Here is a 72,089-nt window from a genome sequence, read left to right on the forward strand (position 1 = left end):
GCGTGTGCACATACCCACTTACACATGTGCCCATCAATTTTTCTTTGTTCAAGAGAATAGAGCCTTTAATGACTAGAGTTTAATTAACTTTACACAGCAGTCTGGGCAAATTCCAAAGACGTGGGGCCGTTGAATAGCATTCTGGTGTTTGGGTATCTAGGGATCGGTTACAACCTTCATCAAGAGACTTGTGTTAAGCACCTACTAGATTTGTCTAGATTTTACAGCCCTGTAGAACCTGTTTCCTATCTACCTTTTCACTCTTATTTTATCCCCCTCCTATACTTTATTGTTCAGCATAAAGAATTTTTTCTTTCTATTCCTTACACATCACACCCCATGTCTTGTCTCCATGTCTCTGTGCTGGCTCTCCTCCAGGACACAGCTAGAATGTAATCCCATCTCATTTATGCCTCTTAGATCCCTTGTTTCCTTAAAAATTCTGCTTGTGCTTTGCTTGTGAAACTTCTCCAGTGTCTCCATCTACTAGTACCTTACCCCACAGATAATTTTACCTTGTATTTGTTTGACATGTAGTCTGTAAATCATGTAATCTAGGAACCGATTATCATAGGTGAAAATGAGGAGGGAGGGCATTCTGAGTTTTGGGACTGTGTGTTTAAAGGCATAAAAGTGAAAGAAAGAGCAAAGAATCAGGGAGCAGCAAGGAGGCCAATTCACACTCTTCCATTTACTAGCATTTTACCCTGGTCATATAGCATATAGCAGGGCTTCTTAAACTTTTCCTACTTGTGACCCCTTTTCACACAAGAAATTTTTACATGACTGGAAATATAGGTATAAAAAATAAGTATACAAATCAAATATTTGCTGATAAAAAATCATGTTCAATTCTGTGATCCCATACTCAGTTCTCTGATCCTATATGGGGTAACAATCCAGTTTTAAAAAACTTTGGCATATAGGCTATTGTCCTTTCTCAGCAAGCTCACTTCCAGAACCCTCTCCAGTGTTCTAACATCTTCTGAGTTGGCCCAGAGTGTGGTATGGCATCAATTAAACTTTTGCCATTAAAGATTTTATTTCCATTTCTACACTGGTTACTTGATAGAATAAAATCAAATAAAAAAGCAAAAATCAAAACAAAAACATGGGAATGAGGTTAACTATTGAACTAGAATATTTAAATGTATTTATGTTTTAAAACATGATAATAATATTATAAGGATCTGTCAAAAAACAAAGGATCCTTAGCTTGGAGTTGAGAAAACTTAGTGGTGACATGGTAGTGATCTTTAATATATGTAAATCTATCATATGGAAGAGGTATTAAATTAATTCTTCTTGGTCCCAGATGATATAACTAAGCATAATGGGAAAAAGTTGCAGACAGGAAGTTTCCAGCTAAATCCAAGAAAAATCTTCCTAATAATTAGAATTATTTGAAAAATAAAAAAACAGGAATGAACTTTGGCTGGTTGTGGGTGGATGTGGAGGATGATTTCTTGATTTGGTCCTTTAAGCAAATGCCCAGTTTTTATGAATGTGCTAGAGGGGATCCTTGTTTGTGTATGGATTGAATTAAATGTCCTCAAAGGTCCCTTTCAACATTGAGTTTTTGTCATTCTCTGATTTTTAAAAATTTTCCTTTGTTTGTTACATTAAGAATTAGTCAAATAAGCTTTAAATGGGAGTTGGCAGGTCACATGTAGTCAGATCATACTTCCATGCTTTAGATTTCAGTTTCCTCACCATACAGGAAGGAGAAAATTGGCCCTACCACATTTTGTTGTATTAAAATTCTTATTATTTTCTGTCCTTAGTTAAAATGGCTTGATGCTTTGAGGTAAGATTTGAAATCTTGAATATCCAGCATGAAATTCAAGTCTTCCACTCAGGTTAAGGACATTTATATGTTTTTTTTTTTCATTTTCATTCTGGCCATTTCCCTTTTTTCTTGCTTTGACCCTATGGTACAATTTTGTTATTTTTGGCTTTCTATCACATTACTAATTCGCTGATTAAGAATGTGGCTCTGAGGGAGAGAAGTTCATCCTACAGACAAGGAATTTCTTCCTAGTATTTCTAGCTGGTCCAGAAATCAACATTGCTATCAATGTCTGAACAAGGATAAGAGTGGTTATGTAGAAGATAACATATCCAAGATATCCTGAGTTATAAAATTGTTTGTAATTGCAAAAATAGCTACCCAAGCCTCAGAAATAATCTTTATTTGTAAAGAATTTGTAATTGTTTAATCATCTGGGTGATTTGTTTCTGAAATCTTGATAATGTGAGCACTTTTTCTTACATCACTACCAGATATTCCTTTTCTTAGTTACCTACCTCCCCCATGAATAAATGAGTTACCCATCAATCCCTGCTGCTCTTCAGAAATTTTTAGTCATGTCCATCTTTGTGACTCCAGGTGTGATTTTTTGGCAAACAATGGGAGTGGTTAGTCATTTATTTCTCTAGCTCATTTTCACAGATGAGGCACTGAGGCAAACAGGATTAATTGACTTGCTTGGGTTCATACTGCTAATAAGTATCTGAGACTGGATTTGGACTCAGAAAGATGAGTCTTCCTAACAATAGATCCTGCATACTGTCTGGCTTCGCCATTAATACCAGTCTATGTTTAATTATTTATTTGTCTCCTGGAATCATCATTTACTTTTGCATTCATTCATTCAGCATTTTTAAAGAACCTGTAATGTACTAGACTCAATGCTATGAATTAGGAATATATAGGCTCAAATGATGCAGTTAAGATACAATAACATTATTTATAAATCTAATTACAAGTGTTTTTCAAGATTCTGAAAATCTTGAATTTTTTTGATTGGCCCTTTTTCCTTCTTTCTCAATACTACTTCACTAGGTGACCTCATCAGTGCTCATCGATTTAATTATAATTTTTATGCAATAATTCTGAAATCTACTTTTCTTGCCCCAGTCTCTCTGCTGACTTTCAGCCTCACATCTTTAACTGTTTTTCAGACATCTCAAACTATTTATGCAGTAGACATCTTAAACCCAGTACATCCAATGCACAATCTATTATTTTTCCCTTTCCTACCTTCCCTATTAGTGTAGAGAATAATACTATCCTCCCAGTTCCTCAGGCTTGTAACCTAGGAGTTATCCTGGATTCCTCGCTGTGAATCACCATTCACCCCTCATAACCAATTTATTGCCAAGGTCTATTGTTTTCATCTTTTCAATATCTACTGAAATCAGTTATAGCCGGTGCATTATCTGGAAAATGTGTGACTGCTTTGATTTCTAGTATTCCACATAATGATGTAATTCTAGGAACATAATAATACCCCAACTACTGATCTCCTTGTCTTCCTTTAAATCTCAGCTAAAAATCTTGCCTTCTACAGAAGCTTTCCTCAATCCAATCTCTTAGATCTGTTTATTATTACCTATTTTATCATAGCTAACTTTATAAACGTGTATGTTGTCTCCCTCATTAGATTGTAAGCACCTGGAGGATAGGAACCATAAATTCATGGTTCATAAATGTTTATTGAATTGAAATGTAATCCCTGTGGGAGAGCCTAGTGAAATGTGTCACTTTTTTACATAAGTGAATATTGTTAGCTTCTTTTCCTCTACTTCCTCGCAAAATATAAACTCCTTGAGTGAAAAGATTGTTTCACTTTTGTATTCGAGTCCCTGGTAAATAATAATTACTTACTAAATGCATGTTGATTTATTAATATAGCTTCTACTGATTTCCAGGTATTAGCATTCATTCACTCATAACATTAATTTTCAAAAAAAAGTATATTTTGTTTTTATTTATTTGTATATATGTTGAGTGAACCCAGTTGAATAAAAGGACATCACCTATCACAGTAAATGACTCATAGTCAATTGTTAAAATTGTAAAATATTAAATTGCTAATGATTATTAGATTTAAAAAAGGAAAAAAAAGGCAAATAATTAATTAAGGACTAGATATGAAATGTGATCTATTTGAATGTCTATTGCAGTGACCTAAGTTGCTTTGTTTTGCTAAATTCTCTAATTCCACCCAAACCCCAGGGAAGGCCATCTTAGATTTTGTGCCAGTAACAAATGGTATCGTCCACAAACCCAGATTTTTATTCCCTGTGGGAATATGAATTCCTCTTTTTACATCTGGAATTCATCTGTAGAACCACACAAAGTTGGTAAGGAAGAAAGAATTTAGTGGAGAAAGTGATATTATGTACCAACCCACTCTGAGTTAGTTGAAATAGGAAAATTACTTGGAATCAGGTGAAGGAAAACTGACAGGCAAGTTTCACTATCTGACCAGTAGAGGAAAGGAGACTTGATCTGTGGAGGAAGTTTGCTTTTGGTTTTAGTATCAGGATTTTAGTAAGAGCAATGGAATGGAAACAGTCCAAGGAAGACTGGGTGTTCCTTCCCTCCCCCATATTGAGAAGGGACCATTTATGAGCATTTATTCAATCAATCAAGTAATGAATATTTATTAATGGTCTATTATGTCCCAGGAATTGTAAGAGGCAAAAGACAATTCCCCTTTTCAAAGATCTCTCAATCCTATTGGGATAAACAACAAATAACTATACAAACAAACTATATACAGGACAAATAGGAATTAATTAAGAGAAAAAAGCCCTGGAATTAAGGTGAGTTTGAAAAGCCTTCCTGAAATAGACAAAATTTATTTGGGATTTAAAGAAAATCAGGAAAGCCTGTAGACAGAAATAAGGAGAGTATTCCAGATGTGTGGAATAGTCAGAAAAAACACACACAACTAAGAGATGGAGTGCTGTTTTGGACTATGCCTAAGTGAAGGGGCAGGTTAATTCTCTGAGATCCTCAATAGCTGTGAATAATAAACTTGAAGGATTTGCAAAGCAGCCTTCCCAGATGTTCCTTGTGGATTGGGAATGAAATAAATTGGAGGCAAGAGGGAAGAGGAGAGGTCAAAAAACACAATTGTCTCTCCATCTCCTTGTATCATCATCATCATCATCATCCTCTTACATGAAGAGATCCATTCTACACGTTTGAGTTAGACCTCCAGCAGGCACTGGCAGGTGGCTCCTGTATTAAAACAGAGTACCTTTTTCAGGGGGCCCACGGTCACTGTATCAAAGAGTATGGGCTAAGTTGTAAGGTGTAAGAAGACTAAGAAGATAGGGAATGGGGTTTAGATTATCAAGAGCTTTGAATCTTAAGCAGAGTATTTTGTATTTGAATTTGGAGATAATTTGGAGAGAGCCATTGAAGCTTATTGAGTAGGGGGGTTAACTTGGTCAGATCTGCAATTTAGGTAATTCATCTTATTGATTGAATTGAAGATTGATTGAGGTTGGAAGAAATGAAGCAGGCTAATCTTCTGGCACTCTATTACAATAGCTTAGGCAAGAGCTGATAAGGACCTATACTAGACTCCTTGTTTGTTCTTTCTCCAAGACTACCATAATATCAGGGAAGTAATTCCATGGCATCTCTGCAAGGTCACCTGCCTCACTTTCCCCTCCAGAATCATCTGGGTTCTGTAGCCAGATATAGATCAGTTTGACTGGAAATGGCCCTGGATGCAATGGGAGACCCTGGACTTTTAAAGTTAAGGTTTTCAACAAGTATCCTTTTAACTGAGACCACAACCATTCAGTGATTAAGGCGAAGTAGCAAGTGGAGCAAAGAATCTCCACTTTTACCTAGTCCAAAAAACAAACAAACAAACCTAAATCAATTAATCTGGAAGGGGAAGATCCTAAATCCAATTCACTCCCATATCATTGTATCACCTCCTTTATGTCATGGTCCTCCAGGGAAGGAACAACTTCTATGAGGAAAAACTGGTCTGGAATTGGAGACTTCTTCCTTCCTTCTTCCCTTTCATCTGCCTGACAAACCCCTTCCCTCCCTCTCTCCCTCCTCCTGCTCCCTCTCCACCCCCCTGACACAAACTACTCGCTATTGTACAATTTGACACCTGGTATCACTCTTCCACCTGCTATTACTCTGCTTCAATCTCAATACAGGTTGTCACACCCCCTGACTTCTCAGGAAGGCCGAGAGCCCTTAGGGGAGATGGGTAACTGCACCAGACATTGTTAGCAGGTTCCCTCTGTGCTAAAAGGTCTTATACTTTTATCAGAGTTCCCTCACTGACTGTGACCCTCTACAGTTTTGCTCTTCAAGATTTATTTATTTATTTAGATTTTATTGCACTAGGTGAAAGAAGAGCTTCTTTGCCTCAATTGCTAGCTAACCTATAGCTAAGAAATACTGAATAGCTGTGGCTTCAGTCAAAGTGAGACCTGTTTAAAGCTTTAGCTTGAGATGACCTGTTTCATCCAGGGTCATCTCCATTTGTCTAGATCTATTTCTTGTCATTGAATGCAGGTGGCTCTGCAGGAGAAAATGAGGCAAGTAACGTTGCCCCAACCTTCTTCCCTTACATCACTTCCCTGTAATCATGGTCCTCTTCAAGAATGAAAGACAAATAACAACACTATCCAAATAAGAGATCATAACAACAATATCCAAATAGGAGATCATACCCTTACCTACAAATATTCTAAAACTCATTTTCTTTTCTCTTTTGCACTTCTGAACTCTCCCAAGATATCTTGGAGTTTCCTAGTCAGATTTCTTTGTTAAGGACCAGGCCTTAAACCAAAACCAATCAATTCTAATTGGCCTCAATAGGACCCATTGGGTCATTTGTGGGGTCTTGATTGATTCAGATTGAAGGTAAATACACTAGAGTGATGGCAGTGTCAGAGAAGAGAAGGAAGACCATTTTGAGAAATGTTGCAAAGATGAAATCAACAGGCTTTGGCAACAAATTAGGAATGGATAATCCTTCTTATGGATAATCCCCAAATACAGAATAATTCCAAATTGTGAAAGACGAGAGATACTGAAGAGCTGAGGATGATCATTGATTGCAAATCTTGAGAGACTGAGAGGATAGTACCATATGTTCATCGTTTGTTCTGGAAGATGACCAATGACTCAGGGGGACAATGTCCTGGCTTTTGTATGAATTGGGTTTTAGTAAGACAAGCTGCCCAAAGTCAATAACTTCACTGTCCTTCAGTCATAAGAATCCAGCGATAAGACAAAAGTCAAGAACACTTGAAACAGTCACTGTTGCCCTCTACAGAAATTGAGAAGGTAGATTTATCTATGGTTTAAAGGAAAAGATTATGAGTTCTGTTTCAGACATGGTGAAGGGAAGATGTCTGGACATTTTGAGATGTCTGAAAGGCAGGTGGAGATAGGAGATGGGAGATAAAAAAAGAGATAGGTTAGAGTGATAGGAAAGTTTGGGAATGATCAGCATTCTTCTTATATTTGGTCATGGGTGTTTCTTATATGGAATAACCATCTGTAATCAAGTAAGCACCTAAGTGATGCAGTGATCAGTAAACTTAAGTATGAAAATAATTCTCAACTCATTGGGTTATTGTAAGGCTCAAATGAGACAACACATGTAAAATGCTTAGTAAAACTTAAAGTGCTTTATAAAATTACTTGTCATTAGTGTTGTGAGTCAGAATCGTGCAGTGGATTGAACATCAAGCTTATTATGGAAATGCTTACTTTCAAATACTGCACTTAACATATAGCTAGCTACCTGTGTAACCCTGGGAAAACACACATTCTCCTGACGTTTCTGGTACTCTAACTTCTGCTAAGTTGTTGATATATGTTAATAGAGGATAATGATTACACTGATAATATTAGACACTAAATTCCCTTCTGTCCTCTCCCAACAAAAGAAAACAAAAAAAAGTACTTAGGAAGAGAAATTATTTCTAAAATATAAAGAGATGTAATGGCACTGAAGTGATTACATCAAATAATGAAGTTCTATTTCATTGTGGAAATAATTGACAGCTCTCTGTGAAGAACTTTGGAATTAATTGTATGAGAGGGGAAATGCTCACAAAGGAATGTTTAGCATGGGGAAGCATCATCAAAGAACCTCTGCCCTATGAATGAAACAGAATTGCAGTGGCTCAAAAGAAAAGTGAAATAAATGCACAAATTTGGAAATATCTGCATTCCAAATGCTCATATGGAATATTAATGCCTGATCTATGATAGAGCCTTCCAAGCTTCTGTTGTTATTTGTTCTGATCTGCCACAGTCAGACACATTGTACCTTGCTCCCAAGATAATTATGTCATTTTAGTCCTCTTAAAGAATGAAGAACAACACAACAACCAACCAACCAATTGAAAGCCATGACCTCCCAAATGGATCAGGGCAGGCCAGATTCTCTAATAAAGTTGTGAGATCCTTCTTCACTAGTCCAATTTTCTGGGTGTTTTGGACAAATCAACCCAACTAAATGAAACTTTAGTGATGCAGCACAGACATGTCACAGTACTGATTGAAGAATTCAGAAAAAAATGAAAGTATATTTAGTGAATACTGAGATCAAAGAAAGTACAAGTTGAAGGAAGACCTAGATTGAAGTGTTCACTATTTGATGCTAGTTACTTGACAATAGACAAATCATTTAACCTCCCTTGAAAGGAGTCTTAGAACTTATTTTCATGTAAACTTTAAAATAGATTTGAAAAGTGCATTTCAATATAATTGGATAGTTTCATTTTTATTTTTTCAAAATTTATTTTTAATTTATTGAATGAAACACGTATTTTCATAACTGCATAATAAGAAGATGAAACTGCAAATCTAGCAATTCCTTTTAATTATATATTAAAGTTATCATGTAAATTTATCTTTTTCTTTTTCCACTGCCTCCTCCAACTCTAGACATGGCTGCCATAGACACAAATATGTAATTGGTTTATTTAGTACCATTTCCTAGTAATCTTATACATTTTATTTTGTACATCTTTAAACATTATTTAGAGGATGGGTACATAAGCTTTATCAGATTGTAAAAAGGATGCAGGATAAAATTTTAAGACATTCTTCTCACCTAATATCTTTGAAGCTCACAACTGAAATTAAAAGTCTGGATTTGAGAGATGACTTCTACTTCAAATCCATGATCCTATTGACTTAGTACATCTGAAATTTTCAGAGGAATCTGAAATGTCCTTCCAAAAGGATTGGCTTCCCAAAATAGATAGCTTTTGGATGTCATGGGTTTTCCCTCCTCAGTAATAAAGAAGATGTTATCTAGCCAAAATATTTATGTTCATAGTCCTTTAGTTTTTAATCATCTTGTACTTAGTTACTGCTTTTCAATATCTATATTTGCTCGTTCTCTTTATTAAAATTTGTTTTAATGATGATATTTAATCATTTCAAAACATTCCCAAATTGATTTGTACAGAGGGAAAACAATAGAAAAATAACATGTACTTGTCTATAAAATTGCATTTTACTATAATAGCTACTTCATTTTTAGACAATTCACCTCGATTTCTGAGCCAAAAGAGGGTATCTTTTATTGCATAGAAATGGCTTTTAGCCTGCAAATTAGCACTAATTATGGAGCAATTGGACATACTTTCCTCTCTCTGTGTCTTTCAACTGTAGGCTGAGGTCATTTTACAGACTGATAGAATGAGATGTCCTGATTTAGGCTCATTCTTTTTTATATGTTGTCTACCTGACAAACAATTCCTTGTGAATGTTTATATATCAAAGGAATAGGATTGCAATTGTGCTTTGTCATATGTTATTTATTCTTAGTTCAAATCAAAATACTAATTTAATATCACTGGACATTATATATATATATATATATATATATATATATATATATATATATATATATACATATGTGTATATACACACACATATATGTATATTTATACACACACACATAAGGCCCCATGTAAAAACTATACTTTATAGATGCCACAAATACTTGTAAATGTAAGGAAAAGCCTCTGCCAAAGATGAATTACCATTAAGTGGCTATTCAAAACCATTATCAATATGCTATGAAAGAGTCTATTCATATATCTCCCAAACTCAAGGAAAAAACAAAACAAAATAAAACAATGGAAGCCATAAAAGGATATCACATGGCATCCTAACAATATGAGAACTTAGAAGCATGGGTTCCTTAAGAATTAATCATGTCAGACTAACATAATTTCCTTTCTTGAAAGGGTTATTAGATTCTTCATTTCATGGTAATGGAATGATGAATGGTATATATAAATAGGCTTTAGAATGTTAATGATGATTACTTAGATAAAAAAGTAGTATAAAAACACTATTATTTATATATATATATATATATGTAGTATAAAAGAGCATTGCACACACACACACACACACACACACACACACACACACATATATATATATATATATATATATATATACATATACATATATATGAATAAATGAATGATTTGGGAAAAAATAATATTAAGTACCTATACTGTGCCATGTACTGTGCTTAAGAGTAGGAATAGAAATAGAAGAGCAAAGATGGTCTGAGAAGTTACAAAGATGGTGGCTGAGGTCATAATGAAAAACAATGATATATTCCTTTAAGGAATAATGACAGAGTTGATGTGATCTTGTTCCAGTACTAGGAGGGTCTGGTGAAGTAGTCAAGATGAACAGAGTGGAGAGTGAAGTGAAACATGCCTGTGACTTGTTTGAAATAGTGTGCTAGTTGAAGAACATTTTGAAACAAGACAGAAGTTTTGTTGATCAATGGATTGAAACCTGTGGGATGTAGCTTTTGTTCTGGAAACAAAGTGGATGGAGAGGTTCTTTAGAAGATGGCTAGAAATATAGAGAGTCAGTTGAACCACAGCTGGAGTCTGGGTCAAATTGTGGACCAAGTAAGGGAATTTCCAAATAGGACAGCAGAAAAGTAGAATAGGAAGTGATGTGTTTATGCAATAAAGGGAAACACAAGACAGATGACTAGCCAAAAGCTACACTTTGAGACACAATATATTAATTGGACCAAAAGAATATTGTCATTTATGTAGAGAATTCCTTATGAGGAATTGTGGGGCATTTTCTGTTCCAATGAAGATTAGTGTCCAAAGTTGTGTAGCTCATAAATATCAAAGGCAAAATTGAACCCATGTTTTCCTGTCTCAAAGATCAGCTAATTTTCTACTACACCAACTTTCCTGGCAAGTAGTAAACACTTAACAAATTATTGATGATTCTTTACATATTTCTATATATCTCAATCTCTCTCTCTCTCTCATATGCATTCACATACATCTACATCAGCATATATATGTATATACATTTGTATATTGCTAAAGTAAAACAGGAAATGAAAGTACAAACAGAATGAAAGTAATCATAATACATAAAAATCTTGCTTCATGTAAATTATCATTATGCAAATTTCATTTTATATAAATAAGCTTGAAAGAAATCTACATTCAAAAAAAAAAAAGTAACCCCCAAGACACCTATGTTAACTTCATTATTCAGTATTATGCTCACTCATTCTTCTTCTGTCTCTTGACTAGGCACTCCGTAATTCTCTCCCCTGGCCTTTAAAAAATCTATGGATCAGGGGCTTGACTTGAGATCTCCCATACTCATAGAAGTGAACTGTCCATCTGCCAGCATGTGGTATGTATCCTGTTCACACCTCTCTGAATTCCCTCCTGTCTAAGTTTGGCCCCCATATCTATTCCTACCATCTCAGTTTTCTTCCCCTTTTGAACCATATACTGGCCTCCTCTCTCCACTAGACTGTGATCCTATTTTTCACTTTCACCATCCTTCTTTCCCCCATGACTGAAGGCAAATTAACAGTATGTAAAAATGGTTTTATATAGAGGTCTATGAACAGTCCACTTGTTAAAGCAAGAAATGCTTGTAGCTAAGATTCACTAGATTGACAATAAAAGCACCTTACCTACTTCTAAGGCACTTGTATTATGGAAGTGTTATCAAAATATGTAAGATAAATTCACAATAATATAAGTTAAAAAAAAAACAAAAACCTCCTTTGTTGAATAAGCCACATGATGTTGGAATCACAGGTCTAGATAAAGAATGCTAAATCATAGACCTACATTATTTATCCCTTTTCTACATGAACAATGAATAGATAATACCACTGAAAGGAAAATCAGCAGTTACTAGCCACAAAATGACCATTTTTTTGACTTCTGCCAACACTCTCATTCAAAAAGAGAAAAGAAAGATTAAGTATCACAAGCAAAATGAAAGCTACTTCACAGCAAGTAGGGAGCATCTTTTACAATCAGTTTGATTTTGTCTTAGGAGAGCTGTGATGATAGGAGGAGCCTATCTTTCTGTCATATGATCCCATATTTAAAATGAAAAGAAAGACATCAGCATGACCATTGAGTGGTTTACCACTAAGTCCCTTAATGTAATTTGTGGACTTTCTTTTGTTTTGCTTTATTTTGTGCCCTGCTTCTTTTGCTCCATTCCCATGGTCTGGAGCACTGCTTCCTTCTCTAAGTTTGAAATGAATTTTTAAAAATAAGCACTTGTACTTTGAACCATAAAACAAAATCCCAAACTGAAATCAAACAAAGGAGGTAAATTACTTTTAGTGCTCAGCAAAGAAACTTTTACTAGGTTATTTCCTGTTGTTTTGAAACTTGGAAAATCAATATAGAAACATATCATATTCTGAAGGCAGGTCATCTGTGCACTAGGTATTTTTAACAGGGGCCTTTGAAGGGGATACTTATGCCCCCTTGACATGAATCTACAGTTCTTTGCACTAAGTGTCCCCATGAAACTACATTTTTGCTCCGGCTATCCATCTCAATGGTTATTACTTTTTACCGTTTCAGGCTCCCATCTTCTATTATAGATTCACTGATAGATCAATATGACAGTAGAAAGATAAAAGTCAGTTAGCTGTACATGTCTATTACAGGCCTAGAAATTCCAAAAACATTTCTCCAGGCAGGGTAGAAACCAACCACAGAACAGAGCTGTGATATGTCCAAATGGGTTGGGTGTTATTATTTTTTTTTCTTTTGTTTTGTACAAATTCACATTTCTGAACATCTTTCTTAATTTTTGAGGTCCTTCTGGGCTGCCAGAGAGAAAGGAGTGAGTGGTTCCCTAGGGGGAAAATGATTTTAAAATACAATCTTCGCTTTTGAAAAAGAGAGAACAAAACACATTTGTTGCTACACAGAAGCAGTTAAAAAAAAAAGAATGCTGACATGTTCTGTTTCCAAACCATAGGCAAGCTGACGATAAAACCAAGTGATGATTCAAAGTCAGGATGGGAAAAAAGACCTTTTCAATAGTGTCGTGGGTGATGAGAATGAAGAATTTGGCTTTGGGTTCACTAGAGATCTTAGAATCCCTCAGGACAGAATAACTCTAGATAATAATCAGCAACCATTTGGAGGAAAGGTAAAAACCTGACAACATATTTAAGGCATTGTCCACTAGACAGTATCTAATAACTACTTGCATTCCTAGGGGGAGAACTCTGGGAATGCCTCAGAAAAGGAAGAAATGGTCAAAGCAAGAGATGCCACAATTTAAAGGGAGCTTTAAACCAGGACAAATTAAGACTCTTTGGCAGAGCCTGATTATAGAAAACCTACTGTCTTATTAAGGTTGAAAACTTCATCAAAAGACCTTTGAGATACTCCCCTTCTAACTCTCCTTCTAACACGCAGTTTTATGAGGGCTCAAAAAAGTGTATGCTCAGAGAAGGAAGCTTAGTAAATATGATCTCATTCTTGCTTACATATGATCAGACAAATTTAGCTTGAGACCCATCACCAGAGCTATTAAATCTGGTAAGGCTGTGAGCTTTCCCACATCCTATTGTAAGTCATATGTTACAATTGGTTTTCCATTTGGAGGAACCTTTTTTTAAAATGGTGGCCATTGTTCTTTGCTTTTCATTGAAGCATTTTAGGAACAAGTAGAACATGAGTGATGGGATAGGTCAAACAGAGTACAGAAAGGGAGGTACAGAGCAGAATTTAAACATGGAAAAGTATGTATGCAAACTTCCCACCCTCTACAGACTCTCTGGAACAGAAAATCAAAAACATCCAGTTAATATCTCACATTGTATATTTGTGACATTTCCTCCATCATTCTGTGTGCATGACTAGATCTACCTACAGGTATCTGGCTTATTTTTTGGAAAATAGGTATTAGGGTTACACACATGTTTTCCTGATTGTCGGCTTTTTCTTTCAGTATGCAGAACACCAAACTTTTATCTATCTCTTTATATAAGTGTGCACATGTATAGATATTTGTAGGTAGATATGTATTTATGTATGTACATTTATAAATAGATCCAATGAGATAAAATGAAGAAAAATAATGCTTGAGCATTTTGTACTTCACTTAAAATTCTCCCTCTCCTACCCTAGATCTCTAAAATATTCATGTGTTTTTGCAATTTATTATTTTTCTTTTTAGCTTTCATTTTAATCATATACATGTATAACGCATATGTGGTCTCTACCTCCCAAATGAACAATCTTCCTCCATAAATGCAAATTAGTAGCTTTTCTGTAACGTATACTCTTAAAATTTTACCTGTTACCAGGGTCATTGAGAGTCAAATGGTCTACCTATCTCTGGTCATGTAACCAACATATGTCAGAGGACAAATTTAAACTCACATCTTCATGAATCTAACATTGGCCCTCTGTCCATTACCATATGGCTTCAGAGATATAGACATGTAAAGAATTTACATGTATATCCATATTATTTGCATGTATGTATATTCATATGCTCTGTGTATTTATGCAAGTGTATGTTTAGAAAGAGAGACAATAAATATGCTGTGGTGGATAAAGTTATTCTTGGAGTCAAGAATACCTGAGTAGAAATCTCACCTCTTACTCATGCTGGCTGTGTAAGCTCAGCAAGTTACTTGAAGGGTCCTAAAAGCAGCCATTCCCTAAGAAAAATTATGGAGAACATGATGATGGGTATAGATAAAGGGAATTTCTTCACTTGGATGTTTTCTATACCAGGACTTCTTTTTTTTTTTTTTTTTTTTTTTTTTTTCCTGAGGCTGGGGTTAAGTGACTTGCCCAGGGTCACACAGCTAGGAAGTGTTAAGTGTCTGAGACCAGATTTGAACTTGGGTCCTCCTGAATTCAGGGCTCTATCCACTGCGCCACCTAGCTGCCCCCTATACCAGGACTTCTTAAACTTTTTCCACTAGCAACCCTTTGAACTTGAGAAATTTGTACATAACTCCAGGTATAAATATATGTGAAATAGATATACAAACCTAACATTTACTGATAAGAAATCATAATTTCATGAGCCCAATATACATTTGTGTGACTCCATATAGGACCATAACTTACAGTTTCAGAAGATTTGCTCCCCAACAATGGAATTACATGATGAGGTCCATGTTTGTTTATGTGTGTATATATATATGTGTATATGTACACAAACACATATACATGCATATTATGTATATGTATTTATTTGTATTTTATTATATATTATACATAATCATTATATGCATATTGTACATATTATATGTGTATATTATGTCAGTTGGACACACTTAAACAAAATAGTGATATCATTTTGGTTTTCTTCAAGAATGAATGACAGCACCATATTAAGAATAAATAACATAAGCAAATTGTATATATGTATTATGCATTGCATATATAGCTAGATAGATATTACATTTCTATATATAGACATTATATATAGATATATAATATTTTAATATTTTTCTTAATAGTCATTCAAGAACAAAGGGCAAGAGTCGTATTATGAATACATAACATAAGAATATTGTACATATGCATTATATATATAATGTACATATATATATATATAATATACACATATACTTCCATGTATCCACACATTATATAGTTGCTTAAGAAAATAGGTATCAAGAGAACCTTGTATATAGTAACAACAGGATTAGGTGATGATCAGCTGTGAAGGAGTTGACTCTTCTTAATAATGTGGTGATTCAAGGCAAATATAACAAATTTAGTATACAAAAAGCCATCTGCATGTAGAGAGGGAACTATGGAGACTAAATATGGATTGAAACATAGTATTTTCACTTTTTGTTTGTTTGTTTTCCTTTCTTGTGTTTTTTTCCTCTTTTGGTCTGCATTTTCTTGCACAACATAACAAATATGGAAATATGTTTTAAAGAATAGCACGTATTTAACTTATGTCAGATTTTTGGCTTGAGGAAGGGAGAGAGGAAAATTTGGAACACAAAATCTTAGAAAAACAATTGTTGAAAACTATTTTTACATGTATTTGGAAAATAAAATGCAATTGAAAAAAATTTAAAAGCAAAATGAGTATCTTAATGTTGTTATTAATATTAATAATGTTAGTATAATATTTTTATGTTTAAGATATTTTGCATATGATTTCTCATTTGATCCTTACAACAACCAGTAAAGTAGGCTAATATGACCATTTTACAAATGAGGGAACACATTGGTAAAGTGACTTGCCCACAGCCACACAACTATTATATGCCTGAGGCAGAATTCCAACTCAAGTCTTTCCTACTGATAATTCAGCATCTTTTGTAGTATGCCATCTAACTGCCTATATTATCAATTCCCATTTTGATGTCATTGCTTCATTAGAGATTTAGAACTTGGACAAAAACTAGAACAACCTCATCATCTCATTAAGGAAACTGAGGCCAGATGAGAATGAATAAATTGCACAAGATCAGATCACTAGACAAAGATTTAAGGCAGCTTCTAAAACTCTTCAGTTTCCTTTCCACTATACCACTCTATTCTTTTACAAGCTCTTTTCTCCCATGAACTCTGTAATGTAGTTTCTGCAAGTGATATTACCCCCTTTGCTTCCCCATTTTTCAGAGGAGGACTTTGATTAATTTCACAGTTAGGAAGTGGCTGATCTGGGACTACAACCCATCATTCCTTCTCACCATTTTTCTTTGTTTGAAAACCCTTGTAATAGATTCTATAAGGTGTATCAGAAAGCATGATTACTATCAAGGAAGATAAGAAATGGAAAGGCACAGGGTCCTCCATATGTTAAAGAGGATAATATTTCTGGAACATCCCTACTTGAGTTCTTGTGAGTTCTGAATCAAATATGGTACTTTACAAAACTTAAAGTGTTATATACATTTTAGTCATTTTTTAAAAAACATAATGATTTTTTCCCTTATTACATATCAAGATGATTTTTAACATTCATTTTTACAAGATTTTGAGTTTCATTTTTTTCTTTCCCTCACTCACCTCTCCTTTTCAAAAAAAAATGGTATGTATTTTGATATGGGTTATACATCTTATATTAGTTGTTTTCCTTGATGTGATGGTGATTCAAGGACTACATGTTAGCCTTTCCATTTGTCAGAAGATGTGCTTACATTTTCATATTTTAAATCTTGTGGCTCTAGGAATAATCTGGGTTTCATTATGTCCATATTCTACCTCCCACATATTTCTTTCTTCTTTTTTTTCCATTATAAAACATTTTGAAGATTATCCAGAGACGTTTTGGTGGCCTCCCAAACAATTGATGACATGAGGTCATCAGCATTTAAACTTGTTGGCTGAAAGATCTGAATTTGGCATTATTATTTTGTGTTATAGGGAAGGACAGAAAATTAGAACTCCCCTTGATAAGGATGGAAGAACTCTTAGTGACCTTTACAGCATATGTATATCAAGTCAAGTCAACAAATATTTATTAATATTTGTGCCAATATATGCCAAACTTTGCTAAGTTCTAAAATATAGATATAAACAAATAGAATAGTCCCTGTCCTTAAGGAGCTTGAATAGCTGGTATGGGAAGGATGATAGAGGAAGACATGTAGAGATCAGTAAGCAGTCTAGTCTGCCTTCCAGTTCTGTGATGTTGAATTATGGGGCAAAGGAAATGGAGAAAAAAGGCATATATATATATATGTGTGTGTGTGTGTGTGTGTGTGTGTGTGTGTGTGTGTGTGTATAACTCTTACCATGTGCTAAACTATGTTCTAAACACTTTTTACAATATTATCTCATTCAATCCTACAACTCTGCAAGTTAATGATTATTATCCCCATTTTACAATAGAAAAAATGAGAGAGAAAGAGAAGTGAAATGATTTGGCCAGTGTCATACAGTTAATGTCTGAGGTTACGATTTGACTTAAAAAAAAGTCTGCCCCTAGCTCTCTCTCTACTATGACACCAACTTATTTTTGGAGGAAGATAGGTGCTGCAGTGATTAGAACAATGGTTTTAGAATTAAGAAGATATGAGTTCAATCCTATTTCTAATCCTTTCTGGTTACATCTTGGGAGAGTGCTGAAACTAGTGAATTCTGCTTCTCCACAAATTATTAATCTTTCATGTGAGCATTTATACATCAGAAATGAGCAAATAATATACATTAGGAGTTGATTATTATTCATTTTTAAATCTTCTAGATTTAATGTCATGGAATAAATATTAACAAATCAAGTTATAAATAAAATAATGAACACAAAATAAAATATTAACTTGAAAGTATGGCATGTGTATATTTGTTTTTCTTTTTGAAGAACCAGTTGTTAAACTCTTCACAGTGCATTCCCATATGGGACCCTAGGCAAGTTATTTAATTCTTCCAACTTTTTTTAATCATCTCTTAAATGAGAAGGTTAGACTACATGCCTTATAAAGTCTTATTTACATTCAGGAATTTTAATCAAATGATCACCTCCAGATAAACTCTCACAATAAAGCTATATAAAGATCATTTTAAGTACATCTCAATCCAACTGACCCAGCAAAAGGAAGACTAGAATCTGGATAGTCACAGGCTTTGCTGCTAAATTCCACCAATGCCTGCCTAAATGTGTGCCTATTCACATGACTTTGTGGTGGAATTAGAGGTTGCTAAAATATTAAAATGGAAGCTGGTGAAAGGTTATTGATTGATCACCTCTAAAAGACATTTCTTAATTTTAAATTCTAAGTAAAATTAGTACAGTCCTTTGTACTCTTGCTAACCATCATGATGTCTCAGTTCCTTCCAATGTGGTAGCTATTTTCACTGGAGACTGAACATGAACACATATTCAAGGGCCTGGTCAAAGCTTATGGAGGTCATGGAAACACCAAACAGATGAATCAAATGGAGAAGACGCTAAATATTGCTGCAATTATTCACAATTTCATGCCCAGCTTACCTGGAAGGCAGGCTTGGCTCTAACTAGAGCCATCAGCGGCTGTCTAGAATTTAATATTCTCCTGACAACAGCTCTTCTACTTAAAAAAAAAAAAAGAGGGGGGTGGAATGGGAAGGAAAGATGTGGCACAGGAAAAGTTTCATTGTTTGAAAATCTCATCAGGGCCATAATGAGAATTCAGGGAGGGAAAAAAAAAAAGAATAACACATTAGATCAAGTGGCAGCAAGTGCTCTGAATTATTCTGGGAAGTTTTAAAACCTGGGCTAGATGACATTATTTAAGTATTTATAAATGTCATATCATCTGTTATAGGAAAAGCTAATAGAACATTTCACAGACATTTCAGCTCCTTCCCCCCCCCACCAAAAATTGCTTCTGTAATCTATTTCTATAAAATCGGCAAAAGTGGAAGCCGACATATTATGGGTCAATACCAGTGAAAGGGCTCTGCACAGACATAAGATTCACAGTCCATTAAGTTTCAGGTCGGCCCTGATATGGATTCCTCTGATGTATTACTATTATATCCTATTTTTGTTGACTCAGTTACTAAGTCAGCAAAACCAAACATTTTGGCTTGTGGCCCAGCATCAAGCTGTCTATGGAGGATATGTTTTTGCCTCTACCTCCATGACAGTAATGAGGAGCTGCCATTAGTCTGATTTGCATAATTGTGTGCTTCCAACTTAGACTCCGTGTCAGTAGGAGACAACTTATTGTGATGAGACCCGCAGCATATTATCTGTTTTGTGCAATCAGCATTTATTTATGTAAATTCCATCATTACAAAGGGTCATTTTCCAACCTTCTCCCATGAAATCATATTCTCTGCCAATAACCAGGAAGAAAATACCATGGGAAAACAACTGGGTATATTTTGTCATTCATACAAAGCTTTTGGTCAAGAAGGTGGAAAGGATCCATTTGGTTGTTGTTTCTTTGCATAAAATCATATAGACGGGACGTCAATGATCATCTAGTCTAGACCATAGTATAATATACTTTCCAAGTAGTCATCCTTCTTTCACTTGAAGACCTCCAGTGCAAAGGAATATATATTATCCATTCCACTTCCAGTTTACACATTGCCAAGGATTTGAAGAGTTTTTCTCTTCCCAAGTTTAAATATTCCCATTTCTTTAACTGATTTTCATGTGACAGGAATGCAAGACCCTTCACCATTTTGATTGGATTTCTCTAGATTTTCTCTGCCATCCTCATGTCCATTATGGTAAATAGAAATGAATAGTACATGTCAGATGTGATCTTACCATGGGATAATAAAGAAGGTCTCTTGCCTTGTTATTCCTGGACATTATGTTTTTCTCCATGTAGACTAAAATGAAATATTTTTTTTTTCCTTTCAGTACTGATACATATGATGACCAAACAAAAATGTGATGGACTATTTATGAAGTTGTTGAACAGATTAATATTTAAGTGCACAAAGGCAAGTATGCATGCATGAGACAGGGGGAGGGAGTGCCCAACTTCTGTGATTTCCTTTAAGAATAATTTATGGTCTAAAAAATGTTGTTTTCCTTAGATGATGAGTGAGATGTTTTCTTTGATAAGAAGCGGTACTCTGTAATTTATTCATGTAAGAGATAAAACAGCAAGGATAACAAACTAGGAAGTCCCTCTTACCATTGCACCTGGATAGCAACCAGAAATAATTCAGAAAATGGGTATTCAGAAATCCATCTCCCATACCCTTCTTGAAAGAAATGTTGGCAAGGTCATAGTGTACCTCAAGTCAATCAATGGACGCAGATGAACCTCCCAAGTTTTGTAGTTCAAGAAATGGAAGTTATACCACACTTTATACACCCACTTTGATAGTCAAGCTTTCATTAAGCAAGAGAACTGTCAATATTTAAACCTACTTTAAAGGAAGGACAAGGGGAAGAAAAATAGCAGCTAAAATTTTTGGTCTAGTTGACATCTGACAAAAATGAACACTGACTCAGTGGTGAGTAATTAAAGCATTTGATCTGTATAATAAGCACTAGAGATATTATGCTTTTGATATAATTCTGGAGAAAAAATGTTTAGAAAGGGGGGAAGAGACAGAGATAGAGAGACCCAGAGACAGAGACAGAGAGAGACAGAGAGAAACAAAGGCAGAGAAGTGGAGGGAAGAAGGGAGGAAGAAAGGGAGGAAGAAGGAAAGAAACACCTATCAATTTTCAAGGAAGCCTAACAGACAGATACATTGAATTTTTAGGAAATTTTTTTCTAGTATCATAACTAAATTTTCCACTTTGCACCTTCCACCCACTATTCCTGGTTCTGCCCTCCAGGGTCAAATAGAACAAGTCTCATCCCACTTGAAGCATCCTGCCTTTGTGGCTGTCTAGAAAACTTGTATATTCCTAGTGTTGATCCCCATGGAGCAACAGCAGTATTTTAGGAACTGTGATGACAAGCTCTGGCTGGCAGATGTGTGACATCTGATTGGCACAATTCTGAACCCCCACTTATATCTGCACCAGAAAAAGAGTGCCTGGAAAGAGAATCAGGAAAGAGCAAAAGTTGGGGATTTGTGTGGAAAAGGACATCAAGAATTGGAGATCAAAAGATGTGTGTGTGTGTGTGTGTGTGTGTGTGTGTGTGTGTGTGCACGTGCACACATGCCTGTGTGTGACAGTATAATCTTGGAAAGTACCTTGTTCTTTAGGCTATTATTTGATGTGACTATTCTATGCTAAATAAAACCAGAAACGGGGAAAGAAAGTAGAAATCTTTTTGTCTCTATATGGAGAATACAGGCAAAGAAAAAGGAGGAAATGGTCACAGAAACATAGAACTATGCAAACAAAATTGTACCTCCTGTAGGGATAATGACCAATAAGTGTTTTTTTTTTAAATGATCTGGGAGAATGGAAGGAATGCCCATGGAGGAAGTGTTGGGAGCCACCAAGTTCTCCCTACCCCTCTATCTCTAGCAGAAAAGTTAAATCACACAGAGATCAAAGGCAAAAAGCAACATTTCTGAAGGGATCACAGTATGTTTATGGAAGTAAAAAGTTGAAAGGCTATGTGAAATGTTACCTGAAAACCATAGGGAGAGAGATGCCAGTGGGCCTGAGAAAGAACAGTGGAAAGAAAAAAAAAAAGAAAGAAGCATGGGAGGGGGATGAAGAAGCAGAGAGAAACAAACTAAAATAGGCAATCTGAAGAACCCAAGAACTCCGGGTGGGAGAGTTGAGCAAGATAGACTGAAAGAAATGACAGTAGCAGCCAAAAGAATAACTAAGTTTGGCCATGGGGACTGACAGAGGCATCTGGAAAAAAAATGAAAAGCAGATTCCCCCACACACATTACAAACTGTCTTTGAAAATAACTCTTAGCAGAATCAAAACCCATAAGACTTTACTTACAATTTTGTTTTTAAATTGGTTTAAGAAACAATCAAGAGACTTCTACTTTGGTAATTGAATGGATTTATAATTTCCAAAACAGTTCCTTGAAGATATTCTTATTTCATGAGGCTTTACACCTCTTAGAAGGAATGGCAGCCTCATGATGTTGGGTAACTAATAGCTAGCTCATATTCTCCAGAATCATTTTTCCATTTTTACACCTTTTTGGGGGGTAATGGTAATAGGAATACAAATGGAAATGAAGGCAATGGAATATGAACAAAATATTCAATCACATCTTTTTTACTTGACTGATAACAAAGGAGGTGTATGCTGGTTGTTTTCTAATATGAAATGCCCTCATATCAAAGATGACATAAGTAGAGGAGAAAGAGTGACAAATGACCCAATTGGCCCAGCAGGCCCCACCAAAATATTTGCAGGTTGCTTAGTAACCCAATTAAAAGTCTCTATTTAAATCCCAGATCATTAGCGATAAAAATCACTACCATTTGATGGCTGATCTTCATCTGGGTCTTAGGGGATAGCTTCCTACATCAAGAAACCACCAACATAGTTGGCAATAATTGGTTCCCTTGGTGGTAGTCCCAGCCTATAGACCAAGAATTAAACAGACCTCTGAGGCTGTACTATTCCCTCTGCATAGGAGTGAGTTCATCTAAATACAAGATGAAGGACATCTCTGGGTTAATTCAAGGCTCTTTACATTGATGTTCCCCCATTGTTTGATAAATTGAAATGTTTCTGTTTTAGGGTTAATGATTCTCATGTTTCTTTTGAAAAGGCAAATAATCTACCAGAGATATTATAGAGGGATTGTTATTCAGGCAATAAAAAAGGTCTCTTACTACTCTTCCAACTCTGACAATTTATGGGCCTCTGTTCTAAAACCAGAGTTATATTTACATTTATTTCTTCAAAATTCGAAATTCATTTTCTGTGAGAAATGTAGATGTAAGGGAGAAAACATAAGAAAAATACTGATAGCATGTCATAGAAAAGAGCTCCTAATTTAAAGGCATGAGGTTTATAATTAGTAGAAATTCTTCCATTGGCCAATGAAATGATTTTGTACCAATTAATTGTACCTCTCTAAATCTCAATTTCTCTACCTGTGAAATGAACAAATTAAACTATTAACTCCTCAGGTCTTTCTTTGTTCTGAAACTTGGGGATTCAATGAAAAACTGGCCTTAGGCACAAAGTAACATTGAAAACTGAGGTCCCAGAATATTCTTGATTGGAATATATAAATATGATAAAAGCAAAATCTTATTTTGGCTCCAATGAAGAGTTTGCTTTTCCACTTTCCTCTGTTTATGGTGAGTCCATCATTAAATTCAACAGATATTGATGTTTAAGTCATATAAACCTAGATGCACAGTAATACTATCTTGTAATTTTTTTCCTGCTCTGCAATTGGGCCTGTAAAAAGTTAATATCAATGGCAGGTTTTCTGTGAGATTGGTTCTTTTTTAGATGAACAGTCATACACAAGCTGGAAGTAACCCAAGCAAGACGAAAACGTTTGAGTAATAACCAATTTTTAAAATCTAAGAAATTGGCTATAGAAAAATTGATTAATGTAATGAAAAAAGTATAACTTGTCTATTTCACAGACTAGAGGACTGATAATGGCCTTGCAATGTATAAATATATAATCCATGGAATAATATTTTTAAATTATTAAGATTAGATTTAAAGATACTTGAAAGATTAAAAAAGATCAGAAAAGTACTTCATAGAACAAAATAATGAAAATAACAATTATGGTATGCAAATTCAGACTCTAATGGAAAGAGTCCTGAATTGCTTTCTAACTCAGTTCTCATACTTACTAGCTGTTTAATTTTGATCTAGTTAACAGATTATTTGAGACACAGTTTCCTCATCTGTAAAATGAAAGGGATAGAGGAAATAAACTCTGAGGTCATTTTTTGCATTCCAAAATTCCACCCTTGATGATAAAAACTTTTCCAAACAAATTTTCTGTGATGCATCTTCCCTCCCATGCTTTTATACCATAATCAAAAAGGTCAATCAAGTTTTATCTTTGCAAATATTCCAAAATCAAGAGGCATAAATAACAGTTAAAATATTAAAAGGCAAAATGTAAATCAGCAGCAGTCTTAGTACTTGTGAAATTTAAGCTAGGTTTGAGCAAACAATTGACAATTTTGAAGACAGTATGATTTAGTAGTAAATGTGAAAAGAATCAACTCCATGTCTGTTCTCTTGGATGTGGGGGAAAGAAGTCAGGGAAATGCTACAGATTTTCTTTTTTTTTTCCTCTTTTTTATTTTTCTCTTCTTTGCTTCTTTTTTCATCTTCTTTTGTACTTCTTTTTTTTAAGATAGTATTAACTAGAGTCATAGAAACAAAAGAACAGGATTAGGACAGAGATTCTGCACTCCTTACGGATTCTATTCTCCTTCTTTGTGTTCAAGAAGTATCATCTTCACACACCTCTCAGATTGACTAAGATGACAGGAAAAGATAATGACGAATGTTGGAGGGGATGTGGGAAAGCTGGGACACTGATACATTATTGGTGGAATTGTAAACAAATCCAGCCATTCTGGAGAGGAATTTGGAACTGTGCTCAAAAAGTTATCAAACTGTGCATACCCTTTGACCCAGCTGTGTCATTACTGGGCTTATATACTAAAGAGATCATAAAGAAGGGATAGGATCTACCTGTGCCAAAATGTTTGTGGCAGCCCTTTTTGTAGTGGCTAGAAACTGGAAACTGAGTGGATGTCCATCAATTGGAGAATGGCTGAATAAATTGTGGTATATGAATGTTATAGAATATTATTATTCTGTAAGAAATGACCAACAAGATGATTTCAGAGATACCTGAAGAGACTTACATGATTTGAAGCTAAGTGAAATAAGCAGAACCAGGAGATCAGTATACATGAAAACAACATTATATGATGATCAATTCTGACGGATGTGGCTTTCTTCAACAATGAGATGATTCAAGTAGTTCTACTTGTTCAGTGTTGAATAGAGCCATCTATACTCAGAGAGAAAACCATGGGAACTGAGTGTGCATCACAACATAGAATTTTCACTCTTTCGGTTATTGTTTGCTTCCATTTATGTTTTCCTTTTCAAGTTTTTTTTTCTAGATCTGATTTTTCTTGCACAGCGAGATAATTGTGTAAATATGTTTATATACATATATATGTGATTTAACATATACTTTTACATATTTAGCATATATTGGACTACCTGCCATCTAGAGAAGAGAGTGGGAGGAAGGAGGGGAAAAGTTGGAACAGAAAGTTTTGCAAGACTAAGTGTTGAAAAATTACCCATACATATATTTTGTAAATAAAAAGCTATAATAATAAAAAGAAGTATCATCTTCTTTATTTTTTATTTAAATTTTATTCATTTAATATTTTCACCAGTTCAATACATTGAAAACATTTTTTACATTTGTTTTTAAATTTTTTGAGTTCTAGGTTCTCTTCCTTATCCCCACCCACAATAAAGAAACCACAAGTGAAGCTATGCAAAACATTTCCATAAAAATCAAATTGTGAAAGAAAACATAGATCCCCACCCTAATGAAAATAACAACACTCAAGAAAAATTAAGTTTAATGGGGGGGGGGAGTGAGAGAGAGCGAGAGAGAGCTAGAGAGCAAGAGCAAGAGTGACTATGTACTTCAATCTGTATGGAAATTAAGATGGTAATGGAGGAACACATGATGAGTAGAGTAGATGAAATCCAGAATCAGGAAAAGAACCCAGAGTAGAATAAATGAACCATTTTTTAGAAAAAATATTTTAAATGAATTAAAAGTAGATAGGATTATAAAGGGGAGCCAATCTATAGAATCACAGTTGTCAATATCTCAACTCAAGAAAAATTAAGTTAGAGAGAGAGAGAGAGAGAGAGAGAGAGAGAGAGAGAGAGAGAGAGAGAGAGAGAGAGAGAGAGAAAATGCTTCAATCTGTACTCAGACATTATCAGTTCCTTCTATGGGTATGGATAAGATTTTTCACTATAACTCATTCAGAGTAGTCATGGATGATTGTACTACTGAGAAAAGCAAATTCATTTACAGCTGGTAATTCCAGAATATTGCTATTACTTTGTATATAGTACATTTCATTTTGCTTGAGTTTATGGAGGACTTTCCAGGCTGTTGGCATTATTTTTTCCTGAGAGCATCCTGCTCATCATTTCCCATAGAACAAACACATACCATACTTTATTTATCCATTCCCTAATAATTTTTCCCAAGAAGAGAGCTGTTATGAATATTTATACATATAGATAATTTTCCTTTTCTTTTTTTTTTTTTTTGAATCTCTTTTGCTATTCATACCTACTAGTGTTGTTAGGGCAAAGGATATCCATGAATTTATAGCACATAGATTACATGTTTTGACTATTTATCAATTGAGTCATGGCTCTTATTTTTTATAAATGTATATATAAATGTATGCTTGAGAAATGAGGTGTTATCAGGGAAACTTGGTTCAAAATTCTTTTTACAATTACTATTACTAACCACATTTCCCCTCATTTATTCCCTGTTTCCTTTTATCCTGTCCCTCCTAAAAAAGTGTTTTAGTACTGACTACTCCCTCCCCTGATATGACATCTTTTATATCTCCCTCTACCCCTTCCTATAACCCATTCCCCTCTCTTTTCCTACAGAGTAAGATTAGATTTCTATACCCATACTGATTATGTACGTTATTTCCTCTTTGAGCCAATTCTGATGAGAGTGAAGTTTGCTTTCTCACTCTCTCCTTCCCTCTTCCCCTCCACTGTAAAAACTTTTTCTAGCTTTTTTTTTTGGACAGATAAGTTGCACTATTCCATTTTACCCTTTCCCCCAGTAATTCTTCTCTTGCCCCTTAATTCCATCATTTAAAAAATTATATTATCCCTTCATATTCAATTGACATTGGTGCCTTCTGTCTATATTCGTTCTAATTGCCACAATAATGAGAAAGTTATAATGAATTACAAGTATCATCTTCCCATGTAGGAATGTAAACTGATACATCATAGTAAGTCTCTTATAATATCACTTTCCTGATTAACTCCTTATGCTTTTCCAGAGTCCTGTATTTGAAAATCAAAATTTCCTTTCAGCTCTGGTCTTTTTATCCTGAATGCTTGGAAATCCTCTATTTCACTGAATGACCACATTTTCTTCTGAAAGATTAAACTCAGTTTTGCTAGTTGTAGTTCTTTTCTTGGTTGTAATCTTGCTCATTGCTCTTAGGAAGATCATATTTTAAGCTTTCCGGTCCTTTAATGTAAAAGCTGTTAAGCATTGTATTTTCCTAATTGTGGCTCCACTATACTTAAATTGTTTCTTTCTGGATGCTGGCAATATTTTCTTCTTGACATGGGAGTTCTAAAATCTAGCTATAATATTCCTGGGAGTTTTCATTTGGGGATCTCTTTCAGGAGGTGAATCAGTGTATTCTTCCAATTTCTATTTTACTGTGTGGTTCTAGAATATCAGGACAATTTTCCTTGATCATTTCTTGAAAGATGATGTCCAAGCTCTTTTTTTGATCATGACTTTCAGGAAGAATCATAATTTAAAATTTATCTCTCCTGGGTCAATTTATCAGATCATTTTTTTTCCCAATATTTCACATTTTTCTATTTTTTTTTTCATTTTTAGGGTTTTGCTTGATTGTATTTTGATTTCTCAAAAGTCATTAGCTTCCATTTATTCAGTTCTATTTTTAAGACATAATTTTCTGGGGTAAGCTTTGTACTTACTTTTCTCAATTGGCCAATTTTGCTTTTGAAGACATTTTATTCCTCATTAGCTTTTTGTATTTCCTTTTGCACCACTCTCAATTTTTTGCTAATTTTTTCTCTGTCTCTCTTATTTGATTTTCAAAATCCCTTTGGAGCTCTTCCATGGCTTGTGTCTAATTCTTATTTTTCTTGGAGGCTTTGGATGTAGAAGTTTTGACTTTGTTATCATTTTCTGAATGTGTATTTTGATTATTTTTGTCACCATAACTTTCAATGGTCAGAAACTGTCTTTTGGTTGTTCATTTTCCTAGGCTATTACTAGTTTTTTTTTCTATTACTAGGTTTTTAACTCTTTGTTAAAGTAGGGCTCTGTTTCCAGGTGGAGAGTGCATTGTCCCAAGCTTCAGGACGTTTGTGCAGCTATTTTTGAAGATCCTTCTAGGAACCTAACCACAAACACTCTTTCCTGCCCTGGAGCTTTTAGATGTTTTTCTTTAGCAGTAAGATCTAGTGTGCTTTCTGGAACTGGAGTTGTGCTGATGCAGCCTGCACTGGAAATGTATACTGGAGTCTCACCCTAGTGCTACAGACCTTCTCTGCTGACCTTCTGAATCCTCCTGGTGTCCCTGGGCTGAAAGTCCCAGAAGATTCCAGCTCTGCTGCTGACTCAAGGCTAGTGTGCTCTGTGCTGGGCTTGCATAGTTGGGCTCCCACCTGGTTTCACAGATCTTTTTTTTTGACCTTCTAGGTCTTTGGTGTTTCTGAGCTGAGATGTCTGGAAGCCAACAGTATTGCTGCTGATTCAGACGTTAGGCTGGGGTTGGGGCCAGGGCTGCACTGGCGTGTACTACATCTAGACTGTATGCTGGAGTCCCACCCTGGTATCACAGACTCTTTCTGCTGAGCTTCTAAGTTGCCTTTGGCTGAGAAAATATTTTACTCTGTCTTTTTGGGTATTTTGATGCTCTAAACTTTGTTTAGAATCATTATTTAAAGGAATTTGGTTTGGTTTGAGAGAAAGATTGAGTTCCTGTATTTACTCTGGTAAAGAGTTGGTTCTACTCCCCCCTTCATCATGTTCTTTAATATGAAAGTGCCCTAAATTACTTAGGAATATTGGGACATTATAATCAGTAGACTTTTTCATCCTTCATTTTCTTTGGAAAAGTCATAAAAATGGGACTGGGAGGTAGGAAAGATACTAGGTTCTAGTTTTGAACCTGAAATTGAATTTTTACTTTAATTTGAAATGTGTAGCATGATGCCCTTAAAAAATACTGATTTTGAAGTTAAAATATCTGTGTTTAAATTCTGACACTAATACAGTATAGAAAGGTAGATAGATGATAGTTAATAGAGAGTTAGATAGAAAGATAGATATATATTTATAGATGGAACTAATTAAAGGATGGAGAGAAAAGAAAGAAGGAAAAGAGGAAGAGATAGACTGGAAGAATGAAGTTTGGGGAAAGGAGGGAATAATGGATAGGAGAAGAGATAGATATATATTCATAGATATATATGCATCTTCTTTAAAAGGCATATACCAAAGTACAGGGGATAGAAAAATGACATAAAAGTAGGGGGAATCTAGGTCCAAGAAATTTATGTCTCTGACCTATAATGACTGTGTTACCCAGGGCAGATTAGTTAGCATTTTAGTTCTCTACACAACTCTCCAAAAAGAGAAATTGCAACAAAAAATATGCCAACCTGTTACTGTTGAAAGCAATACATTCCTTAATACACTTAATACATTGATTTAAGATTAAGATCTACAGTTATGTATTTATCTAGGATATTTTGAAAATCTTAGTGCTTAAAACTAAAATTTCTATTTGGAACGGCCTAGATATGTATACACATATTTAGTAACTCAGGGTACTGTTATGTTTGTATGTATATATGTATGCATAAATATATGTCTGCTGAAAAAGCCCAGCAGAATCATGACATGATGTAGAAAAGCTTCTCAGAACAAGAAAGATCTTAGTTCAATATCAGCTTCTGATACATGTTGGCTGTAAGATACAGGCTAAGTCACTTTAAATTCTGAGTTTTCTAGGTGACTTTCTAAGATATGTACACTTCATAGATGGCCCCAAATGCAGTGGGCTTCACTTAAATTGAATTAACTTGCATGCCATGACAACACCTCCCTGATGTCATAGCCATCTTTTTTGTAATTAATTTGGGTATTTTTTAATTTAGAATTTTTTTTCACACTGCAAATTTCTTCTACTAATATAGAACTTTGTTATGGGCCAGAACTTGAAACAAGGTGCTAAGTCAGTGGAATTGATAGAGATTTAGCATGGTTTAGTATGATTGATTTAATCCTACAAGGAGATGTTATGGGCCAGAACTTGAAACAAGGTACTTTGTGTAATTGAGGAGACAATGGTTAAATCTAGTTTAGCATTGATTTAATCCTACAATAAATAATGGTTTCCTAGTGATAAAATGATTGTTATGTACTCAGTGTGTAGCATACAGGCTAGAAGCCTCAACCAAGGAAATTCAGAGATTCAGAGACAAGCAGACAGAGGCTGAAGGCTGGAACCCAAGCCCTTGGACTCAGGCAGATACATCCCATTTCACACCACCTTGGTGGCAGGTTCCCCTCCTTGCTTCTCCACTAAAACCAAGATTCCAGAAGGCCCCCAGAAAACTAGCTGAGCCCCAAGTGAAGGAGATAAGACTTTAAAGGAAACAATAAAGGATTTGGACTTTAACACCTGGCTATACTTGTGGTGATTACTGAACTGAACAGAAGGCTGCTCCCGGAGACCCCAAGGAAACCTCAACAGAGAATATTACATTTTAGAGAGAACTTTACAAAACTTCTCTCTGAAATAAGGGCAGTTAAATATGACATCAATCTTAGATATTATATCCTTACAGAATATAGAATCTGATTGTTTATGAAGAACTGAAATTAAGTATAACCCAAAAGTCAATGATAGGGGTGTTTATGGTGGCCATGGACAGATTGAAGTACAATACATGGAAATTGGATCACAAAACAATGTATGTAGTGCCACTAAAGAAATGTATAGCTGGAAAAATCATGAAAAAATGAATTGTTCACATAAGAAGGATAGATGAGCAATGAACAGTTCATTGTTTACTCCTAAATATCAAAAGACTTTGAGGAAGGCCCCTAGCATGTTTGGTGAACCCAAGTGGAAAATTTGTAAGTTGACATGGATGATATAGTCATAGGATTTGCACATATTAATGGGTCACTTTTGCATTTAGAGAGAGTAGTGATGTTGATGAGATCACAAAAGCATGGAAGAATTAGAGCCCATTGAGACACAGATTGTCCAGAATAAGAGAGGTGATAATTTCACCAATCTCTGTCTCAGGAACAGACCACCCATAGTTATAATAACCACCTATAATATGCCATTAATAATATAGAGAACAAGCAGAGGAGAGCAACCAGATAATCAAAAAATACTCATGAAAGACTATGTATACAGAAAGAAACCAGGGGAAAAAAAAGACAAGCAAAAATTATAAGGACAAAAGGCATGAATTCCTTGATGTGTGTCCCTATGAGTAGGTGTGTCTATGTGTGTGTGTGTGTGTGTGTGTGTGTGTGTGTGTGCGTGCATATGTAGGTATATGTGTATGTACATGTTTTGTGTATTGCAGGGAGATAAATTTAGTTCTAGATGTGTTGAGTTCAAAGAGCTAGCAGGAGATACAAAAAATCATTTATGGAAATTAGAAAAAGTGAGAATCTATTGATAATTAGAACTAGGATCTAGAAATAAATTTGGAAATTCACATAAAGTTGCTAATTCTGATTATGGGAATAGATGAAATCTCTAGGGAGATTAAGAAAAACACTAACTTCCCTTTTTAACCTGTCTTCTATGTAAGCACCTTAAATGTTTTCTTTTTTATTAGAATGTAAACTCAATGAGGACTATTTCTCCCAAGATTAGTAAAAAGTAAGCAGTTAAATACTTGTTGATTAATTCAGAGATAGACTACAACCAAACTATATATAGGGTAAATCAGAGATAATCAACAGAAGGGTTGGAAAAAAATGGAAAAGGTTTCTTATAAAAGGATTTTACTTGGGACTTGAGGAAGCCAAGAAAGCTAAAAGTTAAAGATGAGAAGGGAGAGCATCCCTAGTGGGGAAAGAAGGTGGCCAGCATGAAATTGAAAGATGGAGTGTTTTGTTTGAGGAACAGCAAGTGGACAGTGTAACTGGATCCAAAAGTATAAGGAAAAGGGGAGGAGGGTAAAATACAAGATGACTAGAAATATTGGTTGGGAATGGCTTTAAAAACTGAACCAAGAGTTTTATGTTTGTTCTAGAGGTAAGAAGGAACCACTAACATGACATGATCAAGAGTGTTTTTGGCTCTTTCAGGGCCAAGGAGGTACCATGAATGGCCATTAATGATTTTGATAATATACCTAATATGAATATTATATTGTTTCTTGTTACAGTTTCCCATCCATGGCCACATTGAATCAAGTGTTCTTTTTGGTCACAGCTGGTTTCCTAGTCTAACAAAATACACGTGCATGTTCAGGGCCTGAAACATCTCTACCTTCAAAAATAACCATTAATAATATGGAAGAGAGGGTCAAAACACAGGGTCATCCCAGTCACGCTGATTCTCAGCATCTACCCTTAACCTACAGCTATGACGATAGCTGCAAGTTTTTGGGAAGAACTTTCAGCTTGAAATCTAATAATCATTATCCTAGCAAGCATTTACATTGTTACGATTCTTACAAGGTGCTAAGTCACTGGGATGAATAGAGACAATAGTTATCTAATTTAGCGTGGTTCAGTATGATTGATCTGACCCTATAAGGAGATGTTATGGGCCAGAATTTGAAACAAGGTACTGAGTGGAATTGAGGAGACAGTGGTTAAATCTAATTTAGCATTGATCTAATCCTAAAACAAATAATGATTTCCTCTTGATATAATGATTGGTGTGTACTCAGTGTGGAACATGTAAGCAAGAAGCTCTCAGAACTTCAGGAGAACTTCAGGGAACTTCGGGAGAGAACTTTGGGGGACTTTGGGAGATTCACAACTAGGATTGACTTCTGGGAGATTCACAAACCCACAGAAACCCACAATCTCAGAGGTGGAGTCAAGATTCATTCCAACTTCCATCTTTGTGCTGACTGGAGACATTAGGACAAGAGCTCTTAGGAACCAAGGAGAGAGATAGGCCTCTATTAAAGCTAACCAGGCCTAAGGAAGGAGACAAGACTTGGAAGGAGAAAATAAAGGATTTGGACTTTAACTTCTGGCTGCATTTGGGATTCTTGAACTGAACTAAAACTAAGGTTGCATCCAGAAGCCCTCTAAGAGATCTGCTCCAAGAGAATGATTCAAATTTAGAGAACATTACAATTTAGAGAAGAGAACATTACATACATATATTTTTGTTGTTGTTGTTTTTTTTTACTTGCAAAGCTCTTCACAAATATTATTTCCTTTTATCCTCCAATAATCCCTGGGTGCCTTTATTATTATTCCCATTTTATAGATGAGGAACCTGAGACATGGATACATTTTCCAGTATGAAGGCAAATGACGTGTTCAGCATCATAAAACTGGTGAATGGTGTAAAGTTGAACTGGCACTCAGTTCTTCTGACTGCTTATCCAGCATTCTCTATATATAAAGTGCCACCAAAGTTTAGATGTCACCTTTTACTTATTCAGGAGTTGGTCAATAATTGTTTCACAAGAATGTGTGGAAGTGGACAAGAGCAAGGAAGGAGGAAGGAACCAATAAAAGTAGCCATGTATACATGATAGGATTCAAGCTGAGTCTTGCTTGAAGGAAGCCAAAAAGGATCTCTGTTGGCTTCATGGGCAAATAGTAATCAACTTTCTCCTGCTCTTTTTTGTGTTCTTTTCTTTCTCATTGTCCATCATACTATCTCTCAGCCTCATCTTTCTCAAGTTCCTTGGAGTCTTCCCCCTAACTACCTTATTTCCTGCCCCCTTCTTCAGAGGATTTACTTCAGAGATCCTATATGTCACTTTTTTAGATGAGATTCTCTGAGAATCTTTTCCAAGTCTCTCTTTCAACTAAAGCTTTTCCTGATTTCCACACTTCTCAGGAGTCTCTCACCTTTGTGATGGTGAGCAATTCAGGCATACTACCCTAAGTACATATCTTGGTAGACTAAATCAATTGAATTCACACCTCCAAGGGTTGTGAATATTCAGTTGGTAAAAGGACTAGGAAAATCATAGGAGGAGGAAAATCCTCTATCTTCTTTATAATTATGGTAGTCAAGGTCATGTAATTTTAGGCTCTAATAAATGAAGTTTTGTTTCTGGAACTAAGGAAGTTACAGTACATTAATCATAGTCAAAAAGCATTCATTAAGCCCTTACTCTATTCCAGGGACTGTGCTAATGAGACTACATCTGTGATATTGCATCTAATTTGGGGCATCATATTTTTGCAGGACCATTGACAAGCTAGAGCTCATCTAGATAGGGCACACTAGCAAGATGAGGGCATTAAAATCCATCACTTAGAGGATTTATATTTGTATAGCCTGGAGGAGAGAAGACTTAGTGGGCATATGATTGCTATATTCAAATGTTGAAGGGTTGTCAAGTGGCAGAAAGAGAAAAAGTTGCGCAGCTTGGCCCCAGAGGGCAGAACTAAGTGTAATAATTTGAAGTTATGAACAAGAAATTTCTATTCAGTAAAAGGAATTTGTTTTTTCTTTGAGTATTTATGGGAGTATAGGAATAAGTGTAGGTAAGGTAGGAAATATCCTGACTCCAGGTCAAGCCCTCCATCTACAACAACACTTAGTTGACTAATTCACTCATTTTTCTCATGCTCCCCTAAAATGTAGTTCTTTGAACTAACTATAACACAAAAGATGTAGTCAGACTAGTGCTAAGAGAAGCAGAACAATTATCTGCTTGCTTGTAAACTTTAAGCTTCTTAACGTAGCCTCAGGGCAAAGGTGGAATTTGATCTGAATTTTAAGGGATGTCACTGAGGATGCAGAGCATTTCAGGCATGGAAGGTAGCCAGTGCAAAATCACATAATAGATCCCTAATAAATGCTGGTTGGATTATCAACTAATTATATAGAACTTGAGAAACAAGACTTATCCTTGAATCAGGCTTTGATAGGTGGTTACCATTCACTCAACTAATTTTTCATTTTAGTCTAATTGTCCATCAAATTGTTGTCCCTTTTGAGGGTGCTGAGGTAGCAGGATTATCCTAGATGTATTTGCTCAACACTTCTTTTTCTAATTAAAGCCTTTACCAAGTCAAAACTGAATAAGGAACTTGTAGTCCACAACCTGGTACTCCATCTTTTTCTTTTCTTTCCCATTTTTTTTTTTCTTTGTGAACTCAGAAAGAAAGGGTATTGCTTTAAACCTTTTGGCTCAAGGCTTATTCCTTTCCCTATAAGGGAGGATTGACAGTGAAAGTGGTGTGGGAAGTATTTTGTATTTTCCAAAAAGATAAAATCATGGATTTGCTTTTGCATAATGGTAAGTGAAACATAGAAGAGGAAGCAAATACATTGAAAATAGAATCAACATATTTGTAATACAACAACAAAACATACCACTATAACTCTTGACAATTAAATTAAATATTAATAGATTAAGGCTATCAAAAATGCTTTTTCTTCTTAAATCCTGGAGAGCAGAGGCTGTCCTAAGCCTCTTTTTAAAATCTCCATGCTTTTCATAGTTCTTGAGACAAATTTAATGTTTATTAATTTATTTCTTGATTTTGGCAGACTTGTCCATTGGGCCATATTTAAGAAGATGAAAAGGGACAAATGTAAAACTTTTAGTTGGGTTTAAAAAATCAACTTTATAAATTGTATAAATACAATATGGAAGAGGCTCTTCTGACAGAGATATTGTGAATTACAGGGATTGGAAGCTTCATGACTTAATGATACATCTATAAAACTATAATCTCCAGGATTACAGGTGAACAAGAGGATTTACCTGGCATGATTAGGCTACATGCGGGATACTGAGTTCAAGTCTAAGAATCCCTAATATAAATAAGACACAGCATTCAGAGAAGTATCACTGGAGTGGGAAAGAGAAGTCTTGGGTCCATGGGATAGTTGGAGGAATTGGTATAATTTAGCTTTGAGAAAAGAAAATTTAGAGGGAAATGATAGCTTTCTACAAGTTGATGCAGGATTGCTCTATGAAGGAATACATAGTGTTTATCCCCAGAGAACTGAACTAGGAGGAGTGGATGCAAATTGTCAAGAGAAAACAAAAAACAAAAAACAAAAAAACTAGGCTTAATGTGAAGGAGCTTGAGGAGAGACAACCACAACTCATAGAAGTAAAGTTTTGTAAATGTTCCATGGTCCTGATGTGACTTATTCTGTATGTATTTCAGGGAGAAGCCCAATTTCTCTACCTATCGAATAATGTGAATTCAGAGTCTCTTGTTAATTCATCCATCCAATATCCAATCTACTTAGGACTTAAAAACATTCACAATAACCTTTGAGACAAAATTGTTGGGAACTTAGCTTTTCCATACTATATTATTACCATAAGTTAAAACACTCATAAACTCTATTCATCAAAATTAAATACTAAAAAGAAGCTATCTTTCCCAGGCTACTTTGAATGACATATCTCTAGACATGTCTAAGACCTGGTCCGCCAGATGAGTTCCATCTAGCTTACTGACCCTCCCTCTTGAGTTCACACCTTTGCACCTAGGAAACTTCCAGACTATATTTCTCCTATAAAAGATCTGATTTTGATGAAGATCTTTGCTAAGTCCTTTTGAGAACTAAAACCACTCTGAAGTTTTTCTCTCATTCCTTTCATAATACCTTTCCTCTAATGGTATCTTTCTCCTTATTGTAGCTGACTTTGGTCAGTCTAATCTGTCAATCAATGGCTTATTTTCACCTCACAGTGTATTTCCTTTCTCCTGGTTAATTGTGAGTTTTCCAGAGAAACTTGTCTTTTTTTTTCTTGTTAACTGTATGCTCTTCCAAGTTTATTGCCCCTCCTGGTGTCCATTGTCTCTTATTTTGTCTGTAAACTCTTCTATTTAATAAGTCTTCTTTTTGGCGAAGAGAATGGCCATTGTGGATTTATCATAGGTTTATTATAAACTAGGCTTTGCTACGTGATCTCACCAGTCTTTTTTAGGAGGTAGGAGGCCCTATACAGAAGCATTGCAGAATTTCTGAGTGGAAAGGAACCTTAATGTCTTTCCACTTACCTATAAAATAATTCCTGCTTCAATATATTCACAAAGTGATTATCTGGAATGTGCTTGGTGAATAGACAGATATTTGGCTGTAATGAATATTTTTGGTCATCTTCTAGTTGAATCAAATCCTTTCCAATTGTGGGCTTTTATGATTCTTCTGTCTTGTATATTTGGAATAGTGGAAGCTTCTCCCCATGTCATCTTGCTCTATTTTCTTTCCAGATTGACAAGTATTTATCTTGTTTACCCATCTTTTTGTAGAAGACACTTCATTGACTTTCTTTTTTTTTTTTTTTAATATTTTATTATAGCTTTTTATTTATAAAACATATGCTTGGGTAATTTTTCAGCATTGATTCTTTTTTTTTTTCTTTAATTTTTTATTTTATTTTATAATTATAACATTTTTTGACAGTACATATGCATGGGTAATTTTTTACAACATTATCCCTTGCACTTACTTCTAATCAGATTTTTTCCCTTCCTCCCCCAACCCCCTCCCCCAGATGGCAAGCAGTCTTATATATGTTAAATATATTACAGTATAATTTAGATACAATATATGTGTGTAGAACCGAATTTTTTGTTGCACAGGAAGAATTGGATTCAGAAGGTAAAAATAACAGTTTACATTCATTTCCCAGTCCTTTTCTGGATGTAGCTGGTTCTGTCCATCATTAATCAATTGGAATTGGATTAGCTCTTCTCTATGTTGAAGAAATCCACTTCCATCAGCATACATCCTCGTACAATATCATTGTTGAAGTGTATAATGATCTTCTGGTTCTGCTCGTTTCACTCAGCATCAGTTGATGTAAGTCTCTCCAAGCCTCTCTGTATTTCTCCTGTTGGTCATTTCTTATAGAACAGTAATATTCCATAACATTCATATACCATAATTTACCCAACCATTCTCCAATTGATGGACATCCATTCATCTTCCAGCTTCTAGCCACTATGAAAAGGGCTGCCACAAACATTTTGGCACATACAGGACCCTTTCCCTTCTCTAGTAGTTCCTTGGGGTATAAGCCCAGTAGTAGTATGGCTGGGTCAAAGGGTATGCACATTTTGATAACTTTTTGGGCATAATTCCAGATTGCTCTCCAGAATGGTTGGATTCTTTCACAACTCCACCAACAATGCATCAGTGTCCCAGTTTTCCCACAGCCCCTCCAACATTCATCGTTATTTGTTCCTGTCATCTTAGCCAATCTGACAGGTGTGTAATGATACCTCAGAGTTGTCTTAATTTGCATTTCTCTGATCAATAGTGATTTGGAACACTCTTTCATATGAGTGGAAATAGTTTTAATTTCATCATCTGAAAATTGTCTGTTCATATCCTTTGACCATTTATCAATTGGAGAATGGCTTGATTTCTTATAAATTAAAGTCAATTCTCTGTATATTTTGGAGATGAGGCCTTTATCAGAACCTTTAACTGTAAAAATTTTTTCCCAATTTGTTACTTCCCTTCTAATCTTGTTTGCATTAGTTTTGTTTGTGCAGAAACTTTTTAATTTGGTGTAATCAAAATGTTCTATTTTGTGATCAATAATGGTCTCTAGTTCTCTCTTGGACACAAACTCCTTCCTCCTCCACAAGTCTGAGAGGTAAACCATCCCATGTTCCTCCAATTTATTTATGATTTCGTTCTTTATGCCTAAATCTTGGACCCATTTTGATCTAATCTTAGTATGTGGTGTTAAATGTGGGTCCATGCCTAGTTTCTGCCATACTAATTTCCAGTTTTCCCAGCAGTTTTTGTCAAATAATGAATTCTTATCCCAAAATTTGGGATCTTTGGGTTTGTCAAAGATTAGATTGCTATTTTTATTCACTATCTTGTCCTGTGATCCTAACCTATGCCACTGATCAACTAGTCTATTTCTTAGCCAATACCAAATGGTTTTGGTGACTGTTGCTTTATAATATAGCTTTAAATCAGGTACACTTAGACCACCTTCCTCTGAGTTTTTTTTCATTAGTTCCCTTGCAATTCTCGACCTTTTATTCTTCCATATGAATTTTGTTGTTATTTTTTCTAGGTCATTAAAATAGTTTCTTGGGAGTCTGATTGGTATAGCACTAAATAAATAGATTAGTTTGGGGAGTATTGTCATCTTTATTATATTCGCTCGGCCTATCCAAGAACATTGAATGTCTTTCCAATTATTTAAATCTGACTTTATTTTTGTGGCAAGTGTTTTGTAATTTTGCTCATATAATTCCTGACTCTCCTTTGGTAGATATATTCCCAAATATTTGATACTATCGACTGTTATTTTGAATGGAATTTCTCTTTGTATCTCTTGCTGTTGGATTGTGTTGGTAATGTATAAAAATCCTGAGGATTTATGTGGATTTATTTTGTATCCTGCGACTTTGCTAAAATTCTGAATTATTTCTAATAGCTTTTTAGCAGAGTCTTTGGGGTTCTCTAAGTATACCATCATGTCATCTGCGAAAAGTGACAATTTGATTTCTTCATTTCCTACTCTAATTCCTTGGATCTCTTTCTCGGCTCTTATTGCCAAGGCTAGAGTTTCTAGTACTATATTGAATAGTAATGGTGATAGTGGGCAACCTTGTTTCACTCCTGATCTTACAGGGAAAGGTTCTAGTTTATCACCATTACATATGATGTTTACTGAAGGTTTTAAATATATGCTCCTTATTATTTTAAGGAATAGTCCATTTATTCCTATACTCTCAAGCGTTTTTAGTAGGAATGGATGTTGGATTTTATCAAATGCCTTTTCTGCATCTATTGAGATGATCATATGGTTTTTATTAATTTGATTATTAATATGGTCAATTATACTAATAGTTTTCCTAATATTAAACCAGCCCTGCATTCCTGGTATAAATCCCACTTGGTCATAGTGTATTATCCTGGGGATGATTTTCTGAAGTCTATTTGCTAATATCTTATTTAAGATTTTAGCATCAATATTCATTAAAGAAATTGGTCTATAGTTTTCTTTCTCAGTTTTCGATCTATCTGGTTTAGGTATCAGTACCATGTCTGTGTCATAGAAGGAATTTGGTAGGACTCCTTCAATCCCTATTTTTTCAAATAGTTTACATAGCATTGGAGTTAGTTGTTCTTTAAATGTTTGGTAGAATTCACCTGTAAATCCATCTGGTCCTGGGGACTTTTTCTTAGGAAGTTGGTTAATAGCTTGGTCTATTTCTTTTTCTGAGATGGGACTATTTAGACTACTTACTTCTTCCTCTGTTAATCTGGGCAAGCTATATTTTTGAAGGTATTCTTCCATTTCATTTAAGTTATCGAATTTATCGGCATAAAGTTGAGCAAAGTAGCTCCTAACTATTATTCTAATTTCCTCTTCATTAGTGGTGAGTTCACCCTTTTCATTTTCAAGACTATCAATTTGCTTTTTCTCTTTCCTTTTTTTAATCAGGTTTACTAAGGGTTTGTCTATTTTGTTGGTTTTTTCATAAAACCAACTCTTAGTTTTATTAATTAATTCAATAGTTTTTTTACTTTCAATTTTATTAATCTCACCTTTTGTTTTTTGAATTTCAAGTTTTGTGTTTGTCTGGGGGTTTTTAATTTGTTCCTTTTCTAGCAATTTTAGTTGTAAACCCAATTCGTTGGCCCTCTCTTTCTCTACTTTATGCAAGTAGGCCTGTAGAGATATAAAACGTCCCCTAATTACTGCTTTGGCTGTATCCCACACATTTTGGTATGATGTCTCATTATTGTCATTTTCTTGGGTGAAGTTATTAATTATGTCTATGATTTGCTGTTCTACCCAATCATTCTTTAGTATAAGATTATTTAGTTTCCAATTATTTTTTGGTCTATTTTCCCCTGGCTTTTTATTAAATGTTATTTTGATTGCATTATGGTCTGAAAAGGATGCATTTACTATTTCTGCCTTACTGCATTTGATTTTGAGGTTTTTATGCCCTAGTATATGATCAATTTTTGTATAGGTTCCATGAACTGCTGAGAAGAAAGTATATTCCTTTCTGTCTCCATTTAGCTTTCGCCAAAGATCTATCATATCAAACTTTTCTAGTATTCTATTTACCTCTTTGACTTCTTTCTTATTTATTTTGTGGTTTGATTTATCTAATTCTGATAGTGCAAGGTTAAGATCTCCCGCTATTATAGTTTTGCTATCTATTTCCTCTTGCAGCTCTCTTAATTTCTCTTTTAAGAATTTAGATGCTGCACCACTTGGTGCATACATGTTTAATATTGATACTGCTTCACTATTGATGCTTCCCTTTAGCAGGATATAATGCCCTTCCTTATCTCTTTTAATTAGATCAATTTTTGTTTTTGCTTGATCTGAGATGAGGATGGCTACTCCTGCTTTTTTGGTTTTGCCTGAAGCATAATAGATTCTGCTCCACCCTTTTACTTTTAGTTTGAATGTCTCATCCTGTTTCAGGTGTGTTTCCTGTAAACAACATATAGTAGGATTCTGACTTTTAATCCAGTCTGCTAACTGCTTCCTCTTAATGAGGCAGTTTGCCCCATTCACATTTATGGTTAGAAGGACTAATTCTATATTGCTTGCCATCCTATTAACCCCTGCTTATGCTTTTCCCCTTTCCTTCCCTTTTACCTTCCTATCCAGTATTAAACTGGTAAACACCACTTGCTTTTCACAGCCCTCCCTTTTTAGGATCCCTCCCCCACCTTAAAGATCCTCCCCTTATTTTATCCCTTTTCCTCGAAATTACTGTATTCCCTTCCCCTTAGCTTACTCCTTCCCTTTCACTTTTCAATGAAGTGGAAGAAGTTTCACCATAAATCGAATATGTCTATTGATACACGCTATGTTCATCTCCCTCCTTTCTCTCAGATATAATAGGTTACCTTTGCCTCTTCATGAGATGTAGTACCACCACTTTATACTTTTTTATGATATAATCTCCTTTCCACCTCTAGTTTCTAAAACAAATTGTACATATGTTCTTTACATATTTTTTTGACAGAAGTATAGTTCTCAAGATTTCTTTTTACCTTTTTTAGAAGTCTCTTGAGTTCTGTATTTGAAGATCAAACCTTTTATGTAGGTCTGGTTTTTTCATCAAAAATAGATGGAATTCATTTATTTCGTTAAATGTCCATCTTCTTCCCTGGAAAACGATGCTCATTCTTGCTGGGTAAGTTATTCTTGGCTGCATACCAAGTTCCTTAGCCTTTCGGAATATCATGTTCCAGGCCCTGCGTTCTTTTAATGTGGACGCTGCTAGATCCTGTGTTATCCTTATTGTGGATCCTCCATATCTGAATTGTTTTTTTCTAGCAGCTTCCAATATCTTTTCCTTTGTCTGATGGTTCTTGAACTTGGCCACTATATTTCTTGGCGTTTTGATTTTAGGGTCCCTTTCAGTAGGTGATCGATGAATTTTCTCAATGTCTATTTTACCCTCTGTTTCCAAAACGTCTGGGCAGTTCTCTTTGATAATTTCCTCGAAAATGGTGTCCAAGCTCTTTTTTTCCTCCCATTTTTCAGGGAGTCCGATTATTCTCAAATTGTCTCTCCTGGATCTGTTTTCCAGGTCTGTTGTCTTTCTGGTAAGGTACTTGACAGTCTTTTCAATTGTCTCATTTCTCTGGTTTTGCTTGACTCCCTCTTGGTTTCTCCTTGAGTCATTCATTTCTACTTGTTCCAGTCTAATTTTCAATGATGTATTTTCTTCACTCACTTTTTTTATATCTCTTTGTAATTGTCCAATTGAGTTTTTATCTTCTATGGAATTTTTTTTCCATTTTTTCCATTTTATTTTTTAGAAAGCTGATTTCTTTTTCCAGCTCTCTAATCCTGTTTTCCTTGGAGTTGTTTACCTTTTCCAGCTCACTAATCCTGTTTTCCTTGGAGTTGTTTACTTTTTCCAGCTCACTAATCTTGTTTCTCAATGATTTGATTTCTTTATCCATTCTGTCTTTGAATGCATGGGATGACTTCTCCAGGCTCTCTTGCCAAGCTTCCCTTTCCTTTTCCCATTTCTCTTCCAGCTCTCTTGTGAGAGCCTTTTTGATTTCCTCTATGAGGTTCTTTTGTATTGAGGAGCAGCTTATATCCCTCCCAGGGGATACATCTGGGGACAGTCTGTTCCTAGTCTCCTCAGCGTTTGAAGTCTGCTCCCTCTCCACACAGAAGCTGTCAATGGTTAGAGCCCTTTTGAATTTTTTGTTCATTTTGTCAGAGTAGGAATCAAAGAAAACAAACTGACAAGAGAAACAATTGGTCTGTTTTGCGGGGGATAGGGCTGGATGGTATTAATGGGCTTCCTCTACAGACTCGGGGTAGGGCAGCAGAGAGCCACTAACAGAACAGCAATGACTGTACTGAGTCTGCGCTCTGAGGCTCCGAGAACGCACCGAGTCAGTCCAGGTGGGGGTTGGGGTTGGCCGGGCTCTGAGAGATGCTGGCTTTCTGGGGTTTTAATCTTCACCTCGGTGTTTACACCCTCTCCACCGCTCCTGGCTTGCTGCCAAGACGGAGCATCCACACTGGGGCAAAAGCCCTTTCACAGAAACTGCAGAGATCACACCCCTCCCCCTCTGGTCTGAGCTGTGTGAGCTGCCTCTCTTGCTCTGGCTGTCTGCCCTCAGTCTGTGCCCAGTCTGATTAACCCTCCCCCGAGCAAACACAGACCTTCTCTGGCGACTTTCAAGGATGTCTTCTCTTGGTGATAATTTGTGGATTTCTTTCTGGGTCAAGCATTAAGTCAGAGGCTTGTCATGAAGTAAGTTCTGAGAGAAAACGAGGAGCTCAAGCAGCTGTCTGCCTCCGCGCCGCCATCTTGGCCGGAAGTCCACTTCATTGACTTTCAATCTTACTGATAAACTTGAGTGATTTTATGTAACTTCTAAATTTTAAAGAATACTCTTACCATGACAATTCTACAAGGTAAGTAGCTCCACTTAGTAGCAATGTAGCAATACCACTAGTAGACCTGAATCCTAAAGAAAAAAAATGAAAGGCATAAGACTCACATATAAAAATGATTTTTTTAAAAAAAAGGATTTGTAACCATTTATTATGGTAGCAAATAAAACAGAAGTGGATAACATCAATTGGACAATGACCGAACAGATGATAATTAATGAATTTAATGAAATTAGTAGAATGCAATTGTGCCCTCAGAAATGACAAAAGGAATAAGTTCATAATGTGAGAAATTATTATCAATAACCAACATCTTAGAAAGATTCAGAACTCTCCCTTCTTTTTTTTTCCAAGGTCCTTACTTTGTTTCATTTTCTTGTAGAACATTAGTGATAATGAGATTTCCTCAGTCTTGGTCAGAACCCAGTTAGGTTTACTAGAAATTTAATCTAAGGTAGGGAGACCCATTATGTTCTGCTAAAGTCTGGATGAAGTTAATGGGAAAGATATATTTTCATAATTTTCAATTAATTTGTGTTTTGTATTCTCTCAGCAGATAAAGACCTAAAATATACACTTTACAAAGTATGACAAGGAGGAGAGAAGATACAGAAAACACATTGGATAATAAAGTCACACTACCAAAAGATTTGGTAGGTAGACCTATTAGACAAAATATAAGAATAGGAAATGTAATAAAGATAAATATAAGGTCTTGCACTGGTACTCCAAGAGGTTAATTAATCTTCACATGATCAAAGTATTCTCAGAGTTGGTCTTCAAACTTAGATTTCTCTAATTCCCACCATGATCCACTAGACTTCTCTTTCCTGTTATGTAGTCCTCTCACCCAAATTATTTTATTTGATCTTCAGCTTGTTAGATAATTAATGAATTAGCTCTATTTGTAGTTTGAAAAAAATGAATGCTCAGAAAGGTTTTGCCTTTCTCAAGTTCATTCTCTAAGTCTCAAACAATTTCTACTACAAATGTCATTGCTGTTCAGTCATTTTTCAGTTGTATCCAACTCTTTATGATCCCAATTTGGGTCTTTTTGGCCAAGATATTAGAGTGACTTTCCAATTCATCTTACAGCTAATTTTACAGATGAGGAAACTGAAGCAACAGGGTTACATGAGTTGTCCACGGTTACACAGTAAATGTGTGAGGCCATATTTGAATTCAGATCTTACCAATTCCAAGACTTGGGATTCTATGTACTGTAATCTAGCTATTCCTTGTTCGGGGTTAAGAATAATACTGACTATACAGAGTTGTTGTGATGATTAAATGAGTTAATGTCTATAAAATTTTTGATGTTAATGAGATGATAGTTTTGACCTAAACTTGACTTCTCTTATCACCTACTTCCATTTTTATTTGTTTCCTTCTGAAAATTTGAATGTTTGTACCTCATATTTGGCACAATCTTCCATCTCCTGATGACTATACTCTATCCCTTTTTCTCCCCAACCTTCAGTTCTTCACCTGAAAAACCATTTTTGATAAACTAACTGCTTTCTCTGATGAGCTATACAATAACAGTTTCATCTGTCCTCTGACTTTGAAAATTTTTGTTTAACATCATGAAAACCTAGGGTGTAGAGATAAAAGACATCACAGAGAGCTTCAGTCTTGTTGGAAACTCATGTTTCTCAGAGTATCTTTAAGATAGTCTCAACATCTCAATACACATATTTTATTTCTTCCTCATCCCCTGAGAGCTTAAAAAATTGTGTACCCTGAAAAGCAAATCGCTATTCATTTGTGACTTTGTGTTGTATGTGCTTGAGCCTGTGAAGCTATTCATATAAAATACAATAACAACCTGTGCAACCTGTGATGGATGTCTGGCTTGATTTCTTTATGTCAATTGAACTGTAACTAAATCTCTGTTATATGATTTTTAATATAATATTCTTTTTACAATTATGTTCTCCTAAATCTATTTTATCATTTCTGGTATTTATTTTGTACTCATATAAACACACATATGTTCATATATGTGTATATGTATTTCTAGATATGTATACACATATATTTATGCATATATACATCTATATTTTTGTTTATGTGTTCATATATTTGTACACACATATATACATGTATGTACACATTGATCTATCTATGTAAACTTTCCCAGTAGATTTCTTGAAGACAGAGACTTTTTTTCTTTTTTAATATTTACATTACAATGTGCTGACATATGCCCCCAAAATTAGAATCATAGATCTGAAACTAGAAGGGAACTTACAAGCCATTTCATTTAACTCTTTATAGATGGAAAATTGGAACCTAATGAGGGACAAAATTTGCCTAAAGTCTCAAAAATAATACTCATACCCAAATGATTTAATTTGATCCTCAGCTTGTTAGGTAATTAGTGAATTAGCCCTATTTTATTAACTAGCAAATGAAGGATCAAAAAGGTTTTGCCTTTCTCAAATTCATTCTCTAAGTCTAACACTATTTCTAATCCAGATGTTGTTCAGGCATGATCCCATTTAGGTTGATTTTAAGATAGGTCTTTTCTAGCTAGTCAGTTGGTCAATGAACATTTTTTTATTACAGTTTTTATTTACCAGATCTATGCAAGGGTAATTTTTCAGCATTGACAATTGCAAAACCTTTTGTTCCAACTTTTCCCCTCCTTCTCCCCACCCCCTTCCCCAGATGGCAGGTTGACCAATACATGTTAAAATACAAGTTAAATACAATATATGTATACATGCCCAAGCAGTTATTTTGCTGTACAAAAGGAATTTGACTTTGAAATAGTGTACAATTAGCCTATGAAAGAAATAAAAAATGCAGGTGGACAAAAACAGAGGGATTGGGAATTCTTTGTAGTGGTTCATAGTCATCTCCCAGAATTCTTTTGCTGGTTCAGTTCATTACTGCTCTATTGGAACTGATTTGGTTCATCTCATTGATGAAGAGGGCCATGTCCATCAGAATTGATTATCATATAGTATTGTTGTTGAAGTATCTAATGATCTTCTGGTCCTGCTCTCAATGAACATTTTTTAATTGACTACTTAAGATAGGCACTGCCTTAAACTCAGGGAATACAATTACCAAAAAAAAGAAAGAAAAAGGAAAGGAAAAAAAAAGCTAGTCCCCTTACTCAGAAATTTCATAATCTAATTGGGAAAAAAAAAAAAAAAAAACAAACAATTCACAAATGAGAGGAAGAGGAAATACCTGGTACATGGGGTATGATGGAAAAGTTCAGGGAAGGGAAGCTTACCATTTTCTCCAGTCTGCTTTTCCTTTATTAAAAGATACATCCTCATTTTTGCATACCCAGAATACATGATTTAAATGTTTCCAGCTTAAAGGTTTTGTTTTGTTTTGTTGTTGCAGAAATGAGGAAATGAGGCTCATCTATTGTCTAGCAGTTTACCATTGCCATGTAAAGTCAAAGGAAATAAAGACCAGCCATGCTCAAGTTTCTTTGTCTGTCAGACTATTTGCTTCATAATCTGCAAGCAGCAAATCCCCAAACACATCTTTTCCTTTCATTTTACCCCAAGGGGAAAAAAAGGGAAATGTATTCCTTATGTTTTTGCTCTATTGATACTTAACTCATCAAAGTGTTTATCTTTTTTCAAGTCATTGGGCTGATGAGATTTTAAAACTTTTTTTTTCTCTTTCTTTTTTAGCATTGATAATTCAAATGTTACTGACAAAAAGGAAAATCAGTCCCCCTCAAAATGTTGGATTAAGAACAAAACTCGAAACCCTTGAATTTATACTTATACCACTGTCTTGTCAACTTGAAAAAGTTTATCTTCTCCACCTTATTTGACTATTGTCTGGACAAAGTTAATGTAAGAAAGTTAAAAGTAATATCTTCCTGGGAATGAGAAGAGGTAAAGGCAGGCTTGTATAGTTTTAATTTTTCCTACTTGGAAAAGGGTATGTCATTTAACCCAAATCAAGATTATGACAAGAAATCTTTTAAAATGTCAAAGAAAATCTGTTAAATGAGTGGGTGGGCTTGGCCCAAGCTAGAGTTCCTTTATTCTTTGCTAATTGATTCCTTTTCAGTGATTTAACTGGAAAGTTTATTTCTGGTTTTGCCATTTACTCAAATTTCCAGTTCCAACTAGATCATTGGTTATAAACAAGCCCCACAGGAGGGACCAAGTTTTTCAATAATCGGAACAAAATTCTGCCAATATTATTTCAGTCAATGCCTAAGAAGTTCTTTTCAAAATTAGTGTGAAGTGAGTAATTAAATAGAATTATTCATGCCTTCTTCATACCTATTTCACATCTTTGATTTAATTCCATCCCTATATGTTCCCATCTGATAAAGGTAGTAGAGAAAAGTAGGGGTGGAGTTATATATACTTCAGCTCCCTCTCATAGAAATACTTGTTGATTGATTGCTTATATTAATGCAGGAAATCTCTTCTACAACATATTCAACAAGTGATCATCCAGCCAATATTTGAAGATTTCTAATGAGGAAGAACATTTCATCTTTCTAAGTAATCAGCTTCCTTTAGGATATCTTTTCCTTCTGATATCAAGCTAAAATTTACTTCTTTTACAACTTCTGCCTGATGTTTATTATTCTTTATTTTGGAGTCAGAACTGAGTCCTACTTTTTTTTTTTCAAACTAAGCACTGTGAGTTTGCTACAACTGAAATGAAAAGCTGAATCTTACTTTGCCTTGATGGACCCTCTGATGTCAGACATCTAAGTTTTGATTTATATTTAATGGAGAAACACCCTATGGCCCCTCAATAGGATGTTAATCTGAGGCATAATCATCAGCAGAGACAGAGAAGAGATAATTTGTTCACTGTCTCCAAAAAAACCAAAATATAGGAAATTTAATAGTCTGCAAAAAATTTGTCTTTTGTATAAGCGGCTCAAAAGCTAAGATTTAATCACATGTGGCATAGCAGAAACTATTTTATTTATAAATATTTTTGAATACCTCTGAAAGTGTTTGTAAATTTAAACTTTATAAATGACTGTCGAAACCCTCAAATTTACTAAATCTGTTTCTCCTGTTTTGAGAATTTTTTTTTCTGTCTCTGTGGAATGAAACTGACACATGATTTGCCTAAATGGGACTGAACTTTCCAAACAAAAGAAGCATCTGTTTTTCTAATTTCATTTGTGAATTTATGTGATTTTCACAATTGGTTATGCTGCAAACAATATATTTCAGATTACAATGACATTGATTATAATTCTGCTTTGCATTAACAGCATTTTTTCATCTCACAATGACTACTGACAATAAATATGACTTTTTGCCCCTCTAAAATTGAGGAATTATTCTATCTCATATTTTTTTCAGGGCTTGAAAAATACCTTTATCACAAAGATCTTAGGAGGTAACAATTGCAATGCCTGAATTATAACACATCAGAAAATCATTGGTCAAAGAGGCTATGATGTGGTTTGACCAGGGAAAGTTGTCTTGCTATCTAGTATTCTGGAACAAATCACTTCTGGAGCATTGTGTTCACTTCTAGGCACTGTATTTCAGAAAGGACAAAAGGACACTGATAAACTAGACTGCACTTCCAAAGGAAAGCAATCAGGATGTCTAAAGATCTTGAGTTCAGGCTCTCTGATGATAGGGAATTGGGGATATTTAGCTGGAGAAAAGAAGAGAAAGTTGGGGTATGACAGCTGTCTTAAAATATAGGAAAGGCTGTCAGGTGGAAATAGAATCAGTTCTTTTTAGCCTCAGAGGACTGGATTAAGAACAATGGATAGAAGTAGCAAAAAAAGGCTTAATGTAAGGAGAAAACCACCAAATCAAAACAAAGAAATAAGCAAATCAAAAATGAAGGGCTTAACAAGAAAAGCTAACCCAAAATGGAACGGACTTCTTAGGGGAGGGTAAACTCCATCACTCAACATCTTTTTGCAAAAGCCAAAGAAAGGACAACCTTTTGGGGATGTTTTAAAATGAATTCTTTTTGCAGGTATGTTTTGGATAATGATATTCTCTGAACTCTGAAATTCTGGGGTTTTGTGACTTGCTTAAGATCAACTAGCTAATAAGCAATTAAAGTAAGTGTGTCACTCAGGTCTTCTGCTTCTAAGTGCAGTAGAGCTTACAATCTTAGTAGACATTGGGTCCAGCTTTTATGATTTGCAGATAATAAAATGAAGCCCTAGATGTTACATGACTTAGAATTAATCAAAGAATCAACATTTATTAAGCAACTATTATGTACTGAGTACTAGAGATACAAAAAGAGGCAAAAGACAGATAAAATTCCTTCTCATAAGGAATTTACAATCTAAGGCAAGGGGGACGACTATGCCACAAATATTTACAAAGAAAGCAATATTCTGGTTACAGGTCATAATCTAGAAGCATTTTGATAGATAAGAAGACAGTCAGGAGAAAGTAGTATACAAAATCCTAGAAAGGAGAGTATATCAGACCAAGGAAATGCTCAATAACATCAAATATTGTAAAGAAATCAAGAAGAATGAAGATTGAGAAAAGGCTATAGCATTTAGCAACTAAGAAAACATTGAAGAGAGCCATTTCAGTGGAATAAGCCTGGAAGCCAGATTATAAGGGTTAAGAAGAAAGTAAGAGAAGAAAAATTAGAGTTAGCTATTGTAGATGGTTTTTGATAAATAGCAGGGACTGAAGAGATATAAGGGAAGAGTTAACAGTGGTGCATGGGTCAGGTGATTTTTGTTTTTTGCTTTTTTTTTAAATGGAGAGACATGAATATATTTATGGGCAGTAAGAAATAAGGCCATATACAGGAAGAGATGGAAAATAAGTGAAAGAATTAGGATATTTGGGGTCTGGCAGACTCTTAGAGAAGAGGGATATAATGGGTTAACTTTTTGAAGTAGAAGGATTCCGTGAGGAGTAAGACTACTTAGTCATGTCAGATGGATGAAGGAGATAAAAGCAGCAGAAAAATGATAGGAGAAGAGGAGGAGGAGAGAAGAGAGAGCTAATGGTAAATGGTTTAATTATTTTCCCCTGTAAATTTTGAGCATAGAGGGAGCCATAAGAGGTTTGAAGAAGTATGAAAAGGTTTGGAAAAGCAGCTGTAGAGAATGTAAGAATAAGTTAATAAGAGAAATACACTAGGATTGCCTAACAGCAGTGAGAGTTCAGTTGGATGGTGTATCATACATTTGTATTGAATCCTATCAGAAACATTGTTTTTCTCTATCTGTTTGGGTGACAGGATTGAAGCAGTGGGTGATCCAAGACTTGAGCTTGGCTAAATAATTGGTAAAATGATAAGGGAACTAGGCATTGAAGAGAAAAAAGGCAGTATGTAATTATATTGATTCACTAATGGGTAAAAAATAGGAAGAAGAGAGAGTATAGGGAGAAGATAGCCTATGAGATTATTGAGGGATCAAGGGATTGAAGGTCACAGTGAACATGAAGAATATGATTCATAAGGGAAGGATCATAAAGTCATACATTTAGGATTTGAAATTAATTTAGAAATCATTGAATACATTTCCTTCAGCTTGATAGACAAGGAAACTGAGTTCCAGCTATATGAAGTGACTTGTCAAAAATAAGCCAGATAGTAAGTTTATAAAGATAGGATTTGAACCCAGGTCACACTGGTTTTTAATGCTTCTGATTTATTATATTTTTGTCAAAGTGAGGCATTCAAGGTGTCTATGAATCACATTTACTTTCATGTCAATTTCCCTAAATCTTACAGTGATCTTTCCCTGCTTATGCATTGTGCTATTTATTTTTTTATGTTTCACAATCTTTTTATGACTGTCATTTTTTCCTACAATTCAATTATAGGTTCCTTAAGGACAAAGTTCAGGTTTTACATCTTTATATAAATCTCCATCACCACAAACAGTGCTTTATATATAGTGGGTGGTCAATGTTTGATAATGAGGACAATGAAAATGATGACAATGATGAGAATATGGAAAACTAATGTAACTCTAAACTCTTCTGAAGCAGTATTTTCATTTCTCAAAAAGTATTTATTTTTGTTCTTCTTTATTTCTATAGCTCTACAGTCTTAATCTTAATGAATACCATTTTGCACTCCCTTTTTTAAAAGTAGAATTTTCATTCCCACCTGAACTAAAAATGTTAAACTGTTAATAGCCTCCCCAGAGTTTTTCTTTGTTATAATATCCTTAGTGATTTCATTACAGTGTCTAGAAATACCACAATTTCTTGCTTATGCAGGAGAAACTCTCAATGGCCATGTCCTTATGATGAAAACAAGATGTTACAGGAAGAAATTAAATGGAGATCATTTCTAACCAGAAAAATCAGAATAGCCTGCATAAATATTTTGTTAAATGTTGTTCTCTGCTATAGCAAAGAGATATTTACCACAAAAGGTTTAATTAAAACCTAATTCAAATGTGCCAGACCCTAAATTACATGTTAAATTATTGTTACCTGTGGATAATTTGTGTCTCTTTCAGGAGCATGTGAACTCCTGGAAGGCAAAGACTATGACTTTTTTGGTCATCACTTTTTTGCACTCTCAGTTTCTGGTGGAAGATTTTGTGCATTATGGAACTTAATTCATTTTTCTCATATTATTATTGGATAACTAATCCCTTTGCCACCATCTTTTGATTAACTGAGATGGAATATGAAAAATCTCTTAGACTGTAGCTATTACAACTATTGTGATCTCTCAATAACTTAGTAATAATAAGTAATAGGAAGTAATAAGTAACTAATTAATTCATGAATTAACTCTTATTAAAAGCATCTAGCCTGTAATCAGAAAGGGAGACAAACATTTCTCTAGGGCATTAAAATCATTTGCAGTTCTTTAGCAATATAGGTATAATGGAGGTTAGCACTCTGTTCACAGGAATAATTAGGTGAATTGGTTTTATTATTAGGAGATCACATCGTTATAGATTTGAAGGCCATCCAATTCAGGCCTCTGATTTCCCACATGAAGAATCTGAAGCTCAGGGAGAATTGACACTTACCTAAAGTCACATGATTCGTCACTGGCAGGTTAAAGTTGGAATGTATGCTATGGTGGGTTCCACCTCACCCTTAAGTGGCCTTCTAATGCCAAGGTCTAAAAGCCTCTGTTGATCCACAGGATAAAATTCTACTGAAGCCTGAGGGAACTCTTTTTGCTACTTGCCTTGGGCTTCATTTGGGGAATGAGTAAGGAGTACAAAATGCTGCCTTAGTTATAGTTCTGAGTATACTAAAAACTTCTTTGTGGTAAGAAGTATTTTTATTTCCCAGGGCCTAACACAGTGTCTTTCACACAATAGATATTTCTTTGCCTTTATTTACTTATTTATAACTTAAATACAAAATAAGAAAAAAATGCCATGTGCAAGAGCATGAAGGAACATGAGGATTCAAAACTTAAAATTATAGATTTCCATTTCAAGAAAGCCTATATTGTGAAAGCAAAATGTAGCATTTACACACTACTGTTCATAATCATTGCTTCCTTATCGGTTTTTTCTTGTTCTCTGATTTTATACACACACACACACACACACACACACACGGACATAATAAGAAAAGCCAGATTCAGGACTCTCCATCAACAGCTCAGCAGCAAATTTATACCTTACCCAGGGAAAACAAACATGTTGAGTGAAGAACTTCCAGAAGCTATGAGCTGTCTTCTTGTAATATATACTAAATCTGAACCTGCTTTCCCCAGACTCTGTATCTATTGGTAGGAGAGTAGTTCACATAATAAAAGTGCTTTAAAAAAAGATAACTAAATATAATTAATATATATCAACAGATATAATCTAAATGGGGTTATGAAGAGTTGCACATGACAAATGAATAAACAATAACAACACTTATTGCAGATTGAGTCTTTTGTCTATAACTATTGATGATTATATTTCTAAAAACTGTTCATATCTTTTAACCATTTATCAATTGAGAAATGGCTCTTTTTATTTTTATATATTTGCTTCTGCTCCTTACATATCTGAGAAACAAGACTTTTCTCAGAGAAACTTGCTATAATTTTCTCATACCTGCTGTTTTCTAATTTCCTTATAATTTGCCTGCATTGATTTTGTTTGTGTAGCACCCTTTGTAATTTAATGTAATCAAAACTATTCATTTTATCTTTCATATTCCCCTCCATTGCTTGTTTGTTCATGAACCCTATCTCTATCATAGATCTATCGGTAATTTTCACTGTCCTCTCCTAATTTATTTATATCATTATTTATGTCTAAATCATGTAACACTTAAAATTTATCTTATATGATATGACATGTTGATCTATACCTGGTTATTACCAGACTATCTTTCAGTTTTCTTAAAGCATTTTTTTCAAATAGTTAGTTCTTGTTCCAATAATTTATATTTCTGAATTTATCAAACATGACAGTATTTTACTCATATGCTTCTATATGTTGTTTACATATTCTATTGATAAGCCACTCTATTTCTGTAAAGTCAACAAATTAATTCCCCAACTTTTGATGGATAAGGAGATACAATTCCAAACTGTTATATGCTTTGACTGAGAAATAGAGAGTAAATAACAAAATTGGTTTTAGATTGAACACTGCTTTAAATGGGAGCTTGTGTGGCTGACCAGTAATTATAGCATTGGTCTTAACTAAAATTACTGGGGATGGGTGTTTGGAATCAACAGATGATTAGAAACAAATAGTTAAATTCCTCAAAGGGAAAAATACAGCTTAAGTATACTGGGGCTATGGCTGATAGCCCTATATGGCTGATAGTGGTTCTATCTGTTAATTACTTTGTTGTAATGTCCACTTGGTCTTTTAAGAAAAATAACTCAATGCTTTTCCCCTCTTTTAACATTTCATAACATCTTTCATTTCACCTTTTAAACTATGCATTTACATGCATATGTATGGATGGAATATAGTACAAATACTAATCCATAGGATTAGTGTATTATAACAGTATATTGTGCAAAATGTAGGCTGTTTAGTTTCCCCTCAACTCTCCATAATGTAATTCTTGCTTGGGATATATAGGTATTATATTATTTAGCCTAATATAGCATATATCATATTATAAAAATTTTAGATTCAAGATAAAACAAAAGTCATATACATATTTTATAATGTCTAAAAATGGAATTTTCACCACAACCAACATATTCCTTTTAAATATGAGCTATGTTTAGGAGCAGTCAGTCACAAAGATATGGTGATTTTTGTTCTTGGGACACATTAAGAGAGAAGGAACCTTATCTCCAGGAAAATCTAGTCTATGACCCTTGGAAAGGACAATAGTCCCAATCCTTATCACTTTCAGTCCTAATCTAATGGAGATGATAAAGGGAATGTGAGAAGAAGAGGGGTACCAAGGTGATGGTCTCTTATATATGCTAAGCTAAGATCAAAAGGTGGAGCATGTAAAAGATTGTTGTGGGGAAGAAGTATGGATTAGTATTAGAGCGCTAAGGTAATGACCCTGTCACTACATTCCATTCAGAACTTGGATTAGTTATTTCTTGGTCTTATAAATCCCAAACCAACCAGGAAAGCATTTCTAAATCAAACCTAGAGGAATCTTTAGGAAATAGAACAAAATCTAAATTGTCTTGTTTTATATGGAGGGAAACTGAGGGAAAGAGACATACCATTGCTTCTTGCTGCATATGAAGATGGGAATAGACTCTTGGCCTTCAGTTCTCTATTCTAGTAATTTTCTCCTTTCCCAGAGGAAAAGTTTATAAGCAGTTAAGATGCTGGCAGCAGCAATATCAAATACTAGCATTTTTGTGGTTCTGATTTATTTGCTGTTCATTTAAGGGTGTGACTCTGTTCTCAAAGTAATTTGCACATGCCAAAATATGTTTCTGACTGCCAAGAAAATCCATAAATCTCATGCTTTCAATGTGCAGAAATGCAGTACTATGGGTACAAAACAAAAAAAAAAGTTTCTGGATCTTTTGTAGAGATAGAAGGCCTTTTAAAACTATATTGCACTTGCATGTACATGCATATGCATATGTAAATATATATGTGCCTATCTATATATATGTATACACAGGTGCCTAATTATTTGCCCCTCAAAGACTAGCTATTTTTTAAGTCATCCTGAAAAATGTTGTACTATTAGTACAAATCAAAATATTTGGTGACTCCAAGCATTAAGAGTTTTGACTTTAAATTCACTAGGGGGTGAAAATTGGAGTGATTGATGAGAGAAGATATTGCTCTGAGGCATTTAAAAATGAAATGAATAAAATATAAATTACTCATTGGGTATTCTTTTTGCTTTTTTCAGGTTAGTTCTTACATTAGGATTTTATGATAGTAAGCATATTCCCAGGCAAAATAGTTCTGGAATGTGTCATCTGTGGCTGTCCTAACTGGTTAGCAGATGAAGGTTATTTTTTTTTAATATATAGGCTTATTTGGGCTCTAGCAGCTGCCTGATAGCATTGAAGGTTTTTCTAGCTCCTAACTTTCTTCAATATTTTTAGAATCTTTGGTTCAATTCAATTTAGTTCATCAAGCATTTATCTTGTCTTCAATCAATAGAGCAGCATGCAACCTAGTCACTAGAGAAGGTACAAAGTTTGGATAGACATGATCCTTGCCTTCATTGACCTTATAGGTCAATGGAAAATGATACTACCCCTAGAAAAACAATTAAAATGTGAAATTGTTCATGGATAATGAATTAAAGGAGTGCCAGCAATGTATTCGATGTAGAATCTAGATTCCTTCTAGCTAGAAGAAATGAAAGGATACTTTCTGAAGCAAGTGGTATTTAAGTTTGTAATTGAAAATGGGCAGAAATTAAATAATTCCAAAAAGGAAGAATTCCATGTATAGGAAACAGAGTGGGAAATTAGATATTGGCAAATTCAACAAGTATTATGAGTTCACCTTAAAATAACATATGGGAGGGTTGAGAATAGGGTATGAAAGCTGCCATGATTGTTGAGGGCCTTGAATAATATAGCAAAAAGCCAGATTTATTTGTAAATAGTAAATAACACTAATTTTTTAAAATGGTATATCTTTGCCTAACAAAGACTGTTGAGTCAGTGGCATGCATGAATGCTGAATTGGGATAAAGAAAAAGGGAATATAGCAATGATTTGTAATATTCTAAGAACACCCCAAAATGAGAGAGATAGAGAGAGAGAAGAGAGAGACAGAGACACAGAGACAGAGACAATGACAGACAGAGACAGAGATGGAGAGACAGAGAGAGGAGGAGGAGGAGGAAGAGGAGAAAGAGAAGGAGAAGAGAAATAGAAATAGATGAATACATATAGAGAGATAGATTGAGAGATATAGATAAGGAAAAATCCATAGAGATAAAGGTAGAAGATTATAGATAGAAAGAAAGAAAGAAAGAAAGAAAGAAAGAAAGAAAGAAAGAAAGAAAGAAAGAAAGAAAGAAAGAAAGAAAGAAAGAAAGAAAGTACTTTAGAGGTTACTTGGAACATCTCTTATTTTATAACATAAGAAACAGGTAATTCAGAGAGGTTAAAAGAGTTGCTAAAAGTCACATAGGTATTAAGTGGTAGAATCAGAATTTGAAGCTTGGTCACCTGACTCAAAAACCTTTATACCCTTTCTATTCCTTGTAGTGAGAAAGTTGATGGCAGATGACTAAGATACATTATAAAGGTTAAGCCAATAGAATTCTATACATGATTAAGAGGATAAATAGTGTAGAGTCAAAAATAATAACAAGGTCTTAAACATGCTGACACAAAAATTAAATAAACAAACCCATTGAGAAATAGAAAAATTTAACTGTGCACACATTGAGAGGGTAGTCCTAATATATCCAGATAGAATTGCTTTTTGTTTTATCTAAGCCATCAGAAAATATTGATAATATTAACTATTAGGATGATAATGATGACGATTATGATTTATATAGTTCTTACTTTGTATCAGGCATGTTGCAAATATTATCTCATTTGATCTTCACAGCAATCCTGGGAGGTATCTCCCTTTTACAGATGAGAGAGGTAAACAGAGTTCAAGTGACTTACCAAGTTTATATAGCTATTTTCTAAATGTAGATTTAAAATCAGGTCTTCATGCCCAGAGTTGCAAACTAGTTTCCTAGATACTTTCCTATCTACATCACTTTCTTTCAGGGCTAGCCCAAAGACAAAGCTGTGAGTTAGGGAAGTTAGTCTTTATTTGAAAATTATACCCATCTAACCTTGCCAGTTCACCTTCTTCCATGCAAACCAATATCTCCTTCCTTATCTTCTCCATAAAATCATTCCAATCTGTTTTAAAGGGTTATGTCATAGTGCCATAGTATCATATTAATCTCTTGGGAACTAAAACTTTTGCACCAAGCTGTGCAAATATATTGTCCCAGAAAGAATAGGCAATCTGTTTCATCAAAAAAGAATTCTGAGTACAGACTACAAAGTCACATTCTAGTCCTACCAATTTTATTTCCTATGTGACCTTGAGCAAGTACCTTCCTTCTCAGGGTCCTCAATTTCCTCATTTATAAAATGAAGGTGTTGGATTAGATTAATCCTTATAAGCCTCTGGCTATAAAATCTATGACATTAAAAATAAAGTAAAATTTAAGATACTGTAAAATTTGCATTTGAAAGTGTATACATCTATGTTTTAACCAAAAGGCATCAGTTCCCACACATCTATTGGTCAGAAGACAAGATCAGTAAGCTATTTGAGACAAGAAAACTTTTCTGATTCATTCTTATAATAAGATTCTAGAGAATCACTGCATTGCATATCTCCATTGACCCTCTTCAATTTCTCCATTTGCCACCTTTCTCAATGTCCAGTTCCTATTTTCATACATAGTCTACAGTAGTAGAATTTGTATCTCATGGATCATGAGTCAGAGCTCCTCTGGTAATTTCCAGGGATATTTATGGATCAATACTGAAAGAACATGGCACTGTAAAAAGCAAAAGCATCCCATATTGGCCTCCAAGCAGAAGGAGACTATTTGAACTGAGCCATAGCAAAGAAGAAATGTTATTCAATAGTCTACAAAATACTTCAGATTCAATATTTTAAGCATCAACCTCCTGAGATAGTGTAATAGTAGATATAATTATATTCAGATCCTCTTCTTCCCAAATTTCACAAACCAATTTTCCCCCCAAATATCTCCTTTTTAAAATTTCAATGTCATTTCCTATTCACCACCAGGATTTTCCCCATGAAATGTTTATCTTAATAGAACAGGAGTCCAAACAAAAAGGTTTTTATTTTTAAATAAATGATAGATAGATTAGGAGAGTGAGAGGAGATAGGAAGAGGAAAAAAAGAGGGAGAGAGAGAAAGAGAAAGAAAGAGATAGAGAGAGAGAGAGAAAGAGAAAGAGAGAGAGAGAGAAAGAGAGAGAGAAAGAGAGAGAGAGAGAGAAAGAGAGAGAGAGAGAGAGAGAGAGAGAGAGAGAGAGAGAGAGAGAGAGAGAGAGAGAGAGAGAGAGAGAGAGAGAGAGAGAAGATACGAATTGGAGTCTAAATTGGACAGGAGCATCATTGATTAAGAGGAAATGAATACCTTTGAATTCCAACTTAAAATCTGTTTGGCTTTTTGGGGGGGTTGGGGATCTTTCTTTTAAACAGTTTGATATAGGATTTTTAATCCTATTAAAATGCACTTGGACACTCTGGAGGCTGAAACCAGAATACCATGTTTCTTCAATTTTTACAGCCTATATAAGCATAAATTTCTTAAATTCAGAGAGACCTCATAAAAGTGGATCCAATTATATGAGGAAGCCATTTTTATGGGAGGTTTGTAGGTGAAAAGTGAATGTGGCTCTGGTAAACAGTGTTACTTCTTTCATTTTTAAGAAAATGTGCCTATTATAATGAGAACTTTATTTTCATTAATTTTGGTTCTTAGATATACCATATTTGGAAGTTATTAAAATTTGGCTAAATTATAATTTAAAAGAAGTAAATTGCAAAGATGTTAGAAAGAAATATTAAAAATGAATTAATCCAGGCCAAAGGAACTCATTCATTGCATCTCTATACTATGTATAATTTAATTTCACAGTGCAAAAGATTTTATAGGTTTAACATTCCAAAGCCAAATGCATTATAATCTAATTAGATATTGCCTAGACTTCCCATTATTCTTATTTCTTTATATATCTTACATGTATTGTGCTATCATGTTGTGCAATGGAATAGTTAAGAACTCAACCAGGTCTAATTTTAAATGCGGAAAGAATTGTTGATTTACACTTCATTTTCGATATATACTAATATTTGGACTCAAATATTACAGTATCTTTATAATTCCATCTTTCACAGAGATTCATATTGTAGCAATTCTATGTAGATGTTTAGAAGAGAATATTAGAATGGGTTGTTAATAAGAATTATGATTACTGTCACATACTTTTTTACTGGAACATTAATTTACTATATCCTAATATACTAAAACAGTAGTATAAGATGAAATATTACTTGTAGGACACATAAAATAATACTGTCTATGCCAACAATCCAAATAAAATAATTTTAACATGCAGAATTTACAAATATATGTGGTTTATATGCTTAGCATAGCAGAAGTTCTCTGTTTTGAAAAATATTTTTGGAGCCAAAATTTGTAATAAATCTCTTAAATATGATGCATCCCAATTCAGTGTGATATACAATTCAATTCAATTCCATAAACATTTATTAGGAGCGATATTTACATGCTCTAGGCACTATGCTCAACACTTAGTGAGACAGTAGCAAAAATAAAACAGTTCCTGTCCTTAAAGGACTTACCCTTTCCTCAGGGAAACAGTGCATATGCTGAAAAATAATACAAAATGTATACAAAATAACAAACTGTAACAATACTATTATTCTTCTGTATATATTAAATTATTTATGATTTGTGATGCTTTAAATTCATAATAACATGAATTTGAAAGTGTGCAAAATAAATACAAGGTTTCTGGAGGAAAGCACTAATACCTAGAGCTTATGAAAAACCTAACATTCTGCTCCCAGGACATGACATACACCCAAATATAAAGTGAAGTTGATTTGTGAGATCTATTTATATCAAACATTATGGCAAGGTCTTGAATTGATTGAGAGCTAGCCACTGAAGGCCACTTCTGATGGCACAAAGATAAAATTGGATAAGTGTATTCTATTTCCCAAACCTACTTTAAATAATCCATTTATATACCTGATGTATTAGGTCGCTCAATTAATTTATTTCAGCTTCCATCTCTAATCTACAACATGGAAGATTTAGACTATAGGTCTAAAATGGCTTCCAACTCTAAAAATATTAGATTGAAATGATCCCATATATTTTAGAGAGGTGGAGCCAAAATGCATAGGGATACTTCTAAGTTTTCTTCCAAGACTCACTAAATACCTCTAAATAATTATTCTAAACAAAATTTAGAGTTTCAAAAACCAAGTTGAATTAAAATAATTTTCCAGGCAAAGACAATTTAGAATATCAGCAAGAAAGCTCTATTGCACCATAGTGGGAGAGCAGCATAATTCTGGGACAGGCAGTATCAACACAGCCCTAGCCCCAGCAAACCAGGAACAAGCCTTGGGGGTTTCTGAATTAGTGTCAGCACTGGTGGTTTCCAGATCTCAATCAGTAGGAAAGTTTTTTCCTAGTGAGTAAGGGGAAGCAGGCCTTGGGAAATCAGCAAACCAGAAGCTGGCCTGCAGAGCTATTGAATCAGCATTGCTTGTAGTAAAGCAGAGGTAAGCAATGACATCAGATGTGGCAGGAGCAGTAGCAGCAGAACCTTTCAGAAGTCTCAGCATATAGCCAGTGGGTCAAATGGATAATCAGAAAGAAGTTTCTTTACTTACACACAGGAAGGACACTGTTGCTTTGCCCATTCTTAGAGCAAGGATATAGCTCACAGTCCCAAGAATGAGAGGGAGCAAAAACACACGAGAACTTACAGTCAGAGTGGATTAGGGATCCTCACAGTTCCAGGGCAGAAAAGAGTGATTTTGGTCATTCACAGAGAATGGGCCAGGAGAACAACAAACACATTTCTTGAATCACATCACTTTGGAAAAACTAGAAAGATTTTTGGAAGCAGCTGCACAAAACAGCTGAGATTGGGGCATTGTACCCTTTACCTTGGAAATATATCCCTACTTTAACAAATTGCTAAAGTAATAGATTTGCAAATAAAGGAAAAAAAATCTGACCATAGAAAGCTACAATGGTGGCAAAGAAGATCAAAACAAAAAAGAAGATAACAAAGTCAAAGCTCTTACAAAAAAAGTCTCTAAAAAAATAAGAATTGGTCTTAGGCTATGGAAGAGCTAAAAAGGAATTTTGAAAATCAAATAAGAGAGTAGAAGAAAAACTTGGAAGAGAAATGAAAGCAATGAAAAAGGAAGTATGACAAGTTAATGAGGAGAAGCACGCTATGAAAAGCAAAACTGGCCAAAGGGAAAAGGAGACACAAAAGCTCACTGAGAAGAATATTGTCTTAAAAATTAGATTTAAGCAAATGTAAGTTAATGCCTTTATGATAAATCAAGGAACAAACAAAACCAAAAGAATGATGAATTAAAATCTTATTGGAAAAAAATAACTCACCTGGAAAACAGATGCAGGAGAGATAATTTTTAAATTATTGGTCTACCTTAAATCCATGATCAAAAAAAAAAAAAAAAAAAAAAAATCCTAGACATCATCTTTCAAGAAATTTTCAAGGAGGGGCAGCTAGGTGGCGCAGTGGATAGAGCACCAATCCTGAAGTCAGGAGGACCTGAGTTCAAATTTGACCTGGACACATAACACTTCCTACCTGCATGATACTGGGCAAGCCATTTAACCGCAATTTCTTCAGCAAAAAAGAAAGAACTTATCAAGGGAAACTGTCCTGATATTCTAGAATTAGAGGGTAAAATAGAAATTGAGAGAATTCATGAATCATCTCCTAAAAAAAAAAGATCTCAAGGTGAAAATTCCTAGGAATATTTTAGCCAAATAGGAGACTTTCAAGCATTTGAGATGAAAAGACCAGAGCTGAATAGAAAATCTGACTTTCAAATACAGGTTTGAGGAGAAGTATCAGGGGGCAATCAGGAAAATGATATCATAAGGGACTTTATAAAGTTAATCCATTTATATTCTGATATGGGAAGATGATATTTGTAACTCATAAGAACTTTCTCATTATTAGAGCACATACAAAAAGCATATATATAGAGAGAAGGCACATGTGTGAGTTGAATATAAAGGGCTTATATCAAAAAAATAAAATTAATGGGTGAAAAGGGAGGAGAAAGGGAGTGGCTGAGCCTTACTCTTATCAGAATTGGTTCAAAGACTAAATCACATACACACTCAATATGAGTATAGAAATCTACCTTTTTTTGCAGAAGACTATGAGAAAGAAATAAGAGAAAGGAGAAGTGTGGGTATATGGGGGGAGAGGGTAGTCAGAAGCAAAACACTTTTGAGGAGGGACAGGGTGAAAGAAGAGAGACAAGAATAGTAATTGTGAAAAGAATTTTAAACAAATTTCTCTGAAGGCCCCATTTCTCAAACATAAAGCAAACTGAGCTAAATTTATAAAAAATAAAAGCCATTTCCCAATTGATAAGTGATTAAAAATATGAAGTTTTTAAATAAACTAATCAAGCTATTTATAGCCACAAAAAAATCTAATTTACCCTTGATTTGATAAATGAAAATTAAAATAATTCTGAGGTATTACCTCATACCTATTGATTAAAGGGCTAGAGTGGGAAATGACAAATGTTGGAGGGAATTCAGGGAAAATGAGCCATTAATACATTCTCATGGAATCATAACTGATTCAGCCATTCTCTAGAGCAGTTTGGAATGATGCCCAAATCAAATTATGCATGCCTTTTGAACTAACAACTAATTAGTAGGCCTTTATTCCAAAAGATATTTTTTTTTAAAAAAGGGAAAGGACTTATGTTTATAAAAATATTTATAGCATATTTTTTCCAAGGCAAAGAATTGGAGATTGAGAGGATCCTCATCAATCAGAAAATGGATGAATAAATTGTGATGTCTGATGAAATGATGGAATACAATTGTTCTGTGGAAAATGATGAGCAAGATGCTCGCCTCAAAACCTGGGAAGTCCTCCATGAGCTTATGCAAAATGAAATGTACTATGTACAAAGTAATAGCAATGTTATTGGAAGACCAACTATAAATTATTTTGCTATTTTCAATAGTACAATCATCCACAACTATTCTGAAGGACTTATAATGAAAAAATCTGACCCATACCCAGAGAAAGAGCTGATTGTGTTTGAAAACAGATTGAAGCCTTCTTTTCCCCTACACTTCTTCTTCAGGTTTTATTTTTGACAGAAAATCTATATTTTTCCCACATCATGACTTTTATGGAAATGTTTTACATACTTTCACATGTGCCTTCTCAGTGGGGTTGAGCTGGGAAGAGAGGAATGGATAGAATCCAGATAGAATCCAGTCTTAAAATTAAATGTTAAAATATTTTTCAAATAACTTGAAAAATAAAATATCATATAAATGAAAAAATAATAAGAAGATATATTTTAATTTAATCAACTTATTTGAGTGAAAAATGACTAGGCCTATATACAGGGTCAAGGTAATTTGCATAAAAGGATGATGCTATCTTAATACTGTAGGGAGAGGTTGTGATAGTATGGATTAGAATGGATGGATACTGCATGGCATTTCCAGCATATGTTTTAGGATGAAAAGAAGGTTTGAATTGTAGCAGAGAAAGGAGATTATCAATGAAATTCAATAGTTCTGAATCAAGTGAAACTTAGAGATCATTATATCATCATGCTTCCTGTTCTTGTTGTAACATAGTATTACAGTTCTATGATGAAATGATTAATTAATAAATATATATTTATTAAATACCTGTTATATTCTAGATACTATATTTGTCACTAGGGATACAAAAGAAAAGTAAACATAGTTCCTGCTCTTAAGGACAATCTAGTTGGAGAAGAAAAAAAAAATATATATATATATGTATGCGTATATAAATTATATATATGTAACACATATACACACAGATATATATTACCATGAAGTAATAAGTTACTTTTTTTTCTTTTCTGAACTTGTCTTATTTTGAGTCTTTTAGGATACAAATTTAATTTTATGCATAAACACTTCACTTCCATGCTGCATAGATCAATCGTCCATCTTGTGACCAGTGGTCTTCCTATAGGATGACAAAACACCATGACTAAAAGGCAATCATTTTATGACATGATTTAAGGGGCACAGGAAAGTTCCCAAAGGCAAACAGTCATCTACATAGACTCAATGTCTACAAGTAAAGGAAAGCATTGGATTTCTTGCTATTACCTCATTAGGAACCCTTGGAAGAAAGTCAATATCAAGCAGTAGACATCTAATGTGGCAGGCAGCTAGACCAACCAACTGTCAATAAAGGACAGACTTCAGACAATGGAGTTCAGAGAATGTATGATCTGTTTATGCTCTGTTGCTTAGTGTTAGTAGAGTTATGCAGGCGATTATAGCCTTGCTAAACTCTACCATGCATAAAAGCATAGCCACAAAAAATGTATCCTTTCATGAAACAATAATCCTAACCAGACATTGTTCCATGCAGTGTAAAGAATTTGTTTTCCCTAGGCTGAAGGGATATGGTTGGGGGAAAAGATAGAAAATATTCCAAATACAAACTGTAAAGAACAATATGTTATTTATTCTTCAATCCAAGAGAACTGAGCAGTAACAAAAACCTTGTGGAAGCCAGTTGAAGATGCAATTAGCAAAGCATAACAGTAAAAATCATTAAACCCTCAGGCCGGATTGCAGAATTGTGATGAGGAAAGGAGAAATTCTATTGTACTCTGAACTTGTCTGACCATATTTCAAACATTGTGTCTAGCTCCTATGGTCAGATTTGTGGAAGAATCCTGGAAATCCTGCATAATGTCCTGGTGAAGGTGATAGATATTATAGTTGATTGAAGGAATAGGAAATGTTTGGCTTGGAGGAAAGAAGATTTAATGGAAGAGAAGATGAAAGGAAGATTGAGAATGAGATATAATTTTATATAAAGAATTCTCACTTGGAAATAGGATTGAACTTTTTCTGCTTGTCCTTAAAATACATCATCATCATCATATTCTTTTTCATCATTATCACAATATTAGTAACTAGTAACTAACCTATGCATAGTACTTCAAGGTTTGCCAACATCTGGAAATATTACCTTATTTTCATAATTCTAGGGAATATGACATCATTCCCATTTTGCCATAATAACACTGTGGCAGGCAGATGTAAGTGACTTTCTCAGAGTTACACTGCTAGCAAATGTCTGAAATCCATATGTCTGATAATCTTATGTCTTCCTAAAACTACATTCATTGCTTTTCCTATAAGAACTAAGAGAAATGTGTGAAGGTGGCAAGGAAACTAATTTAAACTTGATAAAGAGAAAGAAAAAGGTTCTAATAATCAGATGTATAGAAGCATTAAATTGATTACATCTAGAAGAATCAGTTGGTTTCCCCTCACTAGCTATCAAGATGACCATTTACTCAATATGATGGCAAGAATAATTTTATTCAGATATAAGTTGGACTAGCTGGCCTCTGTAGGCATGAGATTTGATTTTCTGTGGTTATTTTAACACAAAGGATGGCAAAATATTATTATAAAATGTGAATAAAAATTAAGTAATGAAAAAAATAAAAGGATTGAAGAGTACTTTAAAAAGCTTTCTCTAGAATAACATGAGTCTTATAATGGAGTCAAGTTTTTGAACACAAAGAACATTAAATAATATTTTGAATATTCAAAATTTTCTTCAAAATCTTGGATAAAGAAAAATATAAGTCATACTTACTGTTAAATCATAGTTACTACATTAGATTGTAGAGTTTAGATAACAAGAAAACTGAATTTAATAAAAAGATTAAACTCATAGATAAGATTGAATGACGTGACATTTAATAGAAACAAATATAAAGTCCACTACATGGGTTTAAACGATAAATACACACATATGAAATGAGAACTCTGTGGGTTCAAACAATAAATGCACACATATGAAATAAAGACACCTATTCATGTGTAAATTAACTTAGGGTTTAATGGAATGAAAGGTTGATGATGATGATGATGATGATGATGATGATGATGATGATGAGGGTGAGGATGATTATCATGATGATTTTATAATGATAGACAAAATATAATGCTTTAAGAATTTTAGAAACTTTTATTTGCATTTTATCAACACAAGTCAATCTGATAACATGATATTTTTAAAGTGCAGCCTTTACATACATTCATACCAGTAATGTGCCCAGGGCTTAGTCCTATTTAATTCATTTAATGGTTTAGTTCTTGATGATTCATTTTAGTGACAATAGTAATAAGCTAGTATACTTCCAGAAAAGAACAACTGAGATGGCAAGGAGACTAGGATTCATAACATTTAAGACTTAGATGAAGGAACTGGGAATATTTATCCTGGAGAAGAGAAAACAAGGAATGTATAATGGTCGCATTCAAACAAAAATGGCTATCAAATGGAAGCACCAAGTCTTTAAACATAGTAGGTGTTTCATAAATGTCTGTTGAATCTAATTGATATTAGATGTTTTGTTTTACTTGAAAGGATAAATATAAGCTATGAGAAGAAGTTACAAAGAAGCAAATTTTAGCTTGTTTGGGGAGAAAAAATCCTAATACTTAAAACTGTAATAATGTGAACTGATCAATATTGGGAGACAATGCCTGTTTGGACTATTGAATGTTCCTAGGGAAGGCTAGATGACCATTTGTTGAGGATTCTGTGAAAGGGTTTTTGTGTCAAGTATGGGTGAAGCAAATTGTTTCTGAAGTCCCTGCAAGCTCTTTTGTAAACGCTATACCTTGTGGAAATATATGACAACCAAGTGCAACACAAATTCAGAGTGAATATTTGTTTAAAAACATGAAAGAGAGAAATGATGGAACATTATAAGCAATAACATGTAATAAGACAAGTAAAAAAATCTGAAAAGAAAATTGTAGAAGGGGAGTGAATTCCAGATAATCTGGGGGAGCATTTGTAGATGATAATTATTTGTCCTTCTTTCTTGAAGAGGACCATGATATCAGGGAAGTGATGCCATAATACACAAGTGAATTGGATTTTAGTGAGGGATGGCTGTACTAGCTCACCTGCCTCTATTTCACCTATAGAACCATCTGGGTCCAGTGGCAAGATGTAGCTCAAAATGATTAGAGATGGTGCAGAGTGAAAAGTGATGGCCTTTTTTAAGCTAAAGTCTTCAACAAGATTTAGTTTGACTCAGGCCACAACCATGCAGTGATTGAGCTAGGTAGCAATTGAGGTAAAAAAAAAAAAAATGTCTTCCACCTAGTAAAAAAAAAAATCTAAATAAATTAATGAATGAATCTGGGAGAGGAAGACCCTCAGAATTTCTGGCCAAAGCAGAAATGACTACCATTTATATTTAATCTGAATCAATCTGGACCCAAACAATGACCAAATGGGCTTGGTCTAGATCCTGTTGGTGGCAATTTTGTTTTGGTTAGATTTGTTTTGGTTTTAGGCCTGGTCTTTAAGAAAGAAATTCAGTAAGTAAACCCCAAGATATCTTAAGAGGGTTCAGAGGTGGGAAATAAATAATTATTTCAAGAGCATATCTTGGTAAGGGTATAATACTGTATATGGATAGAGACAATGAAGGAGGGAAGAGAAAAGGAGGGAAGGAAGAAAGGAGAGAGAAGGAAGGAATAAAGGAAGGAAAGAAGGAAGAGAGGGAGTGAGGAAAGAAGGAGAGGAAGAAGGAAGGAAGGAAGGAAGGAAGGAAGGAAGGAAAGAAGGAAGGAAGGAAGGAAGGAAGGAAGGAAGGAAGGAAGGAAGGAAGGAAGGAAGAAAGGGAAGAAGGAAGGAAGGGAGAGAGGGGGAGAGGGAGGGAGTGTATGATATGTAGAACATAATTTAAAAAGTATTTTTTAGTATTTTACCGATTTATATAGTTTGTTACTGCTCTAGGAGAATTGCAGGGCATAGCCAGTTCTGCTGGAAAAAAAGTTAAATATCTAAAATACTATGGCAAGTTGGGCAGAAGAGGAATTAAGCACCTTAAGTGACTTGCTGAAGAGAAGGGTTGTGGTGCTTTTCACTTTCAAAGCTCCATTTCAATTTTGCCTACACCTAAACATGTGCCCTGGGGATATTCCCCACCTCCTGACCCTCTTCCCTCAACTTGGTTTTTGTGGGCAGGAGGAGAGGAGGAGGAGTGGGAGAGGCAATGACACTATCAAGACTACCCCTAAGCAGCAGTTTTGCCCACCCTCTATGTCCTCATTACAAGAGGTGGAGCTCAGCTCTAAGACCCTAGCAAAAAACACTTGGACCATGATGGCAACTATTACACCCATAGAAACTTTTTTTAAAATTTTTTTTTATTTTTTCCATAGAGTCTTTAAGCAAGCCTGTGGGGGAATGGGATTGCAATTAGGAAGAATAGAGCTGTATGTGCAGCTGGGACTACTAAAACATCCCCTGGAGAGCTGAAACCTGTCCCTATCTGGCCTATAGATCCCTTATCTCCACACACAGTTGGCTTGACCATTTCATCTCCTGAGAGTGTTTACAAAACAGTGTCCATCCATATACTGATTTAGGGAACTGGGGAATGTGTAACTAATATCCCAGTCACTAATTTAGATCAACAATGTATGATCACCCAGGAGAAGTAGTAGCATCAGGCTTCCTGATACACACTACTGATATGCAATTTGGTGATATTTACCCAGATTTTGACTACCAAAATCAGAATCCATGAATATTCTGGACTGCAGCTGTTACAGCTGACCCTGTCTTATGCTCACTATCTATGTAAATAGTATACCATTGAAAGGGTTGGTAGACATGAGTGCAGATTATAAAGTCATTAGAGGTGCCAATTGCCCATAGATATTGGCAAAAGATTAAAACAAACACCCATATATCTGGCATAGGAGGATCAATAGTAGCTGAAATTAGTGCTACCCCTTTGAGATGGAAATTTGATGATAAGACAGGAGTTTTTACTCCTTTTGTAGGAGTAAATGATCTGTGGGGAAGAGACGGTTTCTATTCTATCTCTCTTGATAAGGAGGGCAGGAAAAAGATTTGCCTTTTCAATGTCCAGAATTAATTTAGTTGAATCTTATAAAACATTTAAATGGACATGGAATGAAAAATAGACCTACTATGTGTCAAATGCATATGCTTCTGCTGTTACTCAAGTAAGAAAAGCATTTCCAAAAGTTATGTTGTTACATTACAAGGATGATTATCTTGGGGTGTGCACCTGAGGAGCAAAGGTTAGAAGAATGTTTATAAAACACTATAGAAACACTAAGGAACTACCAATTGAATATAGCCCCAGAAAAAATTCAAAGGCACACTCCTTGTCAAAATCTAGGATATGAAGTATACCCTAAGGTGCTTACAGTACAAAAACTTTCTTTAAGAATGGAGAAGTTGAACACCTTAAATGACTTTCAGAAATTGATAGGAGATATGGAATGGATGCAACCAGTGTTCAGCTTCAGTACCTATCAATTACAACTATTAAATGACATTTTAAGTAAAGACATTGCTTTAGACTCATCCCACCAGCTTACAAAAGAAGCTCAAGAGTCTTTGAGAAAGGTTGAATTGGCTTTATCCAATGTGGTTGAAAGAATCACTAAGAAACCCTTAGAAATATCAGTTCTTGCTACAAAAGAGCCACCCACAGCAGTCCTTCATCAAGGAGACAGTATGATTGAGTGGGTGACCCTCCCAGCACAAACAGATCAAAGCATTATTTCTTACCCAGTGCTTATGGCTAGAATCTTATTAGAGGCCATTAAGAGAGTAGTACAATTATCTGGGATAAAACCTAACAAGATATATACCTTTTAGACCAATGTACAAATTAATGTATGCTATGATAGCAAATATTATTGGCCACAGCTCCAAATTTTACACATGGCTCCCCCTTAAAGATAACCCAACTATTACATAATTGGCAATGGATTTTTGAAGAAAAGGTTTCTAAGATTCCTCTTAAAGGACTAATTATCTTTACAGATGTATCCAAATATAACATTTGTGCTGTCAACTCTCATGACTTAACTATAAAGAGAGTAGTCAGAACTTATTTTCAGTATACTCAGCAGAATTAAATGTACACAATTATGCGATCTTCTACTTATTATCCAGGGAATGTAAATATAATATCTAATTTGGCCTATGTGTGGTACAAAGAATTGCCACAGCCCAAATAAAATTTGTAGCTTCTAATATATATCAGCTTTTTAAGGAACTTCAAGAGCAAGTGAGAAAGTATCTAGGTAAGATTTATATCTGTCATGTCCACTCTCATAGTGGACTTCCAAGTCCTATTATTTATGAAACTTACAGACAGATAGCCTTCTAACTATGTTAGGCAATACTTCTTTATTTCAGGCAGCCCAAGAATCTCATTCTAAATATCATCAGGCTGCTTCAGCTTTATGTTTGCAATTTGGGATAACAAAAGAGGAAGCTAGGAGCATAGTAAAAGCCTGTACATCTTGTCTTTCTGTTCACCCTCCTATGCTCCCTCCAGGGAAGATCATTCATGGTTTGAGACTCAATGAAATTTGGCAAATGGATGTGACCCACTATAAATCTTTTGGTCATTTGTCTTTATCCATATGGTAGTAGACACCTTTTAAGGATTTACTTTTGCAATACCAGCAGCACAAAAGATAGCCTGGGTAGTTATTGA

General features: G+C 34.7%; 1 long non-coding RNA gene and 1 pseudogene across 1 annotated transcript; both read left to right on the forward strand.

Moving 5' to 3' along the window:
• Positions 1-10,499: 10,499 nt before the first annotated feature.
• LOC141540527 (uncharacterized) lies at positions 10,500-47,799 on the forward strand. Its single transcript, XR_012481571.1, has 5 exons — positions 10,500-10,743; positions 11,398-11,503; positions 20,432-20,514; positions 44,905-45,001; positions 47,715-47,799. It is a non-coding gene; the product is annotated as an uncharacterized LOC141540527 (long non-coding RNA).
• LOC141542087 (U6atac minor spliceosomal RNA) lies at positions 17,488-17,604 on the forward strand (annotated as a pseudogene).
• Positions 47,800-72,089: the final 24,290 nt, after the last annotated feature.

Source organism: Sminthopsis crassicaudata, chromosome 4 (genome assembly GCF_048593235.1).
Source record: "Sminthopsis crassicaudata isolate SCR6 chromosome 4, ASM4859323v1, whole genome shotgun sequence".
Classification (NCBI taxonomy): domain Eukaryota; kingdom Metazoa; phylum Chordata; class Mammalia; order Dasyuromorphia; family Dasyuridae; genus Sminthopsis; species Sminthopsis crassicaudata.